The sequence below is a fragment of the Aquila chrysaetos genome, chromosome 2, assembly GCF_900496995.4.
Source record: "Aquila chrysaetos chrysaetos chromosome 2, bAquChr1.4, whole genome shotgun sequence".
NCBI classification, from domain to species: Eukaryota; Metazoa; Chordata; class Aves; order Accipitriformes; family Accipitridae; genus Aquila; species Aquila chrysaetos.
This window is the reverse complement of record NC_044005.1, coordinates 54,308,936-54,381,024: the sequence shown is the minus strand read 5'-3', so window position 1 is coordinate 54,381,024 and position 72,089 is coordinate 54,308,936. Positions and strand designations below refer to the sequence as shown.

Sequence of the window (72,089 nt, the reverse complement as noted above, 5' to 3'; positions counted from 1 at the left end):
TCATTTTTGCAACATTCATAGGGAAAACTCAGCACAGCCGGGTCGCTGAATCACTAAACGTATTGCTGATAGCGGCGACGGTCGCGGTGTCAGAGCCACTCATCCCGCTCGGAAAAAGGTGACGTGCCTCGTGTCGCCTGTGTCCTGTTTAAGACAGCAGATGGATTCGGACCTGTGAGGGTTTACTGGGATGTAGGCAGGACTCACTGCGCTGGGCTGGAGCAAACTTTGGTCTGGTTTGTTTTCCTGGCCCCGACAGGGGCTAAAAGCAGAGGCTGAGGGAGGGCTTTGAGAAGAGGGCAAGTGCATGAGATGATACTTTTCCAGGTGCTCTCCCGGCCTCTCAGCCTGCGTTATGTTTCTTTAGGAAGAAAAGGCCCGGAGGGAAGGAGAGATGACTTTTCCATAGAGTCGTATCGCCCGCTTTGGGAAGGGGAGAGAGAAGAGCGGGGGAGCCGAAAAGCATGCCGTGGTGTGGGGAGGAAAGGAAAGGGAAGGAAAGGGAAGGGAAGGAAAGGGAAGGAAAGGGAAGGAAAGGGAAGGAAAGGGAAACGCAGGAAGGAAAGGAACGGGAAGGAAAGGGATAGGAAAGGGAGGGAAGAAGGGAAGGGAAGGGAACGGGAAGGAAAGGAACACAGGACAAGAAAGGGAAGGAAAGGAAAAGGGAAGGAAAGGAAGTGAAAGGGAAGAGAAAGGAAGGAAAGGAAAGTCGGAAGGAAAGGAAACGGAAAGGAAAGAAGGAAAGGAAAGGAGAAGGAAAGGAAAAGGAAAAGAAAGGAAAGGAAAGAAAGGAAAGGAAAGGAAAGGAAGAAAAGGAAAGGAAAGGAAAGGAAAGGAAGATGAAGGAAAGGAAAGGAAAGAAGGAAAGGAAAGGAATAGGAAAGGAAAGGAAAAGGAAAGGAAAGGAAAGGAAGTAAATGAAAGGAAGGAAAGGAAAGGAAAGGAAAAGGAAAGGAAAGGAAAGGAAAGGAAAGGAAAGGAAAGGAAAGGAAAGGAAAGGAAAGGAAAGGAAAGGAAAGGAAAGGAAAGGAAAGGAAAGGAAAGGAAAGGAAAGGAAAGGAAAGGAAAGGAAAGGAAAGGAAAGGAAAGGAAAGGAAAGGAGTCACAGCGGGGAGCAGGAGCCTGCTGCTCATGGAGGGAGGCAGTGGGACTGCAATGAGAGCAAGCAACAGATGGTTTTAGTTCGCTCAGTGACTTTCTTAGTCACAGCAAACTCTGCCCAGGCCCCTCTGGTGCCCAGAGGTTTGTTGGTTTTTTTCATCTGTTCTAGGGACTGGCTGGCTGTTCCCTGGTCTGTTCCCTGGCCAGACCAGACCAGAGGGGACTGGTAAGAGTTTGTTGAGACTCAAAAAGTCACTGAGTGAATTAAAACCAAGCCTGGAAGCAGGGCTTTGCTTGCAGAGTACGTAGGGGGAGAGTTAGATATAAGCACTTCCTATTTCTGTTCCAACTGTCCTAATCACTTTGATTTTATCTATTTAAAAAGCTTACTATCCTATTAGATATTATAATAAAATATGGCTTTTTAGTCGTCATTTTCAATTAGGTTGCTGTAAAGAGAAGGTGTACATAGATCTAACACCAAGCTCTGGCCGACTTGTCCCACTACACACTCATTTTGGTTTTTTATCATAGGTTTTTCTCTTCAGTTCACTACTGAGGCCCTCATAACTATTTGCAATAGTGTATTAAGCACTATTATCACTGAAATGTAGCCGTATATAGCAATTGCTGTACAGGTCACACTCAGTAGTAAAAGACATAAGTAAAATGCAGTACTAGATTCTGCTCTTAGTTGCACCAGTGAATTTAAACACATCATTGAGCGGCTCAAAGGAAAGCTCTATTGATTTTTCATATCCCAGATGTCTATTGCAATGTAGAGGCCTTGAATATTCTTGTCTGCTTTGTGATGTAGATGGCTTAAGGAACGTTGAGTCCCTTGCAACTGTGGCTGTCACCCCCTGCTAGAGGAGTAGTGACCAGTATCCATCAGGGAAGATTCTCTTTTAACGCTTTCTCTGTTTAGTGCACCCAGTTTTCCCCAGCAGCTGCAGTTCTGAAGGTGCACTCTCCTGACACATTCATCAGTAACTCTGCTGTGCCCTGGTTTCTTCGTGCTTGGGGAAACCTAAGCATTTCCAAATTGCCAGTATTCTTTTTAAAAACTATACTAGCTGGAGAATGAAGCAGGAAGCTTGTTCTAGTAAAGAAAGTTTTTTGTTCTTATTCTCACTTGTTATTGGGTTTCCAGTTACTTAACAACATACGTATTTATGCTTACAGACTTTTCTATTCTAGATTACTTGTAACAATAACAGTTCTTCCTTGATTGCCGCTTGAAGAAGGTGGGCAACACATTCTCATTTCCCCTAAAAAACTTCAGATCTTCACTGCCCTTTTGTTCTAGGAGGAACTTTCTTCTCTCTCATATGGTTTTATTTTCATACTGAATTTTCTACAAATGTAGCTAATTAAGGTCCTAATCACTGCCTGGAGTCCTATGACCTTCTAGGTGGTCAGAGTACTTTTAAGATTATTAAAACATTTTATGAAATCATGCATCATGAACAGCGTTCACTGTGGATTCAACTCTGGACCTCGAGTTCACATTTAGTTAAGCTATGTCTGTACTGCACAGTGTGACCTGCCGTACTGCTTTTTGACTCTGAACCAAGGGTCATGTAAAGTGAACCTTCCTACCCAGACACTTGGATTGCCATTGCATAAGAACCAGAACAAGGTTGTTCCAGCCAGCCCCCATTGTGGCCCACATCAGCATCTGAGAATTTGGGACAAGGCATTAATAATGTGAATGATAATCACATCATACAACCTCAGCTGATGTGGGTAATGTAGAAATATCGCTGGAGAATCTGAAAGTGCCAGCGGAGAGTGAAGTTCTTGAGATGCAGTTGCATTAGCCTTCGTAGTCTATCATAGCATGCTCATACCATGCTAGCTATCTTAGCTATTGATCTTAGCATTAATACTCCACTGAAAAATGCAGTGAGGTCTTTTTTGATCCTTTCAGGGCCAAGGATAAAATAAGCATGGCTTTCATGGCCACCACAAGGGCATATTATAGGCATTTGCATTGTCACTGTCCCTGTTCTACCTTAAATACAATATTGTAGAATTCAAGCAGCCTGTCAAAATCTGGTCTGGCCAAGATAGGTTTTCCACCAAGATTCTTTATTCCTTTTCATAAATCTAATTTTGCTTTTCAATTTCTTATTTCCATTTGGGGTGCCAATTTGCCAGTTCAGTTTACTGGTTGTTTTGCCACCTCATGGTTTCTGTCCTTCCTAGGGTCTTATTGTAGGTCTTTCCTGTCCGAGCCTCTGAATTTCCCAGTGTTTCAGCTGTGACATAGTCTTTATGGTCACCTGCCTCAACTGCAGCACCTAAGTTCCTTTTTTGGGTGAGGTATTTCTTCTCACTCTGTCAAACTCTCTTTCTTTCTCCCCCTTCTGCCATCTAATTTAATCTGTTCCATAGCAACACTTTTCTCCCCACAGCTATTCTATTTCTGTAGTCTCTTCCTTACCCTGAACACAGCAAGACAAAGTGTAGTTCAGGACAAGCTTCAGTCCTGAACTTTTCCTGGTTTTGTTTTTTTTTTTTTCCCTGGAAATAAACCAGAAAACTAGTGACACAAAAACTTCTCTTCCCTCCTCCCCCAGAAAACAAACAGCTCCTTTGTATCTAAGATGGTGCTGTGCTGCTGGCACAGAATTTCCTGCTAACTAGTCCTTGGCTGAAGGAAAATTATACTCCAGGCCTGCTTCAGTTGCCTAAACATAGGCATCTAGTGCTGGTTTAGACACCATAGGAACGTGACCTCCAGCTACTGATTGTCCAGAAGGGCAAGGTTTCTTGTAAGTCCTGTGTTATGCCTGCCAGCCCCATGATCATGTTTTAGATACTGTAGGGCACCTCAGATGGTACTGAGCTCCTATATTTAGGCAACTGGATCATTTCCCCGGCAGCACAATTGTTCTGGGATGAAATCAATCACTCTCTGGAAGACACATCTTCCCCATTGACTAAAGACGGAACCTAAACTACTTGTTTACATGCCTAGCTTTCAGACAGCTAACCATGGGCGAGAGGAACTACACCCTGAAACTATGTCTGCCCAGCAAAATGAAGGATGACTGTGGCAGATGCCTGCCATGGGTAGCCTAATCTTGGTCCAGGTAAGAACAGCAGGAGAAGATGGCATACCATGAAGCTAGCATGTGAAAGCACCTACGCCACTGACCTAGATCTCCTGGAGAATTCATACTCTGGTTACTAGCATGTGTTAAAGCTGATACTGTCACATCTCAACAGCTACCGTTATCTGTGCTAGCTTAGATCAGGTTAACCAAAGTATGATAGCGCATGGTACAACCGTACCTTCATCTTCCTTATTGACACATTGTACTGGTTTAATTTTCTTCAGCGTAGCACATTGTGTTTGAATGTCACCCAGTCGTCTTTTTCTCCAGAGAAAATGTGGACATATTTAACGACCCATGATTATCTTCCAACATTTTTTGGCATTTGTTTTTTATTATACTGATTTGCTTTCCCAGTCTATCCATACCACTTTACTTTGGTTCATTCCCTATTAAAACAGTCTAAAACTTCCTGCAATAACATTCTCAAAGCATAGTTACTCAAAAAGGTTTTACTACAAGAGTCACCGTAATTACCCTATCAATATGACAATTGTACACTGCAGTTTTTGGGATGATTATTGAGGAATTCTGTAGCAATTTTAAATAAGAGTGGTTGGTTTGTTTGTCAGTTTATTATGTCCTTCTTTTACTGCCACAATCACATCTGCAAACAATAATCTTTCTATTTTGTCCTCTGAGCGTTCAGTTATGGTTCATGAAAAGCTGCCATTTTATTTCTCTTTTCCCACTGCTCCCATCTTATAAACTGCTCTGTTATTAGATTGACTTTTCTCTGCCTTGTTTCCACACGTGCACCCCTGTAGTATACACGACAGTGATTTCTCTAAAAACAACTATTCCTCTTCCAGAAATGGTAAGCGTTATAACAGGATTTTAGTCAGAACCCTTCAATGTCATGTTCATATGACCTATTTTCATCTACAAAAAGACTTGCAACATTAGGAGATTCACAACCTCTGTATTAAGGCATACAGGGGTAAAGATGACGTGCTGGAGAGTGCATTACACCACCAAAGCTGACAAAGGTAAGGGCACGTGAGCTGGATCCTGCTCCATCTCAGGCAGAATTGCTCATTGCCACTGAACTGCAATTTCCTCCCTAATGTTGATACACAAGTGGAAATTCGATAATTAGGGTATATTTACATTGCACAGAGAGATGTCATAGCTTGGATAAAAACCTATAGGTATTAGTGTGAAGACAGAGAAAGCCTATGGCTCAACACTGCTGTTTGTCAGAAGTTATGCTCAAATAATATCTCAAATGGAAAGCTGAAACTGAAAACAGATCAGAAACATGGAGGCATAGAGGCAGACTAAAATGAAGTTAGGCTGAGGCATTTTCTTTTGACTTGCTATTATTATTTGTTTAGTAAATTCTGAACAAATTGCAGACTCACATCAATAGGAAAATATTTGTGATTGACTGACAAAAATATGGTTGCGTTGATGGAAACTCTGACTTAACCTTATAAAATAACTCATTTGCAGAAGCCAGAATTTTCAGCTGATGCATATCTTCACTCTGTTGAAGCCTGGTTTCCTCCCTATAGTCAATGAACTCATTTTTCTGATGTAGGTCTGCTTCAGGAAAAACAGAAGAAAAAAACCAGATTAAAAAAAAAATGTATCTGTGACTGCTTAGCTGTGCTTCCTGTAGATTTTACTGGGCATCTTCCTTACCTTAGTTTATAATATTCAGTATCTGCAAACTATCCTGAACCATAATCCACAATTTGGAAATGTTATTGACATTTAAGCTGTTGCTGGCAGTGCAGTGGATAAGTACTACTCAGGTACTGAAAGCGAAAGAGCTGAGTGTTGTCCTGTCTCTGCTGAGAAGGTGCGTGGCCAACCTTGCTCAGCTAGCCCAGCACCAGTTACTGCCACTGTGCTCTCCAGTACAGTGAGACCAGCCAGGCTTAGAGTTTGTTTAATTAGGAAGCTTAGAGAAAGACTTCACTGCAGTGAAGTAAAAGGAGTCACTGAAAACCATGAAGGTTAGAAGTGAAATGTATATGAAACAAAATTTAGTTTCAAGCTTTATTCATAATAATTCTTCTAGTACCCAAAGATGCCTTCAGTCAGAAAATAAGAAGTGTAGTTGTTCTTCATGGGCTTACTTTAAGTATGCATGGTAGTATGCTGTCGTGGTTTAACCCCAGCCGGCAGCTCAGCCCCACGCAGCCGCTCGCTCACTCCCCCACAGTGGGGTGGGGGAGAGAATCGGAAGGGTGAAGGTGAGAAAACTCATGGGCTGAGATAAAGACAGTTTAATAGGGAAAGCAAAAGCCGCGCACAAGCAAAGCAAAACAAGGAATTCACTCACCACTTCCCACGGGCAGGCAGGTGTTCAGCCATCTCCAGGACAGCAGGGCTCCATCATGCGTAACGGTGACTTGGGAAGACAAACGCCATCGCTTCGAACGTCCCTCCTTCCTCCTTCTTCCCCCAGCTCTATATTACAGAGCATGACGTCCCATGGTCTGGGATATCCCTCTGGTCAGTCGGGGTCAGCTGTCCCGGCTGTGTCCCCTCCAACCCCTTGTGCCCCCCCAGCCTGCTCGCTGGTGGGGTGGGGTGAGGAGCAGAAAAACCCTTGGCTCTGGGTAAGCACTGCTCAGCAGGAACGAAAACATCCCTGGGTTATCAACACTGTTTCCAGCACAAATCCAAAACACAGCCCCACACCAGCTACTGTGAAGAAAATTTACTCTATCCCAGCCAAAACCAGCACACATGCAAAAAAGGGTTGGTGTCCCTTGGGAAGCCTTGAGCCTTGAGCACATCAAGCCCTTACTGTCGGGTGACTCCGGAGGTGGAATCCCCACAACTGGACCTGATGGAGAAGCGTTTTAGCTGCCACAGCTTACTGAAGCATACTTCCAAAGTATCCGTGTTTAAAGATCACCTGTAGAGCTAACAGAGTCTAATCTGAAATACAGACCTAAGGTAAGTGAATGCATTTTCTGAAAGGAATGAGCTGCCAAGTGTTTTCTATATCTTGACATCAGTCTTACTCTAACAGCTCAGTTCAACTGCAGAAACATACCACTAGCCCAGGTTTAGGCTATTTTTACAGACTAACAAGTTTGGTACAGGCTGTACTAAATTCCTCCAAGGTTTCAGCTTTGACAAGAGTAGGAGGAAAGATAAAGATTTCTTCCCCCTTATGACTTCCTTCATATCTCTTGGAAACAAACGAAGATATTTCCAGTAACTGCTGTTGAAACTGGTTTGTCCATTCTCAGTAACTCTCTGAGAAGTTTATACCTGTTTAATCTACTGAAATTACTAGTCTTGGGGCCGGGGGGGTAGGAGGGGTGGAGAACAGCTTTCTAGAGATGTAACCATATTGTTTATCTGATATCTGCCTGCAACCCCCTATTTTCAAATGTATTTTGAACCTCTTGAGCGATTTATTTAAAGGAGGCATGCAAGACTCAAAATTCCTTCAAACTAAATGCGGGGTTAGGGAGAAAGGCCCAAATTAGTGTCTCCACTGGGGAAAGGCAGGCAGAATTAACTCCATTTGGCCACAGTGGCATGGCCAGAGACCGTACAAATTTGCCAGTAATGACACCGCATATAAATAGTTCTGTATGCTGTCTTTGACTAGCGAAGTGTCCATGGGACAAAAGACAGTTCATAGGAAACTGGACTTCATTAACTTTGCTGCTCACAGAAGAAATTGCTGTTATAAAGTGGAAGAAAAAATTTAGAGAATAGGGAAAAAAAAACCAAAAAGAAAGAACATTACATAGTCTGGCTTCAAAACAATGGTCAAGTTATTAATTTAAAACAGACGTTCTGTTCTCAATACTTCATAAACAGATGAAGAAGGAAAGGGGAAACCTGTAGTCGAAAAGTAGTGGACCTCTGTCCTAACACGTACGTTCAGATGTGCACTTGAAGGTTTGGATGCCAGTCCATTGGATCTGCAGCATTGGTCTGGAAATCTCATAAAAGCACCCTCTTCTTGTTATATTTCAAATGCTCCCTGTTTCTGGTATCAGCTGAACAGCAGAATTGCTGAGACTTAAACATAAAAATTAATGGGCCGTGGGAGGAGTTCAGTTTACCACATTTAGACTCTTGAAAGTTTGTTTATTTTCTTTGACACATTTTGGATTTTCAGATGTCCTGGTCTACAGAATCAAGTTTTCCTTGAAAGGAGGAAACTCGGCTACATGCTAATGCAACCCTGGTACCATGGACTTGCTTTGGAAATAGTGTTCCACTGTGTTCAATGGAACTGGGAGATGGACCCAGTGTTTTTCCACAACTATTTCAAATTAAGTATCAGTATGTCTCACTTTCAGGCAGCAGATTTTTCAGCAGATAAATTATTAATTTGAGGAGGACAAGTCAAATCCAATGAGACTGTTGAAGCCAGCAAGTGATTTTCTTCTGAGTCCAATGGGCTGAGAATCGAACACACATTCCCTCCCTCTCAGGCAGAGGGACTGCAAGAAGCTGCCTCAGCAACTTTAAAATTTTGTTCTGAGTGGGAAACAAGGAATGCAAGGAGGCCTCCTAAGCAGACAGGGAACCAAAATTCTCAGGCTGCACTGTCTCCCCTCTCAGAGGACTTCACTCCAGACTCTTGCCAAAAAAAGATCTATTTGGAAATGTGTTTTGCCAGATCATTTTGTTACTGTCTTAAAGAAAACTGAATATAAAAATAAGCATAGTCCTATGACACCAGGCACATAAGTGGGGCGAATCGCCCCTTACATAATTCTTTGTTTCGTGTGAATTCCTGTAGTCATTTCATCCACACATGTATTTTTATCTATTAATATATTTTTGTTAGGCATCTTGGGGCAGATTTGCAGCTTCTCTATGAGAATCTATTACACTGTACATTTCATGTAGTTCATCTATGAAGAAAAGTAGATGATGACTTTGGACTTTGATTATTCAACTTGGGAATACACCTGACCCACAAAGCTGTGTTCCACATTTAGTGCCTGAACTATGGGATCTATGGGATTATTCATAAGTTTGAAGTTAAGCACATGCTTCCACAAATTTTTGGATCAGAACCTAGAGTTATGGCTGATCTGCGCCAAGATTCATATTTGTTCTATTAAGGAAATAGGAACAAACTACAAACCTTACATCTGGAAGCTAATTTGAGCTTCTTTCACATTCAGAAATGAAGGATGGGATTTGATTGAATCCTTTCTCTTATTCGCTATTAAAGGAATCTATCATCTATTTAAGGACAGACAATATTTTCCCTGCTTATGTTACTGTAATTAGCAAAATTTGTTTAAGTTCACTGTCTTTATGACAATTTTATGCATAATAAAATATTGTCAGAAAAAGGAGCAGATAGTCATACTCAGAATTTAGATTAGCAATCAGAACCTAAAAAAGAAAAATGTTTTTTATATCATAGATGTAAAGGTAAGCAATTATAAAGCAGATCTTTCATTTTCTTTCATTTAATCCAGAAGTACTTAAATAGAGAAGCCTCTTAATTCTGTTTTAATCAGCTTTTACAAAGAATATTTAAAGGAAACAAAGAATATTAACTAAGATGGTGAGAAACAGTTTTTGGTGAGCATTATGACTAAACACAGCACCTTGAAAATATTACTGAAGGCAATTTAGTACCTTTCTCCTCTTCCCTTCGCTTCTCTTCTTCTTTTTCAATAATGTTTTATGTACCTTATATGTTTCCTAGTTAGCAGACTATTGATTAAAAGAATATGAAGTAGTTGTGGTCTGAATTGTTGCACAGAGGTAGTGATTTAAGCAATTATTTTTTTTAATGCATACCATGTTTTTTCATAATTAAAAGGGAAATGCAAGGAAAAGAGGAAGTCTCAGCCCACAGTAAAGACTCCTGCTTCTAGCTCTGTAACTGGAGCATTCCGTTAATTTAGAACGATAATTGTGGTACGGCTACCATTAGATTTGGAGATTGGTTTATGTGCTTTTAAGACATTTTGGTAGCTGCTCCCCACCTCTGAAAACCAAGAACATCATGGATCCTGTAAGTCCATCCTGGCCTTTTGTTTGGGGCTAGTAACTGATGTTAGAGTTAAATGTAAACAAACTGGTGCAATTAAAAATGAAGATTGAGTGACTTGCTTGGGACAAGGGAAAGAGAAGGAAACTCTGCAAGTTGAACAACTGATTTCAGGAAGCTGCTTATAACGGACAAAGCAAAATCATCATAGAACAAAGAATGTAATGCAGCAGCAGCAGTGATGGTGGAATAAAAAGGTTACGTCTTATGATTGCTCAGTGTTAAATGCTAAATGCAATGCACACAGAAAGACTTCTGCATTCACTGGCACAGATCTAGAAGCAGGAAAAGAAAAAAAAACAAAACAAATTATAAAGAATTTGCGTCAAGGGTGACAACCACATTACTACTAAGTATGACTCACATCTGCTCTTCTGTAAGATATTTAGGAAGCAAATTTACAAGTGTTAAGCACAACAATACTTGTCCAGCAGCTAATCTGTGCTTGTACACTTTTTTTCAGTGGGTCCAGAGCACACAGTGCTGTTAAGAGCTGTGCCTTTACAACAAAGACTGCCAGGATTGTTCTATAATACAGACCAGAGCCAGTCCTGCGTTGAGCAGGAAGTGTTATAAACAAAAAAGATTGAGAAGTTGGCTGATTATTAGTGAATATGTTTGAAAGTAGAATGTGCTACAGTGAATGCCTCCTTCATCAACTTATTCTGTTTTATTTCTCATTCTCTAGGTCCTGTCTGGACTTGATCATGCACAATAGAAGTATTGGTCTTGCACTTACAAATGAGAGCTGAGGGGACCTGACTCTGCCAGAATGACCAGTCTCTGGAGAGAGCTGGGAGCATCATTGTGATTTCTCACATGGTTGTACTCACAATGTCCATATTTTAACTTCTGGAGTAAACATCTGCTTGTTGAGGAGTAAATATGACCATAACTGCCCTCAAGAATGTTCTATTTTCACAATGCTCTGCTGTGAAAGGACTGGGATTGATGACCTGCAAAGCCTTGTCCAATACTTTCTGCCATAGTTTATTTCTTCTTGCTGCAGACCTTGTTTCGGCGCTCAAGGTTTAGGGCTCCAATTATCGCAAGTTACCACATATCAACAGAAAATGCCTGGGTGCACAGTCTTAGCCCTCAAAAATAGGAACTTAGGCTATGATTTCACAAGCAACTGAATCAGTTTAGTTGATCACTACAGCCAAAGGGACTTGTCTTATTCTCTCCCAATCTATTCCTCTTTCTTGCTTTTGCCCTTCTTCCACCCTGTCCCCTGCCTCACAACTCCCATAAAACATGTCCCTGAGAAAACTCAGCATCACTGAGTTGACAGAAAACCATCCACTTCTTTTTGTAAGGATATTTTTTTGCAATGCTAATGAACTAAATCCACTCATAGCGGGATGTCATGGGTGCTTGTCAGGGTCCAATACTCTCTCACTGTGTTCTGTTATATATTATACATGGTGACGGTTTAATGTTTAATACCAAATTTACTTATTTGCAGATATTGACATTACATGGGATTTTGATTTAGCACAGTGATACAACAATGTACTGAAATCACAATACAAGCACAGTATAGCAATTGCAACACAGAGTTAAATTAAAATACAGAAGTGATTCCCATTGCCAGTGCCTGTATGCTCACTGTCATGACACTAGGCAACCCCAGTCGCCAGGAAAGAAAATGTGGAATATCTGTCTTCTCTGAGCCTTCCATCACAGGGGTTTGGTGGTCAGTCACAGTGCTGCAGCTGATGCAAAATGAGCACAGGGAGCCCAGAGCAAGGAGCAAGGAAAGGAGCAGAAGGTGCTGGGAAATATGAGCTGCTGAGTCAATTTATCTGGCCTCATCAAATTGCAGCCCTGGTTTAACTCACCATCTTTGTGGACTAAATAACTCCTACCCAGCACTGAGAGGCACACAGAATTGTAATCACACACAAATTCTACATTCTCTGTTCTCCTGCATCTCTACTGTGGTCTAGCATCTGTATTTTCCCTACTATACCATCCATTACCAATTTCTGGAAACATGATTGAAAATCGACTTCTCTTGGACAAGGAGGATGGAAATGAGTCCTTATTGCCTGTAACTGATCTCTGCTGTTCAGATCAATCAGAGTTAGTCCTAAGTCTGACTTTCTGGATACATCCTCATGGAAGATTTCAGAACCGCACAGAGACCCCCATGCTAGTGATAAGTAGACTAACCTGCTTCCAAAACTAACCTACTTTAAGCAGGAGGGCTCTCTGAAAGACCTAATTTACTCTGCTTTTCAGGTCGATTCTCTGCGGAGACCTGAATCCACAATTTCAGCAGCATGCCAATCGTGGCCGGTCCAAGGAGTGACATCTTGAGCTGAACAGCAGTACAAAGCACAAACACATCATCAGGCTGGCTCAGACAGAAGTTTTCCATGTTTTCTAACTTCAAAGCAAGACCACTAATATCAGTCTGCAGCGGCAGTTATAGAGAAACTATGCGGGTTTTTGTTAGTTATGGAAAAGATATTTTAAAACAAGAAGCTGTTGGCTCAGCTCACCCTCATAAGGACAATCAGAATGGCAGCCTAGAGTCCAAATTCACTGTTTTATAAACCAGAAAAAAAACTTTACAGTTGGCTGTAGCCAGAGCTTCATTTACCGCTGGCTTCTGGTAAGCATTTTCTACTCACCCCATTTCCATCCCTTACATTTCTTTCCTCAAAAAGGAGAAAAGTAAAACTTGGCAAACGGTCAGTTAGCATGCTGGTATCCCCTTTCTCCTCCACCTACTACTGTTACCTGGAAGGACTAACTGTCATTGCTTGTAAAGAAGTAATGTGCTAACTTTTTGGTTTGCAATATTTTCACATATTCCCATTTTCTATAAGAAAAGTCCTATATGTCTTAATAGCTTAAGCTCAGAGCGTTTTAGAAAGGAGCTGTTTATTATCCTCATTAAGTGAAAGGGGAAATGAAGCAGTTTGGACTTTGTCATCCAGTCAATCAATAGTAGAGAAATGCCTTGGACTCGTCTCTTTGCTCAGCGACTGGTGCCTTCACCAGTTTGAACACTCCTTGACACTGCTTGGTGACTTTTGCCATTCTATAAAAAGATGTGGGAAGTCACAAATGGAATAATAGTGATTTGCCATGGAAACTTCGCTGAATATTTCACTGAAATGAAAGCAAGTCACTGCGTAAGCCCAGACCTATAGAGTGTGATAAAATTCCATAGACGTGTCTGCTGCCATAGGTTATCCAGGACTTCTACAGGGGGATGGCAGACAGGACACAGGACGTATGGGAGACCTGTGCCCCTCTGGACTAGCATCTGAATGCCATGCAGGGTATCTTGGGGCATCTAAAAAGGCAAAGCACACCCATGTTTAACTAACTGCATTGAGATCATGACATCTGCCTTTATATTTCAAGGACACCGTGAAAGGAAGGGGACATAAAAAAAAATCTCGTGTCAGTGCTTAAATACAGTCCACAACTTATGCCTACAATATGTGCTTTGTATAGTCAATGTTTGCCATGAATTATCTCTGAGAAAAGACAATAATTGTTGTAACTAAGATAGCTCTAGGCAAACTGACTTTACAATGAGACCCACTGCAACTGTACTGCCTCAGAGTTTTATCTTTGGGGTTTTGTTGTTTTAATTATTAAGTATCTTTTGTACAATACTGGGAGAAAAATCAAGTTAAGAAATGCCAGTGTGTGGGTTGCCCAGGCAATCGTAAATCTTCTTCCTCATTTTACAATGAAAGCTTTAATTACATGACCATGGAACATTTATGTCACAAACCCCTTGCCTCATTGAAGAAAGATTACATATAACAAACAAGCAAAGCAGGGTTCTTACCATGTTTTCAGGACACTAGCTGATACACTTTCTTAAAAATATGGACTAGAACCTGGACTTGCTCTGTCACACCTATCTTCAGTCACACTGGGCATGATTCACCCAAAAAGGGGTACCAGAGCAGAACTGGATTAAGATGGTTTGAGAACCTGAATTCTTGTATCTCCTGCCTCTGGTTCTTTAGTTTGAATTTGATCATTGTTTCCTTCTGTAGTTCTTTTATTAGTACAAAACCAAAGCAAAAGTAGTAAAGTCTCTGCCAAAATTATGCAAGAATGGAGTGTCACTGAATAATTGAGTTAATCTAATAGTTTAAAAACACAATTTTTTTAAGTGTCTGCTTAGTGAGGTTTGGAAATTGATCTGCTTTAATGACAAATTAAAGCCTAAAAGCCCTTTTACGTGAAGCTGGTGTTATTATGAAACCTCTTCACACACAGCAATGTAATCTTAATTACAACAGTTTTTCTCACAAGTAATATAACTGGATTTCTGTCGAATATGTTTCTTTTAGGTCATTAAGCTATATGCTAGTATTAGGCATGTACATGCATTTTCTCATTATCACCTTGCGCATCTTTGCCATCCTGTCTTTACCAACTGATTATTTTTGGTTTGTATACAGACTATAAAGCTTGTTAAGGCAGACATCATCCTTCTCTCTTATGTTTGCACAGAAATCAGCCTAAAGGATCGAGGTCTTGATTTGTAAGACACCATCACAAATAATAGAAAAACCTCCTTCATCATGATCCATACAGAAATCAATTTGTAACAGACCCTTCTCCAAAAATATTTGAGCAGGGGACATCATTATTCAGCTTTGTTCTGAGTCTAAGCCTGACTGTTCTGCCTAGTGAAGCCTTCAAGAGGAATTGTTCAGCAAATATCTATTGCTTTCCAATGGAACATGTCGCCAATTGCTTCTGCCCATACTCTAAAAGACAAATTATGCTGTGCCTCTAAAACAATTGCATAACTATAAAAGACAATTAGTGTATAAGTACCAACCACAGCTACAACAACTGGAAAAGGAATTCATATAAAGTGTTTGTATTCATCTATTCTAGATAAAAGCAGGTGTAGTGATCATACTGGGACTGGCGGCATTTGGCTTGTACAAAGCATAAGAGGCCCTTTGTTGTGATACTGCTAGTTCTGGCATGGGAAGAGCTGCTTATTTACTGAGACCAAAGTCTTCTGAAACTGTGAGAGATTCGCTTCTCCAATTAGATGTGCTTAATTTACTCTCAATGTACTCTTTGTCTGTAAGAAATGGCCCATCCATCCAGAAAAACTGTTTCTGTTGTGTAGAGTAAAACTCAACTGAATCTATAATAGGAGATGTTCTGCATCAGTTGTCCAGTTAAAGATGAACCAAAGAACTACATTGTTTGCCAAGACCTGAGTTCAAGGAGCCTGTGTCACCCATACAATTGTTGATGGTGTTTTTAGCAACCAAGCGGAGTGGGAAGCTGTACCCTTTGTTCTTCAGGGCGTAAGCTGTGCAGATGTATGTCTAGTGGTGCTATTTGCACGTGTATGGACAAAATTGGGGGACAAGTTCTTCTGCCCTCAGAAGAACTAAAATGTAACTCCTGGACTATTTAATCTATATGAAATAGCTACAAGTATTACCAGCACCAGCTGTGCTGCAAAGGGACTCAGCTGTTGGCAATTTTAAGAGATAAGAGCAAAGCTGTTTCAGGTTGTAAGGTACTAGAGCTCTCATCTATGCTCAGATGTATGACTGTTTCTTTCACGTATGTAAAAACAAATGCTCCAGACTTCTCTTTCCTTATTCCTCTTCCACCAATCTAATGCCACTACATAGGCTGAGGTTTCTCTGAACTCGTGGTTAGAATTTGTCCAGGGGAAATACGTCAGGAAAGCCATCATGTAATATCATCAGAGAGCTGTAATTCTTGGGAAAACAGTAAATCTCCTTAGAGGTTCTGTACCCATAAAATTATCTTTTCCCGCTTGTAAATCCAATTTTTTACTGGTGAGGCTGAGAAGAATCACATCTACCTTCTCTATGACAAGTCTTGGTCTGAGTTTGCAGTCATGTTAGACCAACACACCTTTCTCAGCAGAAACCTGCCTCTACTTCTGGTATGTTCTCAAACTCTATTCAGAAGTGATGACCTGGACCATTTTCTCTGGCTGGTACTTGGTATTTGTCTTCAACCCCTTTCCTGTCTAGGTAGCATTACAGTGATCTATCTTTCTTAAGCATTTTTAGGGGTAATTCCAGAGCCTTGGGTAGGGAATGCTGATACCTGTGTGCATCTCCTAAGGAGGCTGAGCAGGAGAGAGCAACTGATCTGTGTATTTCTCCTGTTGGCCCATTTCGATGCTGAAGTGTGGAACAGTCGTGATGTTTTCACCTCACTGCCTGTCCCCGAGGAAGCATACTGGTAGCTAGAGATTGGTTTTGAACAGAGCTCATGTGCAGAGATATATTTTAATGGTTGTCCTTTGCTTGGTGCACATTATCTGTATGACTCAGCATCTACACCGTATTGATTGGTACACTAACTGTTTTGATTTTGGATGCTCTCCTTAATGCTGGTGAAAGTCACAAGAAGACCCTTATGGTATAAATCCGTAGAGGTGATGAGTGCTATGAGCTAAACCAGAGATGAGATGAACAATTAATGAGTAGTTACGAGATGAACATGCCCATTCACAGAAGCTGGCCTGCTGTTCCCCATTAATTTCACATAAAAACAGGTCTCTCTTCTTCTTGACTTCCTTTTGCATATTGTTCTCCTACTCAGTTAAACAAGTTAAAGCATCTTCTAGGAATGTCACACTTGATTATTAAACTTCATGGATGTTTAAATTAATAAACCTTGGTATTGCTAAAAATTTTACTGTAGAGTTTATTGCACAGCCATTAAAAATTATCTATGTACAAAAAAGTGCCAGACTTCAAGATAATTAGATATTTTAAGTGCTTCTTCTGTTACTTGCATTGGCCAAGGAATAATTAACATAGGCCCCAATTCTCTCCTCTGTGTCAAAAAGATATAAAGAGGTTGTTTCTATGCATTTAATTTATTTATTCATTTTTGACAGTGTCTCCAATTATAAAAGAAAAAAAACCTGTCACATCGTGAATCAATAAGACACGGTCTTTAATCTGCACCTGATATCAAACCATTTTTCAGAGCTGTTGTCTGACATTTTCTCTCTCCCCTATAAGCATTATTTCCTGAAAACTTGTTCTCTCATTAAAAAAAAAAAATATACATTGAGAGTGCATTTTAAATACCAAATATACTTTTCAGCATGCAACTTAGTGATCTGCAATACATCCAAGAAGTTCAGAATAGTCCAGGAGTCTCCTCACTGAACTAGCTGATTTAAGCACACTAGGGAAAACATATGTATTTCTACTTATCATGGAAGTTTTGCTGGACAAATGACATTATAAGTTTAATGTTAAAAATTAATATGGAGTCAGATCAGTTCATACAAGGAGATGATCTCTGAGCCCTTCATTATAGCTACCCTCCTGATCATGTTCTTACAGACACAAAAGTGATTTTTTTCCTATCTGTGCTTACCTGGAGCTGATTATCAGATCAGAATTGGAACCTAACTATGGAGTATGTGATGCAATGTATCACAATAGCTATGAATAAGCATAAAACTGAGGTTGAATGCATCTAGAAGAACAACATGACTGGGCCTGCCCTCAGAGTGGATGTCCAGACCCTTCATAACTTAAAGACACATTCAAACGAGGGCAGCATCTCAGTGCGGTATCAGCAGTTCTTGGTGTAGTTGTTCTTGATTCTTGGTTTTTCTTGTTTCTTGTTCTTTTGCAAGAAGCAGTCCACCAATCTGTGGGACTACTAGAGGAGAAATCTTGCTAATCTGATGTTGACTTTGAAGTTTATGTGGGAACCCAGGATTACACCAGCCCCTGAAAATTATATTTCTGAAGACAGAAGGAAATTATATAGATTTCATTTTTTGCTTTAGCTCGATTAAAATGGAAAAGTCTACAAACTGTTCTTTTGCAGCAAATCTGTTTTGGCTGTCAAAATATAAGAGCGAAAACATTCTTGCCCTGAGGAGAACATACGACAATATGGGGACTTCCATCCAAAATTTCCCCATTCATACACTGTGGAACTGTAATCCTTATGTGTAAGTGCTGATATTCAGAAATACTGCTCCTTCATGTACTCAAAAGTAAAACTGCACTCCCACAGCTTGCTTCTCTATTTCTTTCTCTTCCCACTCTTCTCACAGCATGAAAGCAGCTCTGCAGAGTGCTTCACTGTCAAGTTCTAAGAGCAACCTCAAAGAAGTGAAACAGGCCAAAACATATTGTCACATCTGCCATAGCATTTTTTTTCTTTTCTTTTTTTTTTTTTAACAATAACTTATGGCATATTTCTGTCTCCCCTCAGATGTTCTTTTACTCTGTATAACATATTGCTCAGTCAAGTCATAACTGTTTGTGTTGAAGGATGACAGAACACCCATCTTCTCCATTCAAATGATGAAAAGCAATATGTTGCTTTTCTAACAAACTTCCCTTCAAGTGCTTGAACTCACCTTCAGTTAATTAATATTACGCCTAGCAAAAGAGAGAGGAGGGAAGGCTGTTGGTTTATCACTTAACTTGGAACAAAGGGAAAAATTATTGTCTTGTGAAGAATAATTGTCTACTTTTCTGTGCTGAAGAGACACTGCTCTGTGAAGAATCATCCTTGGTTAAATAAAATGACCTTTATTGATTTAATTTAAATCTCTTTATTGTCTCAGCTAAAGTAAATCGAATGGAACTGCTGCAGCTCAGAGGAGTTTATCACATTATCAGAGCATTAATTTCCTAGATGATGGCGTCTTGGAATTACATTACAAAGTAAGCTTCAGAAGTTTTAAAAATAGGAATGGACTTCAGTAGGACCATTGAGAAAAGCCTTTATTCCAGCAAAGACTTTCTAAAAGTGTGCACCATTGTCTCCTAAGCTGAAAACATCTCTAAAAGATGCAACTGTGGTACATATCTAACCACCGACATCTGGATAAGCTATTAAATGGGAATACTGTTTCTTTAGTAGCAGATCTTGAGCTTTTTACAAACCAGATGCAGATAAAATTCCCAAGAAACTGGCCTCCAACATCTCTACTCTCCTGTAGATTATGCCTCATATAATTTTCTGGAAGACATGAACAGAAAGACACAGAATTCCTTTATGTATTTCAGGGCATGTCTGTTGCTTTGTTTCATTTTCTCAAAAGTGACTATAATATAAATTATTTTTATATTTATTACAGGTCTTGGTAGTGCAGGTAAGTAGTGTTGACTGTTGTTTTCTAATCTTAAACTTGCTTGTTCATAGGGATAAATAAACTTTAAATGATGTGTCTGTATAATATGTTCTTCATCTAATCATATCAGCTAAGAACAGCTCATTTACATGAATAAACTGAAACCAGTCTCAACTTTTTCTTGTAGATAGATTTCATCAGACATTTGACTTTGGTTAAACACAAAATATTTGGCTTCATACTCTGATTTCAGGGTAGAATTTTAATGGACACTGAAATACAGCAAATTGGACTAGACTACATAATACTCTTCCCTTACCTGAAGTTTTAAGAGTAACTACTTTCAGGAAAAATGCTCAGATAAAATTTCTTCCTCTATCCCACCAAATTTCTCCTTTGTTTGAACCATCTGCTCTTTTCATACCTTCTTACTATTTTTTCATGAAAAGAAAAAATATTAGTGCTGGTTTCCCTCATGAATTATGAACACTGGCATAAAGAAGGACACATGCCACCACAAATTCAATGCTTTCTCTTCAGAAGTTGTCTCATTTGCCTCTTCAGGAATGTATTTAATATCTCTAAATAGCAAACTGAAACAATGTCTTCAGAGAACAATCTCTACTTCTGACATTCCTGCCATCTCGAATGAAATCTTGACTGTACTTATCTTTAGAAGGATTTAACGAAGATTTATTTCTTATGTGCCCAGACAAACAGAATATCATGGCTGTGAGGAGCAGCACCATGCAGCAAATCACAATACTGTTAGAATGATGTCCTGCCTGCAGTTTGGAGTTAAATTAGTTATATTTTTCTGCCTTTGTTTTTCAAGGTACTTGCTGCATCAGTATGTTTAACTAATCCTCAGCATATCAGATGAGGTATTTCTTCCATAGACAAATTGCATAACAGGCTTCATAACTGACTCTCTTTGCATACATGACATACATGATTGTCTTTGCTTACATGAACAGGAGGTCTGATGCTTCCTAGTTGCCCCATATTCCCTGCACAGTACACAGACATACATATTTTTGATAGAGAAATCTTAACCTTGGTACATGGTACCAATTAGTCACATATCAACTGTACCTACCAAAGCCTCTGAATAGTCACTGAAAATATGTGAGATTTCCCCAAAAGGGAGCTTGTTTATAAATGAGATCATTCTTTCAGGTTAGAAAGTCTCATATACTCCACTCAGTAGCCACCTGGGCCTTGATCCAAAGCCTATGAAGTCAACAGGAGGTTTTCCATTGAGTTCAGTGGCTTTGAATCAGGGCCACGATAAAATGCCAGTGGGAAACTTTGACCTAGTGGTTTATGGGCCTATGAACTTAACAAGAACCTTGCTAGATTAAAGGCATGAAGAAGTCTCTTCATCTCCTGAAAGACTGTGTAGAATGACCATTAGTTGAAAAGAAATATTCGTGCACTTTCAAAAGGGTTTTAGTGAGTTTTGAACAAAGAGCACAAGGATTCAAGTTGCTAAATTACTATTTCTCTGAAGTGTTCTCCTGTGAACAAGTAGAGGTATGGCACCATCAAATGTTTTCTTTTATGAGTCTATCTTACTACTCACATTTCACTGGCCATTTAACGATGGTAGTCTTGTTTCAGCTCTTAAGAGGACTGGAAAGTTTTAAGGATGGTCTATTAATACTTCATAGCTTTACTTTGCATTTTTGTGATCCAGTAAATCTTATCAACTTTTTGTGCGCTAAATTAATTTACTGGCCAATTTGAAAATTCACCCTCATAAACATTTCACCTTTATTTCTTTTCATATCAGCACCACATGGGATGAATAATAATGTTAGCATGACCAAGCCTGACTTCGAGGACAAGCAACTGTGCAATACTCATCTGGAAGACTGTTCTTCACAGGGACAATGGGCTTCACAGGAGTAAAGGGGCTTGAGCTTTGCCAGGAATTTGGAACAGATTTCTGTCCAGCAAGAACTTTTTTGTAATGTACCATTCTTCAACAACAACACAAAAAACCAAAAAAACCAAAAAACACCTCAAAGGATATTGGGTTTCTCTTTCATTCGTCTCATAGGTAGTTCTTTTCTAAGACCTTTACTTGATAAAGCAGTTTGCTATTATCCTAACTTCATACAGAGTGTAAACAGTACAAATCCTTTAGAAACAATGAACTTTGCATCATGCAAAAAACTCTGATAATAGAAGCTGTGTTCTGGGACATGATACGGGGGAGTCCCAAACAAATATTCTGGTTTTCTCTGCAGTGCCTCATCTTGTGACATATGCCGGCTCATTTAGAAAGCTTTGGGCTCCATACATTCAATTCTTGATTTCTTTTGCTTATCCCATTGACTCTTGCACCAGCTGTCATTGTCTTTACAATTTCTGGAGTTTGAGTGTTGCTGTGACCCAGCAAGGAAATGATGATTCTCTAAAGTGGAAGTGGAGCCTTAAAAGGCAGAGCTTTTCCAAAATAAGGTAGTGATAAAAAGAATAAACCAGTTGCCTACCTCTCAAGGACAACAGAGGTAAGAAGAATCAAAGCTCAAATGGTGTAGTAGAAAAATTTGAAAAGAAATTTTCCATTTCATGTAGCATACATTTCTGCTCCAGAAATATGAACCACCTGTAGAAGACCCCTGAGGGAACAGCAGTAATGCAGATTGCCTGTTAAAGTCCTGGACCCCCTCCTATTTGCAATACGTCTCAGGCAATCTTTTTTCCTACGTACATTTCATGATCTCTTACACTAATTATTTGGAATTCATTTATAATAAATGCCTTATGTCTCCTTGCAGTGTGGTATGCACACTGAATGTTCACTGCTTTTCTGTGCAGCAGAATGACTAATACAATAGAATTCCAGGCAGAGAAAGATAAACTTTTTTGTTGAGGATTATTTACTTAAAAAAAGCAAGGAAATAAGAAAAGCATTATTTGGGCTAGACTATGTGGCCAAACATATTTCCGTCAGGGACGCTTTCATTTCCTATTTTGCTTACAACAACAAAAAAATTTTTAAAAAGTATATTATTGGGACAATTTAAATTATCTTTGGATGAGCAGTGATTTATTTAGACTCACCAGGCCTCTTGTCTGCTTATTTACTTACTGTTTATTACTTACTGTAATAATTTATCTTGGTTTTTGAGGAAGACTAATAAACCATTACCTTTTGGCTGAATTTTGTAATGTCAACACCTAGAAAAACTTAAGAGAAAAAGGTTTCTTACAAGCAAGTACTGTATCTACGGATTGCATATGCTAAAATGCATTAGCTCCCCATGAGAAGAGATGCAACATTGACATGTCTTCCCTTCCCAGAGTCTAAGCAGAATACAAAATACCAGCATATTTGTAGTATATTTCATGGCAAAACTGTGACATGATACTGTGTTTTGACTATTTTGATTCTTCTGAAACCCTTTTGGCCACTACCTAGCCTGAATTTGGGCTGTTACCAGCATCAGTCAAACTCTGACCTCCATATCTCTGGACATATCTCTGGTCTTACATATTATTGTTCCATGCATTGTTTCTATTCAATGCTTTTCTTTGTCTAAAATGTCTAAGTTTTGTCCTTCCTTTCATGAGGACAGTAGTAGTAGTAGACAGGATAGATGTGCAGTTTACTTTTCTGGTCCTAGCATAATGCTGTTCTTTTTGCATTTTCACAGGCATTTCAATGCTTTGAAAATGCTGTTATGTTATAGCAATAAGAAATTTCCAATTCCTAATCCACATAGCTTTTGTTGAAAAAAATAACACAATATGAATTTGGTTAACTTTTCTGCTCCTTGGTAAAAGTAGAACAGTACAACAGCAAAGCCTGTCTAGGCAAGGCACAGAACACTCCTGGAGACTGGGCTGAAGCACCTCTCTCAGGGGCTGAACACCTCACAAGCCACATGCCCTTTCATCCCAGCTATATGGCATATATAGCTATATGGTTCTTTCACCTTGACTTAAATAACCAGTGAACAGATATACACCCTAACCTGAAAAATTAAACTGCCCTTAAGAATACAAATCTAACTCTAGCACCCTGCCTACTCACTGAGTGCACATGGACAGAACCAGCAATGTACACCACATTTCATGCACAAATGAACATAGCCATCTAGTTGGATGCTCATCCAAGAGCCCACCTGAAATAAAAAAGGGAATAAAACAGACCAGGCAGAAGAACAGGATCTATTACAGCATCTCATCCAGACCTCTACCTTAAAATAATGTATACTTTTATCAAAGGAACTGCATGGTCACATAATTAAGGCATTAGGGACCTCATGCATGATGCTGAGCTTTGCCAGGTGCCAGAGCCCCTCATTCATCCCAGAGAGTTAGAGACAATGATCTGAGTCTTCCCCTCTTCTTAGCTTGAAACCCAGAGTATATCTATCTAGTCCTTCTTCTGCTACTAAGTTTATCATAGTTCTGGTGAAGGTTTCCCCATAGAAGTGTCATCAGACTGTGGTTTGTTTTGGAAGATGAATTAGTGAGATGAATCCTAGCCCACTGACCCTGTTACCTAACCTATCTTCTCCAAGATTCCTTAGGTCCCAAGAGATTGCACCACCATCATATAACCAACAGATTGTTGTCAAGGACTTTCTGTTCCTGTGGGAGAGGCCAGAAGGGTCACTGGAGCTGGGCTTGTTTTTAATTTCCTTATGTAAAACAGCTTTACAGGGGACCAGAGTTTGCAGAGCCTTGTAACTTGCAGAGTTTGCCCTTCTGCCCCCAAAAGCGTGGACCTTGAAGTTAGTGTTCCACTTCCATGAAGGAACGAGGTTGCCTGCAGTCAGGTGATGACTGCATCTAAATCAGGTACTCAAACTATTCTTCCCAGACATAGGCACTTGAAGCTTATTCCTTTTTTTAAAATGAAAACCAGAATTCCTGATGCCTTTCCAATACTGTCAGGAAGTACTAGGAACCCTGGCACAGGCCTTGAGTGACTTTTTGTCCAGCCAGTGTGAACTGCATGAGAACACATCCAGGCAGATTGCATGAGAAACTGTGAAGGCTTCTTCCCAAATTATTTGCATGCAAAATTCTGTTGCTATCACTTCAATGCAGATTTACATCTGAATGAATGTGGAAGTCAAGGATAGAGTGTGCCAGTTGCTGCTTTTAGCTCTTAATGCAATAGGACATAATTCATTTCAGTGTTTGACAAACTGGGATCTTTAAAAGAAATTGTTTAGTTCTATATTATTGGAAGTGGCATTTATATATTCTGGATGTTTTCTTGTGGTTGTCTTTTTCTCTGTAGTTTAGTTCTCTGGTACTAATAAGTTTTCCAGAACAGAAATGCAATAAAGTCAAGCAGTGATTTATGTGTTAAAAGAGAGACTATTCTAATGCTGAAAATGGATATATATCTTTTCTTACCTTCTTTGCTATAAACAATAAGGAACTTACTAGATCAATTTGCTTAATCTTTGAAGACTTTATCCAAAGTGCACTTATACCAGTCAAATACCAAATGAATTTCAGATCAGATCCTTAATAGTTAAATAATGGAGCGGTATGAAATACGCAGAAATACACATATTTTCTTCTTCTATGATGAAGTTCCTGCTGTTGTAGAAGTGCTGTTATTACCATCCAGTGGTATTATTGGCACATCTCCATCCTATTGTTCTTGTTCACCCAAGATTTATTTACCAGTACTCACTCTTTTAGGCATTCTTTCCATTGCTTCGTGTATCTGATATTATGCTGTGACACTACGTTAACCTGTTCGTGTGTGCTTCTTCTGCCAGGCCAAGGATTGTCTCCGTTCCCTGGGCTGCAGCTATGCCCAGACTGTAGTGTTAAACTCCCCAGTCCTGCTTTCCCCAGTGCCCATCGTCCCCTCTCCTCCCAGCTCCCCATTCCCTCTTGACCCAATACCAAACCCTCCCACTCACTCCCCTCTCCTCGGGACCCTCTTCCAGGGCCTACACCCCACTTAGAGTTCCCCCACGTCCCCTCTTCTCAGCCCTCCTATAGATCCCTACTCCATCTCCCATTCATAGTTGTATTTTCCCTGATTTGTCTTTCTCTTCAACAGTGTACTGTAAAAGCCAAAGAGAACAGCTAAAACGAGGGACATTGTTTTGCTGGAATGCATTAATAATTTTCTGACAGTGGGTCTTTGACCTAGAGACAATTAAAGAGCTGCTCTGTCGACTAACCAGATGCCAGGGACTCTGTGTGTCCTCCCTTTTCATCCTTCAGCTTTCTGACTTCCACCCAAACCCCCAGGATTCTGCCCAGTGACGCCCAGAACATCCTCTGGAAGTAGCTGGATGTGGCATTCAAAAGTTACTACATTAGGTCCAAACATCCAAATAGAGATGCCAGACTGCAACGTCTTATAAGCTGAGCCAATAAATGGCACTGCAAGTGCCCCACGTTTACTGTCTCTCAATGATTTCCACAGCAAATGTACTTTGTACACAAGCAAGAATACGGTTTTGATTTTCTAACTACCGGCTTTGCCATCACAGGCTGGATCCTGACACTCACATCTGAGTTCATTCCTTCTTATGCATCAACAGCAGTACCAGCGGTCCTGCAGATCAAACAAGGCCCTGTTCAGCCTTGCAAAAACCAATTTTCTTCCTGCTGTGTCCTCAGTGACTCCAAGGCTCCCCGTGTTCTTAACAGTAATGCCTATGTCAAGCATTCAGCTATCACTAGGTGGTCTTAAAAATCAACATCATGTGTTTAGCTTAAAACTAATCTGGGTGTTCTCTTACATTTAAAAATGCATGTGGGTTGCCTTCTCAAACTTTTGTTTATCGCTGTGAAAACTAGAATAGAATTTAAACGTTACTACCTGTAAACACTTGATTCAAAGAGGGCTCTTTCAGAGCAACACCAAATAGCGTAAAAGAGGCTCGTACAGTGATGCACGAGTTATTGTAACTGGTTGCATTAATCTGTCATTCTGCCATTGACAGATTGGGTGAAATAAGATCCCTGGCTTGCTCTGGTTATAGGTCTGTGATCACTCTACGCTGACATAAGTGGTGGCTACTGCCAAAAGGGGGTGGTCTCATTCCTGCTACTTCTCTTGTGCTAATCCTACTTTTCAGTGGCTGCCTGACGAGCTGGATCAGAGAATTAACTAACTGCTATTCTGACAGGTTAATTATAAGCTGAATCATTTCCTGACCCAACAAATTATGTGGATGCATGGATTTTACTGGTACTAACATTCCAGAAAAAGCTGGAATGTGAAACTGAGGAAAAGAAGTTAAACAAGGAAACATTTTTTCAGCCATTCTTCAGGATATAAACATAACCTTCTCCAATCAATCTTGCTGCAATTTCCACACCAGCTTGAAAACTGAACTTGCCCATAGCAATCAATCAGCTGCATTTCCTATGCAGTTCCACCAAAGGCATCACTCCTCTCAATGGCAGGCTTCCGTTGCTTCACTGCCATATGGATCATGACTAATGGATGCTGGGTGAGTGTCTTTCTGCTTTATCTACCCGTTTATGGGTCATAAGAGCACTTGTGTTATACCTACATAGCAGATGAAGATCAGCAAATACTCCACAAGACTTCTCACCACCAGCTTTTGCTTATAGCAAATATAGATTGTATATAGATTCCACCATCAAGATACACACTGATGAAAACATGCTAATAATGTGGTCATTCTCCTTCAGGTTAAATTGATTTAAGATGCAATATTCTATAAATCATCCTTGGTTAAAGTATGAAAACACACATTTTAAGTGAAAAAGATCTCTAGGAAGTTTGTGGAGAATTTTGAAATAATCTGCATAGATCTCACATATTAATTACTTGTTTAGGGTGTGGAGTTGTAATAGTACATTCAATACTTTTACAATAGTACATTCACTATACTTTTCTGAAGGAGTTTCTAAATAATTGTTATTTCCAAGGCTGGAAGAGCTCATAGTTGTTATAAGGCTCCAATCTTTTTTTATAGACTGATATTACCAAAGATTACTGCAATATCTAAGAAATTTTTTTCTGACATGGTCACATTTCATATACATACATACATATAAAAGACAGCTTGAACCTTCCTGATTTAAATTTCATACCAAGGTAACCCTCCTTGAACAGCAGTTATTATTCTCCACCATCAAACACATGAACTGTCTGTCCATGTTGACAAAGAACTTGGTTCTTCCTATTTCTGAGTCTTCCAGAAGTGCTTTTGGGCATTTGTTTAATTATATCCTCTAGAAAATACCTGACTCATACTTCCTGATATCCTTAATTAAATGTTCAAAAATTTTCCTCAGTTACAAACCCTTTGATGTACACAGATTTATTAACAACCAATGGGTGAATTCTGAGCTTAGGACTGAAAAATCGTACAAACTTCAATTTCTACCGCAGAATCCAACAACAGCATAACACCCTCCTAGAAAAAGTCAGAAATTATTTTTACCATTATTAAAACTCTCTGCTGTGCTCCCTTAACCATAGAACTGGCAAAAATGAGTTTCCTAAACTTCCAAAGAAACTTAGCCTGAAATGTGGAGCAAGCATGGAAAATTCCAGCTTCCATGATTATGGTGACATTGTAAGCAACTAAATTCAGGCATTCAGAATATCTTAGCCAACCTTAGTTATAGCTATCATTACCACTATTACTTAAAAAGATTAGGAGGGGTGACAGAAATCCTTACCTAAAATGCTATGTAAGCATACAGGTATATCTGAGTAATGCAGGATTTGTAAATAAGGAATTTTATCACTAGGGACACTTGTGCTACCCTGCTGTAAGGTTTATGCAATACACTGGGCTTGTTGGCCAGGCAGCAAGGCTGTATTTTTAGTATGTCCTTCAACTTTTATTGTTTTTCAATTCAAGCACATTTTACACAATCTTCCAAGGAGCTTTTTAAAAATTCAAGGAGATTTAAAGACATGTAGATACTATGTAGGCGTGGGTGGCATTTGTTTATAACAAATATAATGGGGGGGGGGGGGGGGATTAATCCAGAATCTGTTAAAATTTACATAAAAGAAAACCCTGTTAATTTTGACAGGATTTAGTTCAGCCACTTCTAGTAAATTAGTAGGGTGTAATATTAGCTTATTCTGACACATCCTTGGAGCTACAACCGTACAAGTATTAATCCATTCCAATCCCTGACACATAAAAAACACTTCCAGTGTTGTTCTCCAATACCACACAAAGTGACATTTAGCAGTCCCTTTAAGTATAACAATTCCATGGGGACACACAGCTAAAGAAACACAACTATTAAACCAAACCAGTGGCTTTCTTAACACTTAAATCCATTTATACTCACTCTGGTGCAAGCGGATTCAAGACAACCATCAATTAATCAAAGTGTTAAGGGGAAATTTTATGATGTTTAAATGCTTTGTGCATTATAATATTGTGACTGAGAGTTTAGAATTGTTCCAGATGTTGAAAACATCATTTTATTAAAATGAAAATAAGTTCTGAACTCTATTGTATCCCATCGGCCTCTATTCAGGCCAGCTCTTCTAGCATTGACTCTAAATCACTGATGTTTGGAGACATGCCAGGAAAACAAACCAGTCCCCTGCTAACATCTCCTTGCCTATACAAAGTTAGATATTTACAATTACAGAGTCTCCAAGAATGACGTCAAGGCACCATTTATAAATTGAAAAAAGCAAAACAACTTTCAGATGAGTATTCAGGATCCAGATGAAGGGAATAAATAAAAATAAATGTAAATATAAAGGTAAGTATAAAAAATATATGTGTTCACGTAAATAAATACGTATGCAGATATATAGCTAGAGAGATATAAGGCAGAAGTAGTTGGATCTAGTGGGCTACAGGGCCCAGGTGGGTCCCTCCTGCCCCAGCCCCAGGAACACAAGCCGGCTGCAGTCCCACGTCCCCAGGCGCAGGGAGGAGGGTGGCTGAGCCCGTGCTCCTGCTGGGCACACACCTCTGGGCCCCTAACGGTGGTCCCACCCCACGGTTGGTGGTCAGCTCTCCCGCCCCGCTCGTTGGCCGCCCTGGCTTGCACTTCATTAGCAGTTAGGCGTGCGCAGATGCAATATGGGACCGTAGCGGCTGGCCTGAGGCTCACAGCCTCTCCTGCTGCTGACGCCCAGATCTACGGCCCCCTCGGACCCATGGTCCCCTTCTCCCTCCAGCTGCTGGTACTCAGACCTCTTGTCCGACTCACCAGCCAGTCGAACCTGACATTTGTTAGTGGTTCTACAATACGTACAGAATATTTCTCAGACTGGAAAGCACACCCACGCAGAATACAGTTAGAAGGAGGTTTTAAATAAAAAGAGAGGATAGATGCTTCGTCCTCCTGGACCCACTCTGGTCCCTCCCTTTTCCTTTGGTCCTTCCCCTAAACACCCCTTAACTTACTTTGCACCTTTCCACAGTCCCATTAAAAGGTCTAATAGCAAGTTTTACCCAATCCCACAATTCTCTGCTCCCTACACCCCACAAGAAGCCCTGTGCCCCTGGAGGCAGTAACTCTCGCCAGTTTGCAGCGTTTCCCTTGGCTCCCCTTGGTGGGTTTCCTCCTGGAGACCATGGTCTGCTCCTTTTTCAATAACCCTGGGAATGGCCAGGTCAGGGCACCCTGTTTGAACTGAAGAGGTTAAGGGGGTTCCTCTGCCCATCGTTGTTTCTCTTACCTTCAACGGGTCTTTCCTTAATATGATTAGCCTTCAGTAACATAACCTTACATAGAAGTCTTCCATTTTTAATTTATTTGGTGCATCCTCCCTCAACGTGTCTTTCTTTCTCCTTTCCACCTACACTGTACTTACATCAGTGCTCTGTAGCATAAAAAATGTGTATCACAAAGATGAACTACCTACATCTTGTATTAATAATGATCCAGCTGTGGCAGTATGGTATCCAGTACAAAGTAATTAATCTCCTTTTGGTAGGTTTCACACATTCCAGCAGGCTTTGACCTGTTCCTACTAAATGCACTGAAACACCTCTGTATTCCTCAGCTTTGCAAAACTTTGCTCCTAGTCTTTTTCCCTTCTTCCACTGCACTTTCATCCTTTACCCAAATCAGCTCACCACATTTTTTTTTAAGTATCTGTCCTGTATGTGGTTCTTCCTTCAGACAAACATCTGCAAATTTCTCTGTTTACATTCTCTGACCACCCTAACTCTGAAATACGGTGCTGTGAAAACCAAACTCCTTCCCGAACAGTCTCCCTCTGTTTCCTGGCAATGAATGCCAACCTCCTCCCCTAGTCCTGGTCAGTTTACAGTTTTGGTGACATTTTTATGTTCTCGCTCTTTTTCCTCTCCCCAGTGTGTCTTTCCGCTTTGTGCTTGTCCATGTCCCTGTACTCCTCCTCTCTGCTTGAGCTCGTTCTGGCTCTTACTATCTCTTCCTTTTTGCTGCAGCCACCTCTTCTCCAGCAGCCTCCCGTGGATTTTGTTTCATTACTTCTACAACCTCCCCATTGCCTGAAAAATCATTCATGTTTTCCAAAATCACTCCATATCTGTGGCTTCCTTTGTCTTGTGTACAAAGCTGCATTTCTTTTAGCAACTATGTAAGAAGCCAGTCACCGTCAACAAGTCTGATGTGATTCATAGGACACTTACTAAGTCTCACCCTTTTGTGTGCTACTCCAGTCTTCCCCAGTGTCGTGGTTTAACCCGGCCAAAACCAGGACAAGCGGCTCCTATTTAAATCTCTTCATTGGCTTCTTCTCGGCCCAAAGTCAGGATTTTTCTCATCTCTGAGATGGGAGGTAGACTTACATCCCTATTGAACACAAAAGCAAAAGTCTTATCAACGGCTACTTGGTCAAGACAACACTCCAGTCTTTGCTACTGAATAGTTTTGGTTTTGTTTTCTTTTCACCTTTAATTATTCTTTCCTAACCTTTCTCGTGCATCAAGATAACTTCAATATCCATTTTGCTCTTTCTTCTGTTTCTGTCTCTCTGCCTGCTCTTGGGGTTGCCCTGTCTCTTTGGGAGATCCTAATTTTACCAACAGCCTAATCGTCCCTGTATCCTCATCCCCTTTAAATAACGCTTCTGCCCTGATGTTCATAAAACTAGCCATTCCTTCAAAGACATTAAAACCTGCCCAAACATCATTCAAAATAGAAGCAAAATTTGGTTTCCAAATCTGGTAATCTCTCTTCCATCACTTCACATTTTTTTCAGCATCTCCTCTTTCTGTGCTTGGTATGGCCGTGTAGGCACAGTGCTGACCATATCTACATCTCCTACTGCGCTCTGTCTCTCCACTGACAGCGAGGCAGAATTCAGGCAGGAACCTGGTGTCTTATGGTAGAACAAGAGATTAGAAAAAAGTAGGTGGCAGTTAATTTTTAAGTTTTCTTTTGAAAATTCAATCCTTTTTCTTGTGACTAGCTGTGTCAGTGGAGAAGTCGGCAGGTAATGAGAATAATAATTCAGCATTTTGCAAAAGGTCCTGGGACTTGACACTTGCGTGGGAGGCAATATGCCCCATGTTAGCTGATGCATTCTGACACCTCTTAGCAAATGTTTATGGCCCACCGTGTGGTTTGTCTTCTGCTGATCTTTGGCAAAAAGCACATGTAGAGACTAAGATTCATAACTGGACTTGGCAGCTTTCTGTAGCTGAGTGGTTTAAGCCAGTGCGGTGAATGAGGAGGTGGGCAAGCTGAAATTATTTCCATATGGTAGAAGTATTTCAATTTCCTAAGGGGATATTAAGCCTAGAGGCTGAGCCTTTAAAGCTTTCCAAAATTATAAATGCACCTTTGCACAAAAGCCTGAGAGTTATGGCTGGAGTCCCCTCAGAAGCCTGAAAACCAGTACAGTGCTGGCGTCATGTATCTCTAGCTGTGCAATAGCTGAAGTGATAAATCTAAAAAAAAGAAGAATTCAATATTAAGAAAAATGGTCTGATAAAGGGAGGGAGTAGCTAATATTTTATACTTAGCCAATAGTCTCTCAAACAATTAAATATGGCATACAGACTTCAGAGGCAAACTGTGGTGGTCACACCCCAGTGTGCCTTTAGTTTTTCCCTTCCAAAACCTAGAAAGATACTGGTTTTCCAGGCATGAACCTAGTGTTATAAGTATACTTGTGTAAGAAGGCACTTCCTCAACTGTTGGGGGTATTAATATCAGGAGAATCTTCACATGGAAGGAAATGCAGAATCATTATGTCATATTCAGCACTAGCTGAGTCCTGAAAAGCTGAAAATCTGCCAGACAAACAATTTTAGAAATGGGGCATAATAGCATGCAATACTATTTTTGATAATAATAGACACTCACCCACATGTATTTCTAGCATCTGGGATCACTGTAAGTCACACTACAATTGTTATGCTTCATTTACACACCTTTTCACGTATACTGAACATTGCAGCTTGTACAAAATGAATGCGTCTTCATCTTGATGGTGTCATTTAATGATGCTGATAGCTTTATCTTTGCTTCATTAGACTGAATATGTTTGTATATTCAGCCTTTGGGTGTGGTAGCTTTATCACCTGCATTGGTTGACTTTAAAAACTATTATTTCAATACATAATAGGGAAGAAAAATCCTCATTTTTGGACAGGTAAAAAGGTATCTGAAAAATTCTGAAGGGAGAAATCAGTTTTGTATGAAAAGTGTATTTCATTTAAAGATTTCTTTCGCTTTTTCTTGTTTTACTTTGTCTTGCTTTGCTTTGCTCTCTGATTTCTGGGGAAAAGGGAGAAAGAAAGAAAATGAGGCTGTCTATCTCTTTTTATTGATAAAAAAGTAATGCACAATGGGAGAACAATTTGTAATTATTGCCTCCTGAGTAAAATTCATTTCAGGCTGTTGAAGGAAGAAAGAAATTGCAGAGGAAAATTTCAAGATGAGACCTGGCAATTATGTAATTTAGCCTAGCAGTTATTTGTATGGAGTATCTTCTTGTCAATTTAATCTGGACTGATTTGCGTTACTTCCTTTTCAGTGAACTCTGCTGTATAGCTTTGCATATCTGGTGCTAAAAGTAGGTATATCTCTTAACATTCCTTTAGATATTAATTCCCTCTTATCTTTAGGAAATTATCATTTCTGCTGCCTCCATCAATCCATCAAGAGTATTCAGCCTATATCTGCTACAGCTGTATACCGTAGGGAACTGGTATGTACATAATGGGAACGCTGAAGAACATTCCCAGAATTACTCCAGTCCCTCACAGTTACATAGTGATTTTGTGTTCTGCCAATAAAGCTGAAACAGTCAGGTATATCACTGGCTGCTTATTCTGATCATGTGGGAACTGACTTAAATTAATTTGAACAAGTGAAATTCGTGATGCAAGCTAGCTCTTGCTTTGGGCAAATGTACTATTTGCACTTATCATCTTCCTATATTTGGAGCAAAGATAAGTTCATTATAGCCTGGATTTGGAGCAGATTAAAATTTTCACATTACCTAAGGACTGGCAGAGAGAGAAGCTAAACATTTTTAACCAAACCAAAGACATCTTTTCATGTTTCTTACCACATGGGTATATCAAAATGACTCAGGAAAAGAACTGCATTCTGTGAGCTGGAATATAAATTCTGACCTGTAGGCTTGCCTTGGCTTACAGTAAATGTCCCACAGATGTAACTGAGATGTTTGGATGGAGTAAAGGCAGACTTTGTATGACTTAAATGGCAGTTATTTATGATTTGTGCAATAACAGAGTTTCATAGTCATCACCTGACAATGGGGGACAGGGTGTGCTTCAGTACAAGCAGTTTGCCTGGAGAGTGCCTCTGTCTCCCTCTCCTCCCACCCTTCTTCTCTTCTTTCCTCCCTTTTTCCTCCCTTTTTCCCCTGTGCTTTTTTCTTCCCTAGAGCATTTGTGAACCACTATACTCACAGATTTTCCTTCTATGCTCTTCTCTATATCCAGTGCTGAAACTGGTTTCACAGGAAAAAAACTGTGACATTTACAGCATCATTGTACAGCTAGGCTGATATGGGACTGAGTTTATCAAATCACTGTTTCAGGCTGGTGAAGACTCCTGCATTTTTAGTGGTTTAATTTATGTATACGTTGTAGCTATGAGGTCTAGGAAAGCATTTTTTAAATTAAAAAAAGTACGTGAAAATGCAGAGTCTGCAAAGTCTTTGTAGGTGAGCTAGACCAAAACATTTTAAGTTGGGCAGTACACAGGCTGCAGCTTGAATGCTTGAGATCTATGCGTTAGAACTGAAGGCGGTCTGGGAAAGTAGTCTTCAAACCACAGAAATTGCATCTCTCTGGATATCACTTGCGGAGATCTAAATATATTCCCTCAGTCACCAAAATTTTCAGGTCTCGTAAGGAGTCCAATACTACTAAAGGACTGATTCCTACCATTTAGCAGATTCTAGCATATCTTTCTCCAGGAATCAATGTTATTACATTCAGTTAGTAATCTATCTCAGGAGGATTTTTCATTGCTTCTCAGTAACAAGGTTTATAGATAATAAAAAAGGTACACTTACTAACAAGGCCAGAGAATGACAAAAAAAGAGGCATAGTTGCAAGTAAGCTGAATCTACACAAAAATGAAAAAAGGACTGTTTCTCAGAAATACCTATGTTACCTCAAGTGAAGTTAAGCCCTACCAGGATAAATTTTGTAAGATGTGTATTTCCCATGGGCAAGATGGCATGAAGTGTACAGAAACCTTGTGCTTTTGGCAGCAAAGTTTCAAATTTCAGAGCACCCTTCTTAGACCAGATGAACACTATCAGTGCAAGTCTCCATTCAAAGCTGGCGGGGTCGCCTGAGGAGACTTTGATAAGACTGACTTCCCCAGGTGCAAGTACACAGTTCACATATAAAACAAGAAAATAATAGAAACAGGAAAGAACATAGCATCTGCTCGAAAAAAATAGCAGGAATACATTCATTAGTTTATCTCTCCATCTACATTTTGGTTAAATTTATTCCCTTGTCATATCAAGTTCACCAAAAGATATATATACATAAAAATTACAAGTTCATGAAAATCTCTTATGGGTGACTAAGTACACAACTTCAAATAGGCTTTTATTTGCTCTCTGACACATTTTTTATGGCGCGAGATGACATTTTATGATACTTTATCAGTTTTATGGTCACTGGCAGATTTTTTAATCTGCTATACATTTAAAGGTCAATAAACTCTCTCTGTTTGGGTCTTAGGAAGATTATAGAACAGGACAATTTGCAGTGGCTTTATCCACTCTGAAACTCATATGTCAGAAAGCAACGCCTATAAATCCCATGGGTAAGTGCGGGAATAGCTGTGAGCGTTCTGTACAAGAAGTGACACTGGCGTTTCAGCAGCTCAGAGTATCTGCATGACAGAACATCAATATTTGTTTACAAATACAAGCTCAACAATTATAAAAATAGCTGAGGCTTCCCTTTCAAGCCAGAGAGCTGCTTCTGAATAAACAATGTTGATTTCCATGCCAAAAAGCTGCTTGAAGGTCAGTACAAACAGGAGTCAATTTTTGTCAAAAATGCATAGCAAAGTTCAGAGCTGTGGTCCACTACAGGACTAATATTGAGCATTATGGTCAACCATTGAGTATACACTGCTCCTGAACCACGTAAGATCTAAATATACAAATGCCATCACTGTTGCCTTTCCAATGAGGTAGGTGAACCGAACGTGTGACATACTGACAGAGACTGCTTATAGTTAGAGCTGTCATAAGGCAATTCAGAAAACCATGTAGTTGCTGCCTCGGGTTTTTTCATTCTTGTAAAAAGGAAGATTTCAGGCAGATGTCTGAAAGCTCTTTGTACCTGTGGTCTTTTACTCTTCGAAATAGATGAAGATAAAGAAGTGTCAAGAGTTTTCTGCCATGTGTGACCTCCTTAGACATCCTCTGAGCAGACAGCAGAACTACAGAGGGAAAATCAGGCTTATTATTATTACGTGGTCGAAAAAGTTTCCCAGAATGCTGTTATGATAGCCTAAAAAAATTAAATGCTATATCATTTCAATAAAATATATTAAATTGAACTTAACTGTGAAATATTAAATGGATGAAACTACTTCCTGAAGTTACACAGGCAAGTCATTAAAAGGAACTTTGAGGAAGGACTTAATTACATTTATTGCCACACTAAAGATTATTATTCTAGAAAGAAATATCTTTTGAATGTCACTGACTTTACTGTGCTAAGCCTCCAGATAGAATTTCATTTAACACATGTAAAATGCATAAAATTAGTTAGGAAAGTCTTTCTGAGTACTGATTCTTTATGTCCCCACATACTCCTTCTGCAGTCTTTGTAAAGAACTAACCCAGTTCCCACCTTGTCGGTAACATTCACCGCTTGTACCTATAGTGCCAGAAAAGACAGAAGAGAAAAGCTTGGCTCTGAATACTGTTTTAAGATATGAAAAAGGCTAATGCAACTCTGGAGTGAATTAGGAGTTTGTTAACATCAATCTGCAAGGACATGGTGAAATTGCATAGCTGTGGACAGCCATGCTCAAGATAGAGGAGATCAGACATGATTCAGAAAAGGCTCCTGGGATGCTCTGAAAGTTGGAGAGACCATCTATGAAAAGACTCCAGATGAGTTTTGCTTAGCCTAACAAAACAAGGTCAGAAAAGGTCATCTTCTTGTCTATATTTATGCTCACATTGAGAAGACTGTAAACATCAGGAAGACAAGAGAGTTGTTCGTGCTAACAGTCAGAAGTTAATTGGGCTGAAAGGCTTTTTCTTTCAAGATAAAAAAATTAACTTTTTTGAGCTGAAAATTAATTCGTTCATCAGGAATAACTTAAGTCTACATTCTCTGTCATTATATGAGCCACCAGGACCACAGAATAATCTCTAGCACACAGTCTGAAAATCTAGGTAGTTTTAAATGGGGCTAAGGCAATTTAGGAACTGAATTCTGTCTGATAGCAGCTTCAGCTGGATGTCGTGCCATCAGGGGAGCAACTCAGTTGCCCTACCATAGGCAGTAAATGCCATTGTAGACATGCTACGCTATCTGACACATCCTCATGAAACTAACATACAAGACATATGACCTGCAGGAAACCTTCTGGGATGGCAGGTGGAGACCAGGAAGGATGCTTTAAATGTCCAAGATAGTCTAGGACACCTCTATCTAAGCACTTAAACTGATCCCAAGAGATTCCCTCCAGTGTTATGCTCCTGTTGAATGAATGTGTTCTTGATGTCCTGGACTAGCTCTGGCTCTGCCTTCCCTCAGAGCGCCAGAAAATATAAAGATAAGTCAAGCCTAGGTGTTTCCTCCAACTGTATTTCCATCTGTCAACCTTGACCAGGCTATTCCACAACTGGCTAAATCAGCAGCTAAGCATTCCTCTGGTCTGGGAACGGGTCTGAAAAGCAATTTTATATTTATGTTAACATAATTCTTACTGGATTACCACAGCCTGGATTTACATCAATATGATACCTAGACTCTTTTTCAAAATTATTGTAGTCGATTACTTCATTGCTTTGTGGTATTTAACCATTTACAAAGCATTTGGCTCATGCAAGCACTTATTTAGGGCATGACATTGATTTGGGGAAGGAAAAAAAAAAGACGACGACCTGAGAAGAATTGGTCAAAACCACACACAGTTACTGCAGGATGAGGATTCTGTCTCTTGTTCAACAATCCCTCCATGGTTTCATGACCTCAGAGAATTCAAGTTCATTGTTGCTAATGAAATCTACCCTTATTTCTGCTTAAAATATTTTCCCAAGTAAGGAAAAAGTAAGTAAGGCCCCAAGTAAGCAGGTTGAGGGTTAACAGAGAATGCATTGCTTTCCCAAAGCTGCCTTTGGAAGAATGCCACATTGTCAATAACACCTGGACTTCATACTTCATAGGTGCAAAAAGTGCAAATTTCATAACAACAGAAAAAAAAAATCTCAATTTTCCGCACATCATAATTGTCAAGATTACCACCAGGCCTGACTGACAAGAGAAGAAGTCACACCAATTGCCAGCCTGTGTTTTGAGCACATAGGAAAGTGTAGGAAACAGAAAGTGGGAACTTTCAGAAAATGCACACTAGAAACAACAGAAAAGGTTTACTGGTAAAGAAGGATTTGTAGGGTCATTTTCATGTCAAATTTTTTTACAGATTCCTGTTCAAATAAACCAAGCATTTGTAACAAAGTCTCCCCTTATGTTCAGGGATTAAAATGTGCAATACAAAAGCTTTCTGACAGGCTATACTGGCTAAAAAATCCCACACTTCAAAGTGGTTTTAAAACATAAATGCTTTCTGCCGCTTACCAAAAATTAAAGAAGGTGTAGTCAATTTAGGCTAAAGAAGCCCCAAAAAGTCTATTTTGTAAGCATAAAGTCAATTAAATTATTTTCTATGACTTCATCCACACTGCATATTAAGCCTCTTTGTATATGATAATGTCTTTGGCTATAGCTTCCTTTCATGTTTGCCTTTCTTTTGTGTCCTCCACTGACCCTGTTTTCAGAACTGTCCATGTTTTCAGGACATGGTTTAGTTTCAGGACATGGTTTAGTGGGCATGGTGGTGTTGGGTTGACAGTTGGACTTGATGATCTTAGAGGTGTTTTCCAAACTTAATGATTTGATTTGATTTGACCCTTTCCAAGGAATCTCACAGTCATTGTTTCCAGATGGGATTGTCTAAGAGAAGAGACTAGGATCACACAGAGGTATGGTAGAAAACCAGTCATGCTACCTTCCTGCCTTCCCAAAATTTCAACATGGAAATTTAGCTGATGGCCCAGCCAACTCACAGGTATGATGTTCTTAGAAATTTATTCCAGACACTACTACAGGTTCTGGAGAGCACAAGCAACTGGGGCATATGCTGGAGATGGATTTTAGAGTGCAAAGGGCAGGGGATCAAGTGGAGCTAGCCATCCATCATGCTTGGAAACAACAGAGCAGTCCTTTCGCTGAAATCTGTAGGTCTTCAGCTGTAAAGAATATCCATAAATTCAGTGGAATGTCGCTCAAATGGTGTGGGAATGTGAAATTCCAAGAAAGAATTTTCAAGGACTACTCCTGCTTTCACCATCTCCTTTTATAATTTTTGTCCATTGGGACAATGTCCAGGGCAAAGCCATGAAGTGGAGGAAAACAAAGGAGGAAGTTGTGTGTATTGTGGAAGGATGAAGGGATGTAGCAGGGACTAACAAGAGTTGTGAGATGCAGAAGTAAGAACTCAAAGTACAGAAGGAAGATTTAACAAGGTGTCAGCAGAAGGGACAGAGGGAAGAAGGGACATAGGCTTTACTAGTTTTGCTTGTATAATTTGATTTATTTTCTACCTATCCAAAAACCTTTCAGAGGTACTAACCAAAAGTCATGAAGAAGGATCACTGTGCTGTATAGCTGCAGTGAATCCCTCTGGACCAATGAGAGCTTTGCAGAACTGTGTATGTTCCTTTTTACAGGAAATAGAGCATCTGATTTTGAAATATCAGGAAGCAGAAAAGAGAAAAAGATTCTCTCCTGAGGTAATAAATAGTTGTGGTTCTGTAACTTCTGCCTGTGATGTCCTTCACGGTTCTGCCGGCCAGGAGCCACCAACGAGGCCTGAAGCAGTATAACAGCACAGTTTCTTTCAAGTGACATGGTCTGGTTTGTCCTCATAAGTCACAGTCTGGTTCTTTCAAATAGTGGCTGGTATGGCATGTTGTTTTCCTAGAAAGGTCATTTCATCTTTTGAAAAAAACCCAAGAAACATGAAAGTGGCCTAAGAAGTCTCCTTGATCCCACCAGTGAGGAAGAAAGAGTTGAGGAGCAATAGACGGATCCTGTGGGACAACAACTGGTTGCACAGCTAGTGTTGGCAGCAGAGATTCCATTTTTATGACCGTGGGACTCTCTCTGAAGGCTGAAGACTGCTAGGAAGAGATAGAAGCCACCTGACCAAGAGGGGCAAAAGCATTTTTGCCAAAAAGCTGGCCAAACTGATGAGGAAAGCTTTAAACTAGGAATGATGGGGATGATGATGACGACCCACAATCAAGTTAGGAAATGGTGGATGGGGTTGGAAAGCAAAGGCTGCCAGCTGATGTGGTCAGGAGACACCTCATAATTAACAATGTCCAAAGGGGGCCCGCCTCAAGTGTCAACACACAAATAAAGAAGTGCTGATAGAGTTGGGGAAGCTCTCACACTTTTTCTGCGAAATCAGCACTGTTGGGTGCTTCTCTGAAGTTCCTGTACACTAATGCATGCAGCAAGGGGAACAAACAGGAAGAATTTGAGATCTGTGTACAGTCACAGGACTGCAGTCTCATCAGGGAGATGTGGTGGGATAGCTCACATGACCGGAGCACTGCCAGGGATCGATACCGGTGCTTTAGGAGGGACAGGCTGGGATGCGGGTGGCAGGCAGAGTCACCCTTTACATGAGAGCGGGAGAAATGTACGGAGCTCTGCCTAGGGCCAGATGATGAGCCAGGTGACAGCTTATGGATCAGGATTAGTGGACAGGTGAGGGGTGAGGTCATGGTGGGTATCTGCTACAACCTGATCGGGAAGAAGAAGTAGATGAGGACAACTGGAAGAAACCTCACGTTCACAGGCCCTACAAGGGGGACTGTTGCAGGGACAACACAGGAGGGCACAAGTGATCCAGGAGGTTTCTGGAGTGCATTGATGAAGACTTCCTAACACAGGCAACTGAGGAGACGATGAGGGGAGCTGTTATGCTGGACCTCATACTAACAAACAAGGAAGAACTTTTCAGGAATGGCAAGGCTGGGCCAGCCTTGGCTGCAGTGACCATGACATGGCAGAGTTCAGTATCCTGAGAGGAGAACACAAGGGAAAAAGCAGGATCACAACCCTGGATGGAGTTCAGGAGAGCAGATTTTGGGCTCTGCTTAGAAGAATCCCATGGGATTCAGCCCTGAAGAGATGAGGGGTCCAGGAGAGCGGTGGATAATTTCAAGGATCACCTCCTCTATGCTCAAGAGTGGTCCATTCCCATGAGCAGGAAATCAAGCAAAGGTGGCAGGAGGCCTGCACGGCAGTACCTCATCAAAATGTATAGATACCTGACGGGCGAGTGAAGAAGTTGGAGCCAGGCCCTTCTCAGTGGTATCCACTGACAGGACGAGAGGCAACGGGCACAAACGGAAACACAGGAAATTCCGTTTAAACATAAGAAACACCTTTTTTACAGTGAGGTAAACAAAAAACAAACACTGGCGCAGGTTGCCCAGAGACATTGTGGAGTCTCCATTCTCGGAGATGTTCAAAACCCAGCTGGACGCAGTCTGCGGCAGCCTGCTCTGGGCAGCCCTGCTCTAAGCAGCGACGTCGGACTGGATGATCACCAAGGGGCCTTTCCCCCCTCAGCCGTCCTGTGATTCTGTGCACCTCTCCTGAGGCTGGCCAGTCCTTCACTCGCACAAAACCCAGCAAGCAAAACAAAACCATACTCCTCCCAAGCTGTGAAATGTTATTTACGATGATTTTTAATGAGATCAGTGTATTGAAGTACTCTTAACATTTGTCACAACAGATGTTATTCTTAGACAATACTTATACACATCCTTTTTTTAAAGTTTAGCCATAATATTTGACTGGAACTATTTCCTGTGGTAATGGATTCTGCAGGTGAAGTCCACACAATGCAGAGGAGAGACACTTCCTTCACTTCTTTCTAAATATAGTGGTCAATAATGTAACTGACTCCACCTAATCTCATGTTGTTTTGGTTTCGTGATACCCCCAAAATACATAGATGCTGATGCCAACGAGCCCTTTTAAGCCTAGTTCATCTCCTTGCTTTTTGTTTTTTTAAATTGAAAAGAAATGCTTAGACATATGAGAGGAAACAAATCAGAGTGCAATTATGAAATTCCAGGAAGGACATTTGGCAAATGTTGCATATCTTTTGACAAAACAGGCCACATAGGAATGTAAACAACTGAGACAGAGAAGAATTATTTGCTAATAAAACAAGTCTATGAACAAACTCACTAGATGATTCTTGCATTTGGTAAGTAAAAAAACAGACCAGAATTAAATGGATCCTACTCAGCTGAAGAGATTCATGTTTGAAGCTCCTGGGTCTACAGGAGCTCAGCTACAGCTGAGTTTTCATTTTGAAGCTTTCCAATGAGGAACAGAAGAGGAGTTCCTAATTTTTTTTTAATTATTGCATAATTACTTGTGCTTTGTACACGTTTGGGCCACATAGCTAGTTAGACCGGGGGGGAGCAAAATCAGGAGCAATAGGTTGAATGACACATAAACTAAATCTAGCTCAATGTGAATGTTGAGATTCCTGATATTTTCTGATTTCCAAAGGTGCTCAACATCTCCTTTTCCCCTGGAATGGATTGCAGGTTTTTAGACTCTTAATCCTCCGCATATCCTGTGCATAAACTGTGTAAATTTAGCAGCCCAACTTTAGACTTTGAAAAGAGAAGAGGGGAAGCGAGTGAGGTGGTTTTAAAGGCTTTCAGCAAATCAACAAATAGTCAACATCTGTGAAGCTGCAAAGCTAGGTAATATTTCAATGGTAAAAGCAAACACCAACTGTTTCTTTCAAATGTGGCCAAGAGCATCCAGGACTAACAGAGTCATGGGACCAGAAGAAGAGTAAACAAGAGGGAGCTTGGTGGTTAGAGCGTGCTGCTGGGAATAGGGAATCCCAGTGCTCTGGATCATTTCTGGGCTTTGTCCAATGCCTGTCTAAAGTGCCTTAACAATTCAGGGAGTGAAGACCAGAGCCTACAGCTCTTTCCTACTGTTTTTATTTGTAGCAGAATGAGTAACAGCAGCACCACCACCAATTTTTCCTCTTTGACCCTGCTTCTGTAAGAAGGCGTTCACAACCACTGAACATGCTCTAGCCTGGGATTCTTACCAGATTTGTAAACCCCAAAATGTGCACAGGCAGAAAATATGCATCTAGACACTCAGTTTATGGGCAGATGCACTAACACCATCCAAGTACATGTAAAGCTTAATTGCTTAAATGGTATCTCAGACACCTATGTGGTTTAGGCAGGGAAAGGGTTGCCACCCTGAATTCAAAGATCTAAATTTCATCTAATCTTTGCTTTATCTTCCTAAAATTTCCTATTTTGGAAGTTACTTTTCAACATATTTAAAATGCTACCAGAATGTCCACTGTTAGAAGATTAAATCCACGTTCAGGCATCTGAGTGACTTGATTTTCAGAGATGCTAAGCAGCCAAAGTCAAGTTTGCAGCTCCCATTGAGAGCAGTCAGTAGCTATATATTTACACGTTAGGTAGAGAATGGCATCAGCATTTAACATTACACATATGCCACTGGATTTCCAGTAATAAGTTTTTCAGGAAAATAAGGTGTATAACATATGGCAACACTTTAAGAAGAGGGGGAAAGTGGTAAAAGAGAACATGAAAAATAATGGGAACCAGGTTTATGCTACTGGTAAGCAGCTGGATAATAAAAGTGTGATCTTTTTCTTACATATAATGAATCACTATTTTTTTTTTTTAAAAAAAGGTGTATTTTTGTGGTTTATTCATGATGTATTTCCCAACAGAGCAATATAGTTTCCCATTAAATGGCAGACAGGTACAGTATCAGATTTTTCCCAACAGTCCTATACATTTCCCCTTAACCTTTGACTCTCGTCCCACTTTTCCCTGTCACGTAACAGTAGTCCATTACTCTGTTGCTTCTTAAGAATGTCACCTTTAACTTGACTTAGCTCATCAGCTTTAACCTCCATCTTCTTTTACTTTTTCAGCTTTCACCTCAATGTCAGTGTCTGGAGTTCTTCTTCAATCCTAGATACTTCCCAACCTGGTAGTCTCTCAAGTTCTCGCTGCCTAAAGTCTCTAACAAACCAAAGCTCAGAAGCACTAGTGCTCCTTCTCTCTTCCTGACTTACCAACTGCTCTCATTAACATCAGCAGTGCTCCTTTCCTAGCTCCTCTTCTTTCTTGGATTTTTATGCCTCTTTCCTTTCTTAGTTGCCCTTCTACTCCCCATTTTTCCTTAAGGTCCTTTGTGTAAAAAATATATGATCTGATTTTCCCAGAACTAACCTAAAATTTCATGTCTGTACAGAGTAATTACATATTTTTACATATAGATTTCAGATATGCAATCCCTTCCTGTAAACAATAGAAAAAGAAAGCTATAGGTAATCGTTTATAACTAACAATACACACTCATTTTTATGCCATGAATCATTATTCAAATGAGGGACTGTTAGTTTTGGCAAAAGAAAATTTTTTTTTTTTTTAAATTGTCCATTCTGGCATCATTATTCTTTGTTCACAAATCATTCTTGTCGGTGTTTTAGACCCTGCTCTACAGACATGCTTCTCTGTATGTTTTTTCTGGAATTCCATCTACTCGGGGAAGTCCTCATCCCACCTGGAAGTTAAGATCAAGGAAAATACAGGTATGTCCAAGATGCCCAGTATGCTCAATAGCTCACAGTAATCTTCTAAATTCCCTTCTTGTGATGTTCATCCTACCCAACACTCCTTATGAACCTTCTTGAACTCTTTAATGCGAGCTCTAGTCTCCAAAGGAACTGTGTGATAAAGTACCTTGCTCTTTGTGGATTAGGATGATCCACACTTTCTAAAAGAACACTAGAGGGTTACAGGGTAACCAGAATAAACTAATGAATAGGGACGACTGCCACTGCTGTAGTCCTGCTACGTTAAAACATCTCTATCCCTTGTCTGTTGTAAGCTTTGAAAACTTCTTACAAAAGAAATTTCCTATAAAGGACACATGGAAATACAAACTCACTCTTCAGGGATTTTTGTTGCTCTATGTTGATTTTCTCTTGGCTCTTTCCTGCTGAGGTTTTTAAACAGTTTTTGGACCTTGTATGCCCATATAAAGTGTCTTAGTATTGGACCTAGAAGAATGATGGTTCAGTGGTTGATTTTGTCATAGCATTACCCCTGTAATTTCCTTAACAAGTTCAGCTTTGCAAAAATAACAACAATGTGCTTTTTCTAATTTGGCACAAGCCACTTCCATGACTATAAACCAGTTACTGCGCTGCCGTTCAGACTGAAATTGGATTAAAGAAGTGATGTGGGGACATCAAAATAAATTAGAACAAATAAGAATTCCAGTAAAATAACAGAACAAGAATGTTATGTCTTGCCTTAAGTGGATTAGTGGAAGATAAAAATATTATCATTAAAAAACAGCTGATGCTGCATGGAAAAGTTTGAAAAGCGTTCTGTTTAGAAGCAGTCCTACACAAACAACTCTTTTCCCCCACTCCTTAGTGACATCACGGTTTGTATAGAGTTGGGGGAGGCCAAACGCACGAATTCTGACTTTGGGCCCTTTGGTGATGACTGTCAAGTCTGTTTTTAAGCTATGCTAGAATAATGGTCCCAGCTGGGCTGGACAAGAGTAACCCATTGTCCTTCGAATGCTGGGTTTTCAGTGCTCTCAGTATGATCCTTAAATTCACATGTCATGACCAGTTTTCTTAGGTCATTGTGAGCCTAGAAGACAAAATATATGTTTTAAAGTTCTTCTGAATTGATTATATATGCATTCTACTAGCTGTGTACTACTGGTAATTACTTACTGCCACTTATAATCAATAAAACAAATGCCTATGGATGGATTATTTAACAAACAGCTTTTTTAAGAAATGCCCATGAATTGCAGACATTGAGCTGAAATGCACAATGTGCAGTACTGAATGCAAAACGTACTTCCCAAAATAAAGATACCTAAGTGCACACTGCATTCCTGCAACACACCTATTTTCATACAATCAGCCGTGAAGGCACTCAGCATATGGTTACATGTTAGGAACATGTGGATACTTAAGATAAATGGGAACATACTGTAGGCAACTTGTATGACGACTGAATATAAAAATCACACTGTACTGAGAATTGCACTGTGCTGTAAGGGAAGTCAGTGGCTATAAACAGAGATAAGTTAACACAGGATTCAAAGTTACCTGCTGTTCAGAGTTAGTTTGTTAATTTCTCACTATTATATCAATGCTTTCTTTCAAACTGTAATGTCAATTATAATATCATTGACAGAGAACTTGCACATCTTCTGTGTTCAATAAAGCTAAAATAATTAATAATTTCATACCCACTGTAAGATAGAAAACTGCAATTATTGAAATATTCTTCTAGTACGAAAGGGTTTAGTTTTAGCTTACCAGCACTGAGCCCAAAAATAAATGAAAATAATAAGTTGCTATTTCAACCTATGTGGTGTATGTAAGTGCATACTATTCTGCAAATATGAGTTAGCTGCATGAAAGTGTTTGTATGAAAAATAGTAGCTATATTGGAAGATATCTGACTGAAAAAGATTAGTTTCATGTCCCATCAGAACCTCATAAGCTGTTTCCCACAAGATCCATGGGAAAATTAACGGGAGGTGGGCTAAGAAGCAGATGAGAAAACAAAAATACATCATAATGTTATAAGAATCAGACAACCAAGGATTTTGAAATATTTGGTTTTTAAAGGATGTTATGGCATATGTAATTCTCATAAAAGGTACGTCTGAGTAGTATTATGAGCATGAGTTCCTCTGATCTCCGAAGGCATTGCTCACGGACTAGTCCAGTCCCGGACTGACACCACTGCAAGCACATCTGAGAGCTTTATCTGCGGAAGCAGCCTAGGAAGGGGACGTCGTGCAAGCTTTCTTCCTGACAACCTGCCAGCAGATCTCCACACAGCCACAGAGGAACCATTTCTAGGCATCGACAGGTAGTCCTTGTGCTCATTCAGCCTGTGATTTTTCTGCTGAGAATGGCAGAATAAATACATTTCCAAGAGTCTCTAACCTTTGAAGGGAGATTTTGAAACAACAAGTCATTTCTCAGAGTTGCAGTTTAAGTTAGAAGGGAGGTAGAACACCCTTGGAGAGTCAGAGCTGAGAAAAATGCACCAGAATAGTACTTTGGCAAATGTTCCATATCACTGCAGCCAAATTAACTCCCTGTTTAGCGTGCTTTCTTTCAATACAGTGGCGCTGGACTTAATTTCAGACTGTTTCTTCTTCTACTTCTATACATGTCTAGGAATTTCTTGAAGGACTGATGCACAGGGACAGAGAGTCTTGTTCTACTTTTTATAATCTTGCATAAATGCTTTAAGCTTCTGCAACATGTCTTACTTGCAGATCGGTTTCCAGATTCTTTTTTTCCTTTCACCTTTCTTGTATGCCTCCCCAGCTGAGTTCACCCTTCATCCCTTGCCAAAGCCTCTGTGCTAGGAGAGTGTGCTCTCATGATCACGCTGCTAACACTGTGACCAAAAGCTAACCATCAGCAAAAGCTGTAGTTCAGCTTTGAACCTCAGTCCTTTCCACTCTTTCAGAACACAGAAGGTTTCTTTTGCCATCCAAAAATGAAATCCCCATTTCCTTAAAGTGAAATTGCAACGGAGGAAACCGTACACTCAGTCACTCTGTAGACAAGTGACTGAAATGGACATCTTGAATGTTGTGGCTTACCCTATAATAAGACAAATAGAAGATGGACTTTTATTTGGCAGAGGTGAAATTACATTTGTCATTCAAGCCGGTATATATGTTACAAAACCTACATATACGTGTGGCTTTCTCTTCTTGCTCATTTTGGGAAAAGCCATGTCATAATATATGTAGGATGCCATGAGGAACTAGTTTTATCCCCCCTTTCTTTCCCTCTCTCTGCCTCCTCTTCCTCTCATTTTGATTCATTGCTGAAGTGTCAGGGTTAATAAATCTTCTCTTCATTTCACATAGTTGTGCTGTTCTCCAGTATCCAGGAAGTGGCACAAAGCATGGTTTTGCCAAGTCACGGTATCCTCACATCGTGTGAGTGGAAGAGTTTCCTGGGGAGAAGGATAAGCAAAATTGCATTACTAGATCTCCCAAACTTTAAGCTTAGCAACAGCTTTGTCCCAGAGAAAGTTATTCAGCTCGAGCTTCCCTAATGAATAATGCAGAGGGACTTGAAGTACCAGAACAATCTTCTTGCCATTTATGGATGCTAAGTTACCCAAGACAAAAAGCAAGATGCTAGTTTTGTAAACAGCTATTCTTCGGTAAACATTTTGGAATGCCTCCTTTTTCCACCCATAAGCAAAGAAATCTTCATTGTGCCTGTAAAAATAAAACAGCCTTAGCAGAGAAAGTCTGTGTTAAGCTCCTACATAGAAAGAGCCAGAAAAACTTTGAGATGCGCTTTGAATCAGAAAATTAAAAAAAAAGAGATTCTTGTATTTGGTCTCCAGGGCAATATTTTGCCAGCATCCAAAATCACTGCATACCCTACTTACAACAGTTTTGCTGAGCAGCTGGAGATAATGCGAGGGGAGAGCATCGAATTATAACATGAAGTTTGCTGAAATGAATCAGACTCTTGATATAAGGCCTTCCTTTCTGTAGGCTGAGATTTTCTTTCTGGAAGATGCCTCATGGGGAGACGTGTCTTGAAACTGTAAGACTTTACTTGCTATTGTTGCTTTCAGCCTGCACGGAAACTGAGCGCAGCCCAGCCAGCTTGGCAATAGGAGCGCAAAGGTAGGTACAGTGTGTCATTGAGAAAAGACATATTCACCCTCGCCTCAAAGAAACAAGGTCATTTCAAGATCATCTCAGAAAGAGATGACATCATGTAGGCCATGTTTTCTTGACCCAGACCTCTATTTAACTGGAGTGTATTTCTGAGCGTGGAGTAGAGCACACTGCAGGGGTGTCCCATGGCTTAGCATTCACTGTTCCTAATCCTGAATCAAAAGCTTACTTTGAACAGCCCTCACACTAAAATTTCATGCACCACTTGCACAGCATTGGCAGAGCTACACTAGTTTTTAGGGAACTGGTGCCAGCATTCCTGTCTAGAAACATCTTGAGCCATAAGTTAACTAACAGATTCATATTGTTGCCTGTTTTGATAACTACGATTTCTTTTCTCTCCCAGTTTTGGCTGTGCCACCAGATTACTGGAATGTGCTGACAGGACGTCCAGTACATTGCAAGCACAGCGTACAATGTAGTGTGAGAACTGGCCTCCTGAGATGTTAGAGTAGCAGTAACACCCCATCACTGTTCCGATTTATAAGAAAACTTTTATCTGCAAGTGGCAGGGCATTTTGAAAGCATTCAGAAAGAGGGCTAAGCACTCGGAAAGCTGTCGGCGGTGGGCAACGTGGCACATGTGCTTGACTGATCTTCACTGCTTTAAAACTTGTGACTTCAGTGGATGGAGTTAATCCTGATCTACAGCTTGATTCTGTACCCATGGTTTTCTGTGGACTTATTTGCATTTTTACAAGCTGGTCATTCAGGTCAGATGAGAATAAGGCCCAGTAACATCCTTGATAAGCATTTCTGAAAGAGACTGTCCCTTTGAGGGTAGATTTTCTAGGCATGAAGGCAGTTTTTAACTTTGCCAGAACCACCTACAGTAAGGTTCACCTCAGGATTTTGGAGTTTTTCAGGTTTCTCTCACATGGCTGAATTCTTCAAGTTAGCTTATAGGCAGCTCTGTATAACTATTATAGCTAGAAAATCCTGTTTTGATCTCATTTACATCACAGTTAATCCAAAGAGATTTTGAAGAACTGGGAACAGGAGCTCCTTATTCATCTTAAAGAAAAGATGGAAAGTTCTGGGAATGGATTTTCTTAATTTTTCCATTCCTTTTGGCAAGTGTAAGGCTTCCTTAAAGCAATCCACTAAGAATTTCAGATTTCAATACTTCTTTTCTAGATACACCTTAAAGGAAACTTGTTCATCAAATAGTGTTGAACATCTTTTCCCATGAATACAGACTCCTTTCAAGTATCTCGAACTACATGACTCCAAAAAATGGCATACCAAAGCCAACTAAATGGTATTGAAAAATTCTGAGTCACTTTATATTTAGACTGCTCCTTTAAAGTAGAAGACTTCTTTAAAATTACTATCTGGTATCTGCCATTGGACAACTTCTAAATACATTGTTAGAACTGTCTTAGGAAAGAAATAACTGTAGTTATTTGCACTTGCTGGAAATCTAGTTTGAATTTCTGATTTTACATTTTTTTATTGCTGGGATGGTTTTTTACTTGCAAATGGATAGTCTGAGTTCAAAAACTCTGCATTTATGGGTCTGAGTACTGGGACTGTAAACTCCAAGGCATAATAAATAGCTTGGGTCTATAATATGTGGTCTATCAGCAGATGACATGGGAGAACTGTTGTTGTGCTCAGTGATCATTGAATCAAGAATTTAAAAGGAATCAAAAACTTACAAGGAATTTTCCTGTCTTTGTCTGTGTCTAAGATCAATAAAAGCTGTTCAGGAAACTCAGCCTTAAAGACAGAATTATCAATACCACAAATACTTCCTTTTAAGCCTGAAAAAAATGCAGCATACTGAGTGTCTATACGTGGCAGAACAAACAAAATCAGAAATATTTAACATTGAAAAGGAAAAAATTAATTTCCAATTAGCATGCTTTCTGGAGAATGAGCTACTTCAAGGAACAAGTGTCATTATTATTACTGTTGTTCCAAATTGTTTGTTTGCCCCCAGCTAGTACCAGAAGACTCCTCATGTTCTGAAGCAATATCGTCAATCAGTTTTAATTAGTTGAGCTATCCAAATAGAATGGTATAGACGTGTCCCAAAATCAAACAGTGAATTAACAGACAACTAATAGTAAAGAGTTCCAACACAAGAAATGGATTGAAATCATGCTTTGATATATAGAGTAACTTGTCTTCTATAGCAGAGATGCTGGGGTGATGTGGATTAACCCAGGTGGGCAGCTCAGCCCCACGCAGCTGCTCGCTCACGCCCCCGCAGTGGGATGGGGCAGAGGATCAGACAGGTAAAAGTGAGAAAACTCACGGGTTGAGATAAAGACAGTTTAATAGGGAAAGCAAAAGCCATGCACAAGCAAAGCAAAACAAGGAATTCACTCACCGCTTCCCAAGGGCAGGCAGGTGTTCAGCCATCTCCAGGACAGCAGGGCTCCATCACACGTAACGGTGACTTGGGAAGACAAACGCCATCGCTTCGAACGTCCCCCCTTCCTTCTTCTTCCCCCAGCTCTATATGACAGAGCATGACGTCCCATGGTGTGGGATATCCCTCTGGTCAGTCGGGGTCAGCTGTCCCGGCTGTGTCCCCTCCCAACCCCTTGTGCCCCCCCAGCCTGCTCGCTGCTGGGGTGGGGTGAGGAGCAGAACAGCCCTTGGCTCTGGGTAAGCACTGCTCAGCAGGAACCAAAACATCTCTGCATTACCAACACTGTTTTCAGCACAAATCCAAAACACAGTACCATACTAAATATTCTCAAGAAAATTAACTCTATCCCAGCCAAAACCAGTACAGGTGAGCATTGAACATTCCTAGCTATTGAACTGCTGCATCACTAAGAGCTATGCTGGCAGTGCTGGGATGGGAAAAAAGATTCCCTCTTAGAGTATTCCGTTGAATCAAAATGTCTGATAATCATTTATTTGCTCATACATGGGGATTTGGAAAATATGTTTACATGTGTAACAAATCAGATTACAATCAAATTTAGTCACTTCAGCTTTTGGGGGATTACCAGTTCACCTCTGGTAAGAAATGTAAGAAATTATATGATGAAGGTTTCTGTAGAAGTTTTTTGTTGGAAGCTTGGACTTTCAAACTCTTCAAGAGTGCTCTGATCTAATGCTTTGGTCTGAAACAATGTATACAGAAGAGATAATCAGAAAATTCAGATAAGATACAAAATTCCACAAGGTTCCTATCCTCCATTTGCAAAGTTGACATCTATTCAAAATGGTCAGCTTACCCTGGTTATAGTATTTACTTTCCTATATTCATATACTGTTATCTGTATTAGTTATACTTGTAACTCAGGTTTGCAGTTTATACTTGTAATTTGTACATTTTCTAGAATAACCAAATAGATGTACACTGGAGAAAAAAGAGGATACATGAGAAGTGAACTGGCTCCATGATACATAATGTAGTGCTGTTCCTTCAAAGTGGGCTGAAGGTGCTGTGCAAGATAAACAACTAGGCCAGAACCAAAGTTTGACCTGCACCATCCCACTAACCTCAGTGAACAAAAAGACAACTCTGCACAGCACATAAAAGAGGCAATTATGAGAAAATCTCCCCGAGTCCCATTCATGTGTTCAATTCTACAAGAGAAAGTGATTCTTCTAGTCCTGAGAGAGTAAATAATTTTCTATATCCAAGATTTTTACTTTTTTGTAAAACTGACAGCAGCTGTGTCAATTATTAATATCTAATGTTTCCTAGTTTGTAATATGTCATGCAGTACCATACAGAAGTGTCTCAATTTACGCACAGAAGACTTTAATTAGATACGCTTCCATTCAAATCTGTTACCTCGGCAAATACTTCTGGTTTATGGTATATAAGAAAGGGTCTCAGATACATTTATGAAAAAATCAGATTGTTGTTTTCATACCATTAAAATATGTGTATTTTCTGAAGCCTGACCAAGGTACAGTAAAATACTATCTGTGAGAGTATCAAAATACTCAAATAAGCAGAGATTTGGATGACTGGAAAAGCAAACAGCTAAGTAGGCCTTCTGGGCACAACCCCATTTTTTAGGATATTGGTTGCAGTTAAATAGATTATGGTGTGTAATAGAGTTGATATGCAGTCTTCATCACTCGAATGTCTCCAGTGGTGTTCAAATTTTGCCTTTTGGCCACTTTCCTACTGAGTGAGCTTCCACAAGAAATGTGCAGTGCTCAGCATTGTTGGTGTTCTTTTTCCCATTATCTCTGTTAAACAGATAAGGACTACACATTTCATTTAATTTCTGAGAGTATCAGCCCACAGGCTAGAGATTTTTTATGTCCTCTGATATCTGTAAAATGAGCACCTCATGGCTCATGTACCAGGTTATCACAACAGTAAGCCTGCCTTTCCATCTTTTTGACTTGTCCTGATACTATCCAAGGCTAGTTAATGAGTTTCCAGTGAATGAGTTCTGAAGTGGACCCAATTTTCCAAAGCCTCAAGCTCTATTTTCCTCCTCTCCGAAGAGAAGACAGAGCTCGGACATCTTCTGGCCTTTGCGGTTTCTAGAAATCATCTTTAGTTTTAGATAATTTTTATTTTTTGGCATAAGCTCTGTGAATGAAACCGGTTCCCAGGAACATAAAATCCAGATAGCTCGATTCAGTCTGACTGATATTGTCCAAAAAATAAACAAATTGACATGAAAAGCCTTCTGGGGATACAGCTCAATTTTAGCGCATCTGTTCAGCTTCTCAGAGCAGGCGCATCCCCTGGTATCTCTTAGCATTTATTAGATTCTGCAGATGCTGACTACCCCATCTGCTCTCCTCGCTGAAAGTGAGAAAAGCTAAATAACGGTGGAGATAAATGGCCCCGTCTCAGCACGTGGGAAGCACTGCTGATGAGCCCCAGTGCGACTCGCAAAGGGTGCGCCTGGCAGCCTGCCCTCCCGTCCCCAGTAATGGGGGGGGGCAATTACTGGGGGTAATGGGGAGGCAATAGCCACAGGCAGTTCCCTTCCTGCAGAATGAGGCGGCGACCCCGGCCCCAGCCGGGGGAGCGCAGGAGTCCCAGGGGGTCCCAGCGGCGCTCGAATTGGGAAGCGCTGTGTGCCGGCACGGTCCCGGCGCACCCCGAGGCGCTCGGCCAAAATTTCGCCGCTCCTGCGGGATGAGCGCGGTGCCGGGCTGCTGCTGCCCGTCGGCCGGGCCGAGCAAGGGCTCTGCTCCTGGGAACTTGTTGGAGCTTGACTCCCGCCTTTGCCTTGGCTGTGCAACACGTTTGCGTTGCAGAGTCTCCAGGGAACTCACACACCCAGTAAGAGAAACACCAGCGGGCTTTCTGCCCAGGCTTTGTTGTGACTTTTTCCTATCCGTTTTGCTAGTTTGCATGCCGGCTCTTCTGGCCGAACAATTGTGCTTATAGAAACAGTTCTCATTTCATCTGAGGTTGCCTACACCAAAATCTGCCTGAATCCCATGGTCATTAGACGGAGTCGCTGCAGGACAGACTTCAGGGTTTTGGTAACCTTATTTCTGAATCACCTTTTCTGGGAAAGTTTAGATTTTTTTAGTAATAACCTTACCTCTGAAATCTCTACCTGGTGGTAGTAGCAGCCACATAACTGTAGTATGATTTATCTTCAATTCCTAATATCTATTCTTATTCCTGTTGCTGTGATAGTATTTTTAGTTGTTCTTGTATCTCTTTACCTGAGAATATGCTTCCACTTTAAACCTACTGTATTTGTAAGACAAATTGATATTTCCAAAGAAACTTATTTTGGACAGTACGACAAGGGACAGGATCCAGTGGAACAGGCTTCCAAGAAACAGTTATTCTGCAATTAAAGTTCAAAGGACAGTGATTTAAGAAAAGACACAGCTTACACTGGACTCCTCTGTTCCCTGAAAAACCAAAAGATACGACTATATGCTTGGATGTAAAAGCAGTCCCCGGAGCATGATGAATATGATGTTGGGAAACAACACATTGCTTCCTTCATTTGCTTGTACCGTGTGAACCATGAATAAAACCCTGTGCTTACTAAGAGCTCTAAATATTCCATATAAAAATCAAAAATAATATCAATTAATCACACATACCAGGGTGTGAGTAGATACCATGATACAGCCAGTAGCAATCATTGGGGTTGGTGGAATTGTGTCCTGCTAGAGGATATACCTACACTATCGGTTTTGTGCAGTTCCCATTTTGTTTGAGGTCTGCAGGCATGAGGGGAATGCACAGATCCTTCCAGAGAAGAAACGGGATTGGAGGTGAGAGGAGGGTTTGGTCACCCAGTGTCCACCAACAGGCAGCATGGATGTGTCTTCAAAATACTGCCTTCCAGTATATTCCCAGCAGGCCACGTGCTCTCCCGGGGCCCTTGTTGCCCTGAGCCTGACACCAACCCCCCGACACAACCATCTCACAGTGGGACCATCACCTTTGTTGCTCAAGATTTTGTCAGAATTCCTTCTTCTGAGCTCAGAGCCCTTCCTTCCACAGCGGGTGTCCCCCAGGCAATCTGCTACCGTTTCTTTGCCAGTTCTGAAGTCGAGCATTGCTTCTGTCCCCTCTGTCTGCATCTTGTTTCTCATCCCAGACTCCTTGCTGAACCAATTGTAAGCATTGGGCTCGCCTCGGGCTGCTATAATTATTTTGCTGAACCAATTGTAAGCATTGGGCTCGCCTTGGGCTGCTATAATTATTTTTTTTTTTGCCCAACAACACTTCAACCATTTCCAAAAACTAAATTGTTGGGGGGGAAAGAGTTTGTTCCAGTCCTTGACATCTTCACTTTGTGACCCTCTAACTTTTCCATGGTTTGAAGCTGTGACTTGAAAATCCTCGTGGGTGACATGGTCCCTCTGACTGGCAGGATGTAATCCCTGTCTTTGCAAAAATCTGCCTAAGCTTGTTCAAGCCTCTCCTGACTCCTCATGCTGACAAAGCCAAAAAAGAAGGTATTAGCCCAGAAAAACTAAAAGATGAGTGCGCTGTTGTTCACGGAGGGTTATTAGCTCCCCTGATGCAGGGTGGGAACAGGGTGCTGGACTCTCTTAAGCCTGCAGTGATTTTCTGCTGGCATCCAGCTTGAATCTAGGAGAGAGGTGGCTGATTTAAAAAACTAGCATTGCTAATAATGACATTATGAAGATGAGGGAAATGAGTCGATCAGCACACATAGTGACAGTGGGACCAGATAAAGCAAGAACTAGAAATACGGTGGAGAACAGAATGGGAGTGGGGGTGTGGGAACCACTTAACCCAGAGTTTGGATGAAGCACTATGATAGAAGAGGAGCTTGGGACCAGAAAATTAAGACATCAGAAGAAGACAGAGGAAGACTGTATTGGGTTTACATGGCAAGGTTTTGGTAGCTGGGGGGCTGCAGGAGTGGCTTCTGTGAAAAGACACCAGAAGCTGCCCCCAGGTCAGACAGAGCCAGTTTCAGACAGCTCCAAGACAGGCTCACCGCTGGCCAAAGCTGAGCCCATCAGCAGCGTTGGTAGCACCTCTGTGATAACATGTTTAAGAAATAGTAAAAAAAGCCATGCAGCACGAGCTGGGAGAGAAGAGAACATGTGAAGAAACAACCCTGCAGACCCCCAGGTCAGTGCAGAAGGAGGGGGAGGAGATGCTCCAGGCGCCGGAGCAGAGATTCCCCTGCAGCCCGTGGTGATGAAGACCATGGTGAGGCAGGCTGTCCCCCTGCAGCCCATGGAGAGACCACAATGGAGCAGCTCTCCACCTGCAGCCCAAGGAGGACCCCACGCCGGAGCAGGGGGATGTGGCCTGAAGCAGCCTGTGAAGAGCCCGCACTGGAGCAGGCTCCTGGCAGGGACTGTGGCCCATGGAGAGGAGCCCACACTGGAGCAGGTTTGCTGGCAGGACTTGTGACCGTGTAGGGGACTCATGTTGAAGCAGTCCATTCCTGAAGGACTGCACCTGTCGAAAGGACCCATGCTGGAGAAGTTTGTGAAGGACTGTGTCCCCCCACGCTGGAGCAGGGGAAGAGTGCGATGAGGAAGGAGAGGCAGAGATGAAGTGTTATGAACTGACTGCAACACCCATTCCCCATCGGCCTGCACCACTTGGAGGAGAAAGTAGAAGAGTTGGGAGTGAAGCTGAGCCTGGGAAGAAGGGAGGGGTGAAGGGAAGGTATTTTTAGATTTGTTCCTATTTCTCATTATCCTACTCTGTTTAATTGGCAATAAATTAAATTAATTTCCCCAAGTCGAGTCTGTTTTGCCTGTGACAGTAATTGCTGAGTGATCTCCCTATCCTTATCTTGACCTACAAGCTTTTCGTTGTATTTTCTCCCCCGTCAGGTTAAGGAGGGGGAGTGACAGAGCGGCTTGGTGGGCACCTGGCAGCCAGCCAAGGTCAACCCACCACAAAGACTAACTTTGTATTAGAAATCTGGGAACATTGTCAAATAATGATGGGCACAAAGAGGAGTCCACATGAAAATCTGATTAGTGTGCTGTTAATCAGATTTTTTTTTTTAAATATAAATGCATTAAGTAACGAGAATAGGATAAAAGTGTGAGTAGCCAGAGTAAATAAGCAAGAATACACATTGAGTGAGCCAAAGATGCTCTGAATAATTAGTGTCATCAAACACACACATCTAAGGACTTGATTAAAGCCACACAAAACATGTTGTTTATTCTGCCATTAACTCTTGGAAACTCAACTTTGCAAAATTTATTGTATTTATATTACTACTTAAGAGTTTACTTGAAGAAATATGTGCATATACATGGGTGTAGTAGCTGCATAGAAGAGCTGGGAGCAAGAGTAAATGACAAGATGGGTCATAAAGTCTCAATTAAGCTCAACTGTCTTCATTGTATAATTATCTGTATATAAGCTTAATGCCCTCCCCTTTCCTATCCTAACACTTTTTTTTTAGTATCTCAAATTTGCTGACATCATTCTTCAAGCACAAGAAGAAATTAGGTTTCTAAACAGCTACAGAAAGCACAATTCTTCCCTGATTTACATAGCACATTTCATCAATGGAGTTAGATGAAAAGTGAAATTCACTTAAATAATAGGCATTATGCATCCAGAATGCCTTTTGACACTACTCTGCCTCATTTCCCAACTTGTTCTCTTCTCTTCTTCACCCCTTCCATTGCTAAAGATGTAAACAAGTGGTTCTGTGATACTAACAGTGCGTAGTTTCCTACAGGTTTATGTCTGATGTTTGATTGTCAGTGCAAATCAAATTTTTCAGTTTGGTTATGAAAAAGCTTCTGTGTCTTCTCCTCTGTCTAATGATTTGAGCTTACATTGTAGCTTTTCCTTCAGATGATGCTCTTACAGCAGCTCTCTCTTCTCTTGGCCATCCTAGTGTCAAACAGCTTGTAATATTTTGTGATGTTTACCCCTTTGATGTATTTGTTTGATGCTGGATAACGTGTTTCGAATTTGTTATGTGCAATTAGAGACTTTGGCACAGAGAGGTTCAGACAACATGAAGAGATGAAACCAAGCTGGAAAAAAATTCAATCTGCCTGCACACTAGACCCCTACATTGGCTTATTTGTGATAGCACCTTCAGAGGGCTATCTACGCATATTAGAGCAATGCTTTAAAATCATGCTCAGAAAGCTGAAAGAGGGTTAGGGGAGGTTGCTGGAAGAAAAGCAAGATGGCAAAGCTGAAGGAGAAAAGCGAGAAACTAGGACATGCCAGAAAGGAGAAGCATAGTGGAAGTGAAGCAGCAGGAGCAAGGCAGCGACCTTGGAGGGGAGTAGCTGTCTCTAAACTGCTTGCAGCCCCCTCATTTAAGGTGCTGTGTTTCCTTAAGGTACCTCTGTGTTTTCAGAGGCCTTTCCTGAGCTCGGGATGCAAAGCATTATGTTCTGCCACCACAGAGAGCTGCAGGATCACGGCAAGCAGCGCTCACGCCAGAGGAGAACCTCTGCAGAAACCGCAGTGGTGCTCAGTACTCGGCCCCCAGAAACCTGCCAAGAGTGCAAATGCCTAGAAGTGGATCTTACATCATCTGAGCCTTGCACGATGCTGGTACTTGTCATTAACAGTCTCCACAAAGGGACACATTCTGCCAGTGATTAGAAATGTGCTCTGATCCAGCCATGTAATAAGTGGCAAAGATTATGCATGTTTTATCTCATCCCCCAGATGGATTTCACCAAATGATGAAACTAGTTACATCCATTCAAGCAATTCAGAGAAACCACATGAAAGCGCCTTTCCCACAGGCTGCTCTGCTCTGACTTGTCCCAAGGAATGGACACTGTGCTTTAAGCAGTTACTTTTTCAGCAGCTAGATAGCATGCTGCTGACAAGCTGGCTGATTACTTATTAACAGTTATTCCACTCATTTTTATTTTACACATGCCACATTACATCATCTTTACTAATCCTTTTGTTTATCCCCTGGCAATTCAAAATAAGTTGAATCCATGAGAATTACCTATCATAAGAGCTGTGATACCCAGGTATTACAGACACAGCAGGCTTTTTATTTGGTTTAGAAATGACTCAGAAGAGCTCTTACTCAACACCAGGTGCCACATGTCAAAGGAAATAACACAGTTCAGGTGGCATTTGTAGCTGCTATTGTGGTGTCTGGCGATTTCTTTCTCTTAAAATTTAAAACTCGTTGTACTAATGATAAGCATCAACTATGAGGTGTAACTTCTCTTTCTAGTTTAGAGTAGCTTCACCTGAGATCTTTAGATCCAAGCATTCAGCAGGTTTAAACATGGAGTGCCTCAACTGAGTGGTGCCAATCTTTACAAAACAGCAGTTCTGGGTCTGCACTGTTATTCAGTGTATCAATATAGGACTGCTTGGTGGCCTTGAACACTGTGGCCATATCACTGCTCCTCAGTTTCCCCACCAAGAAAAAATAAAATGGACAGAGTGCTACTGACTTTGTTGGGAAGGCATGGTGACGTCTGTGGATTCTGTATGAGCACCACAAGTTGAAGTCCAGATCTACAGGGTAAAAGTCTGCACATGAGGTAATTGTTTGGACTCTCTTTGTAGTCAATGAAAAGAAATAGGAAACTCCAGGGGATGATTTATCTCACCCTAAAATAGTAACCTAATATAGGGCAGATGAATCCCATCTTGGTTGTGTCTGTTTGTCTGCAATGACTATAAAAGGAGTCAAGGAAACTAGCTCTCAAGTAAAAGTCAACACTACAAACACGTGAAGTTCATTAAAATTATTCCATCTGAAGGTCTTTGCTGGTCACAGCAGGGACCTCAAAATGCTGTTATTAGCTTCTGGCCTTTCCCTGTGCAATGAGCCTTCAGATCGAGAGGACCCTTCAACTCCTGCAGAAGGGCAACCAGGAGAATGAAAGAAACTTGCAAACTGCTATCAGTCTGCTCTGCACAGAGATGGTAAGAGAAAACCTCTATCATAGCATAGTTACTATGGATCTCTAAAGCTCCAGAGTCTGGCTACCTGGCTAAGAGCATTTATTTTGCCATGACAAGGACAAGTGCATGCCATAGTTATTGCAGAAGTCCCTAGGGAAACACGGTTTGGTCATAGCTCCACTGTACTAAGCGCTGTGCCGTCAGCTAGAGACAGTCTGTACCACAAAAAGCTACACACGCAAGACAATCAAAGTATTGTCGTCTGTCCCTTAAAGACGGGGAACTGAGGGAGTGAGAGGTTAAAAAGTGACTTGCCCAAATTATATAGGAAGTCTGTGGTGGGACCTTGGTTCTCCCAAAGCACAGTCTATAACCACATGCTTCTGCTGGCTTGCAGCAATATTGCTAGTTTTGGGTCAGAGGGACTCTTTTCTATTAGGGCTGTGCTCACAGATGCTATGTGATTTGCTTTTTCTGTAATTTGGCTTAAATTCTTGTAAGCAAAATGTTTTACAATCAGTGCATAACTGCAGAGTCTCAAACACTGTCATCGAGACAATACTCAGCTCTTTGGCCAGGAGGTGATGGAAAAAATCACTTGAGTGACTTTCAAGAAGTTTCAAAAGGCTCCATCCCTCAGCCAAAGGATGTGGAGATAATCAAGGCTATAATAATGATAGCTTGAAAGCGAGCAGGTTGCTTGGTTATATTCTCAGCATGAAGCTAACGGCTTAAGGTTACATATACGTAGGACCAAGCATCAGCTGCTGCTAAAATAAGTGTTCAGATTACAAGCATGGAAAATTTACACAAGGTTTATTTGCAAACTTGTAAAGTTTCCAAAACGATGGGTTTGGATTTACAATTAAAAGCCAAGGTCATAAACAATAATTGTTGGTCTCTGATGAAAAGCACATGAGAAACACTTTTCAAGAGACATGGAATTTTTTCCTCTATAACAAAAAAGAAGAGAAGGAAACATCTCCGTTGACAAATAGAAATGAATAAAAGTTCAAGAGTAAATTGTGTTTTGTTGAGAAATGCTTAGTAATGACATGATTCAATATTATTATGCCATGGTGATCACGTACAATGTAAAAAAACCAAAAGTGAATCTCTGCTTCCAGTACAGAAGATTAACCTTGCCCTTTGGATAGAAACTGCATTAACCAGATCCTGAGTTTTCATGGGTTTTGATTATTGTTAAGGATCAGTGAAGGAATCAGCTGTTTTACCCTCAGGAGTGACTTCTAATGGCTGTTGGGATTCCCATGATTACCTGTTATTCATTCTGCAAGTTGTAGTTTCCAGTCCTGAAAGCTCTTCATGCACAGAAGTTTTGTATTTGTCACCAATTGTTTCAGGACAGTTTTATACTGTGACTGTACCATAGTTTTATGCATCTTCCTTTCACTTTCCATAAGACACATTTTTAAACATGTTTTAAAATATATAAAAGAAATGCCCTTTCTCACACACAAATAATGGATTCATACCCAGGTATCAGGATCTAATGTTTTGTGTAGCAACAATTTGATTTGAAATCTGGGAGATTATATCAAGCAATGAATAGCAAAGACAAAGTCAACATATTTTCCATTTCTCTTACCAGAAAAGAAGAGGAAGGAACTTAAAAGACACTGATTTAAGGCTGATAAAAGGCAGCACTTGCATGTAATCTCTTTTATTCACAGCTAATCTCTTTTACTCAGTATCATGAGGCATATCTGAGGCAAAGAACTTAGCAGAATTCAGATAAGAAATGGACTTCCATTTGGAAAATGAGAACTTTGGCAGTTAGATAACACACTACAATAATTTAAAATGGAAACAAAATGTAGTCATTCCACCAAGAGACCCACATTTCATTCCCTGCTTGAGAGGAAACTTTCAGCAGGTTATTTCCTAACTGCCTTTTGCACATTCATTGGGAATTTGATCAAGTCTACATAGGACCCCAGCCTGCTCATCTGGTCCAGCACTGCAACAAGATCTAGCTGGGAATGTTCTGATGAAGTAAAACCTTATCTAAAAGTCATGGTGTATTCAGCCAGGCTGCTTTGTTTGGAAGAGCTTCTGTTGGAAAACAGCTGTTGAATCCCTGGGGTGGGTCAGGGGAACACCCACCTGGATGCCAGAGCATGACAATACCTTGTCTGTGTTCAGTGGCAGGCCAGCAATGCTGTCTTTGGGGCCCCGTGGGTTGTCTGCCTCAAGTGAAAGGTGTGATAAGTAGCTATAAATGAAAAAAATTTTTAAACAAAATCTATGCATCTCCAAAAGAAAACTCTGTTTTGCCAAAACTGAAAGTTTTAGTGGAATGATATGCTTTCAGTTTGGTTTGTTGGGGTTTCTTTCTGTGAGTTTTATCAGTACTCTGGTAAAACCTTTGACTGAAAGGCAGAGTAAAAAAGTGGCAGGAACACAGGAGATTTTATGCCCTTAGCTTGCATCCTGTCTAGCCTCAGTTTACTGGGCCCATGAATTCCTGATCACCTCTCAGTCTGCATTCATCTGTCCATCAGGTAAATCCCTCAGCTTATATGGAGTCAATGGAGGTGTCACGTGGATTTTGCCACAGAAACACTTAACAGTCCTGTGATTATTAAATCCATTTTACCCTTTTCAAAGACAGTAAAATCATTTCAAGGAAACTTCATGCAGCTTCCATATATGGATAAAAAAATCATCCTTTTCTGCTGCCAGTGCCGGCGGCAGTTGCTGGTCTGAACTCCCTTTGTGATCAGCCACAGGTGCCTCCGGACTTCTGAGCTCTGGGAGCAAAAATCCAGATTTTCCCCATGCCTGCTTTATTCTCATTCTCACAGCAAATCTCTCCAAGGATGGCTTCATGCCCTGCCCCATGGCGTGCTCTTTGAAGATACAGTGCTCCACACCCTTTTCCCCAATCATTCCCACTCCTTCAACAAAGACCTCCACCTCACAGAAGCTTTTTCCCTTCTACTTGCAGACCACTGAAGGTAATGCCCTGGAAAGACAAGGATGCAGGCTTTCTAATTACCAAAACATTGCCTCGGGGAAGTCAGCCTACAGCATTCATGTACAGCTTTTTTAGACAAGCATTTTCATGCCCTTCTCCTGTGCTCCCTTCCTGTATGCTAACAAGAAGCATCCACAGAGTTACCTCACTGTCTTTTTTCAGAGCCTAAAAAGATAAATCCTTTGCAATTGCAGGCAGCCAAGTATTTCACATTCAACCCAGAGTCCAGAGAGCTCTACACTACATGATCCCATATACCAGAAACCACAAAAACACCCTGAAATCTTTGGAACATTATTCGAAGCATTCATACAAGAAAGACTGCCAAAATTAGCCTGTCCCAAAGGAAGGGACGAGGCAAAAGTGGAGGAAATGCAGTATCTGAGCTCCTTGCCATAGGCAGGGGGTTTATTAGATGAAAAAAGAACAGAGGAAGGCAATTCCCGCACCAAAATTCAAAGTGCAATCCATTAGTGGTTTAATAGAAAATACAGTACAAGTCCTGAAATACAATGACTGGTTTTAGCCTTGAGGACATGATTAAGGCACATAAGCAAGAACAATCTAAGTATCTCAAGGACTTCCCACTGATCACTGACATATGAGAAGAAAGAAAAAACCCATCTTTCCCAGAAGCCCTGTTTTGCATTGATGGGGGAAAAAGAGGACATTCTTCCCTGTTCCTGCACTTACGTGGCAGGCACTCTGAATCACAGAGCTAATTAAGTATAACACGAACAGAGTGCAAACAGACAGGGTCAACAAACAGCAAACAAGTCTTCCTCCAGCCCCTCTTGCAGATATCAGCAAGTTGAACAGCCAGAGTCTTATTTGCCAAGTTGTAGGTCCTAACTCCAGGATCCTCCCTATCCTGCTGTAAATGCCTCATGCTCCATCTTGAAGCGATTTCATTTCTTTCCTTTTACTTCCCATATTGGAAGGCCATTTCTGTGCTTCCGAGAGATACAAATCTTCTTCTAGCTAACTTGGTTTAGGATGAAATTGTGTGCATTTTGCTTTGAACTATCCTTAAATTTCAACAGTTCTTATCTTTCTCTGATATTTACCCATGTCCAAAATGTGTCTATGAATAGTACACTCAACCTTGACTTTGCGAGGTAAAACAAGCCTAGCTCCTTTTGATCTCCTCTTACAAGACAGGTTCCCCTATTTCTCTTTTGACATTGCAAAATACCCTGATCACTAGTTACCTTGTGTTCTGCTCTGTCTGTTTTTATCTCTTTGGTCTCTGATGTTCCATTCAGATTGTAAGCTCCTGAGGTCACAAAATATTTTTCTGTTTTGTCTCTATGAGCCTCACAGTGTACTCTGAACTGTGACTGAGGATCCTAGGTAGTTTACTACATCAGTACAAATTTTCATGATCAAATGCAGCAAATGTATCTGAAATCCCACTAGAAAATGAGGGAATAATGGCATTGTAAACTTCATTTTCCTGAGTTTCCAAAAGTCTTCATTCTGATTCCATTTGAGGAATGGAAAATGCTTCATCCAGAATTTTCCTTTTTAACCACCAATTGCTCACTCATTTTTTTTTAATCGGACAGAAAGCCTGGAAAAGAGATCAAATAAATTCACCAGGTTCTTACTTTCTCTACTATAACCTGAATGCCCTGACATGCTTGCTTTTTTAAAGGAAAGATGAGTCACACGGATGAAAGAATACAAGATAGGGAGGTGGCTGAGAACAGTAGAGAAAGCATCAGATAAAATACAATACATTTATTTTATTACACTGAGCGAGTCATTTGGGAGAGGCGCTGGATATGGAAATGGAACAGAGAATGATATGAAATAATATGTATACATTTCATTCCTCTTCCCAGGGAGTGAGTGCTAAGCATCGTTCTCAGCACAGGGACCATATCACACCTTTCCTAAGCCCCGTCTCCCCCACCAGACTTTTGCCACACGTGTTGGTTTGATCCCTGGCTGGCATAGCTGTGCTGAGAGAAAATCCTAATCTTCAAACAGTTATGCCAGCAAACTGTGTGTCTCCTTGTTTCAGGGAAGGGTGTGTTTCTATGGCAGAACAATGCCAGGCTAGCTGCACCCACACGAGGAATGCCTTACCTATCAGTCAGTTTATAAGCAAAGTGATCCAAGAATAAACTTGGCCTTATTTACCACACCCCTGGGGAGAGGTGTGTAGAATCAAAATGAATATCCAATTAAGGTAGTGATAAGTATTGAAATTTTGGTCTACGTGCCTGATCTGAAGCTCATTAACATTGAGTGCTTTATATCATTCTGGTTGTGCAAAGAGCTGTTTAAGTGGATATAACCACAACATTTGCATTTTCTTTTAAGCCTTTTCCCTGTACCAGAATGGTGGAAAAAAACCCCATAGTTTTAATGAGAAATCTGCCCTGCTTCTAGTTCGTTGCAAGAGAAGATAATTGCAGAATGCGGGGGCATTTGCACATACAAAAAAAAAATCTTGCACCTTCAAGTCAATAGCTAAGAGATAAAATTAATTTTACTTAGGGAATTTATAGTTCTACTAATTCAAACCTTATCATGTGCTTTCTCCTGTGCCTCGTCTAGAAAGAAATGGAGCCATTGCTGTAAGCGCTTTTTCATGTAACCTGCAAAGAAATTTCCTTTCCAAGTGCAGTTCAACAATTGTCCTGCCTTAGAACCTGTAAACAGTTTGATGGAGAAAATTCCAAACAATAAACATACATAAGAAAATGAAAATAAATACTTAGTCTCACTCAGTTTTATAAAGCATGTATCCCTGAGCAATCTTTCTGTAATTACGTGACAAAGGCTATATAATAAATACTCAGCAATGACATGCTCTGTGGCGTATGAGGTGATAATTATATCCGAATTCATCAAATAGTTCAAAAAGTGATTACAATCCAATTCATAATTCTTAGATCATAAAGATTCAATTTCAAAGCTGAAGTATTCCATTAATTATCCCATTGTTTATGGTCAGTAGATAAACTAGATTTGCATCATTGAAGGAGATCTGACGCTTTAAAGGAAACTGGTTAAAGACCATGCTGTGAGGCTATTATTTGTTCCCCAAGATGGCAGAACAACCCTATATCTCAGTTCCTTTCTGATTACATGCAGGACCTGCTGCTTTGGAATAGAGTCTTACCCAAATAGAATAAGTAGAAAGATGAAAAAAACTCTAAATACTTATGTAATTATAGTCCATATAGTGGTGGATCTTACCATAAAAGGGGGAAAAGACAACACTGGGTTTGTGCTACTTATGAAGTGGTGCTTCCCTCAAGCATTGAAATACTATGATTATCTTCATGACTCTCTGTTTGTATTACTGGCATTTGAAGAGTCTCGTGCTCTTTATTCCCACAGTGATGTCTGGCACAGGGATAAAGTGTCCTCTAAAGACTCCAAGTTCAAGCAAAGGGATGGTTGAAAAGATAAGAAAGTAAGATTTTGGTGACAGAATAAACAGGCTTGAAACATTTGGCAAGTATAAATGAATCAGCTACGAATGTGAAAAAGTCATGGTCCTACATGATAAAACTGTGTCTGCAAAAAACCCAGTAAACCCTGGTTACCACTGCAGCAAGAGGTCTTTCTGCTAGTATAGATAATTATCTTTGAGGATGCCAACAAAAGAGCTCCTCCAGGCCTATGGAATGTTCCCTCTAAGGACATTTTTGTTATTGTATTACAGCTTTCCCAACCAACTCTTCTCAAGTGTAGAGAAATCCCAGACAGCTTCTTATAGCCAAGCTATCATGATGACAGGATGTCAGGGGATAGCAGGAAGCAAACTTCCTAACTATGTATAATCACTAACATAGATTAAATATGGATAGAAAAGTCCCTGTCCCTGAGTACATACATTATATGTTCAGCCTCTCTACCATAGGTTGCTAGACAGCTGAAGTGCCTGTGAAACAGCTTCTGAACCGTCACACCTACAGTAAAACCAGCACTAATTTTGAGTTGCCTTTATATGGCAGAGTATAAGCTAGTGGAAGACTAAACACTAAAACCGAGGAACTGGTATCATTTCTGTTATTCTCATGCACCTTTCTTTTAAGGGGTGGCAGGTGCACCTGCCCTGATAGAGACTGAAACTTTTTGACTGAAAAAAAACGCCTAAAAGCCATGGTTTGGGGTCGAGCTGCCCAGCCCACGTGGTGACTGCGGTCCCGTACACACTTCGGCTGGTGATGACCTTCACATACACACTTCGGTCAAAAGGCTAGACCCTCAGCCAATGAAACACTTCGGTCAAAAGAAACTTCTTGACCACTGACCATATATGACCGCAGATCAGATTTGACTACAGTATAAACGGAGCCCCGCCAGAGGGCAAATTGAGCCAGTCCTCCTCAGAGCAGTGGGTCTGCAGTTGGGGGCTCTCCCCTTGGGTTGGGACACCGCCTAAGGAAACTCCTCAAGGCTGAGAGCCCTCATCTTTTAGGTGAGTGATATGCGCATTTGGGGTCATCATTTCTAAAGCTTAAGAATTCTTAAGTCAGTTGTGCAGTATTAGTTTCCCCTTATATCATTGAACCTGTGGTTTGCTAATGTTGTTGGAGTTCTCAACAATTTTGATTGAAGAATAAATTTTGTCGAATTTAACACCTGTTTAACTTGATTGTATGAGCCTCTGCGATGTGAGGCTGTGGGCTTTGACTCTTACCATCACACCTGATAGGAAAGTTCTTGATGTAAGATCTCATTAAAAAGATACTCACCCAGAATTAGAATCTCTGGCTGATGAGACTAACCATCCCAGACTTGTTTAGTGAAAAAATAGCCATGGCACTAACTCATACCGTAGCAGAAGAAACCTGAATCAAGTGGAAGTGATCCACTGATTTATCAGTCATTCACCCATTTTTTACCTTATTTTGAAGACTAACAGTAATGTTAGCCAATTTTTAAATAAGACTAGTCAGCTCATTTTTAGTAGACTGAATAGTTGCCAAAAACTAGAACTCAACCTGAGCAAAATAATTTCTAGTTTTAATTGATTTTTAGCTTTCTATTTACTGTTTTATGTTTTCCAGTGCAAAATGTAAATAACACGATACTCAGAACTCAGAAACAACAGAAGGACTGTAACTTTCCTAATACTGGGTAACTTTTTCAAAATCACCTTAACGACTACATTTCAAAGTCACTTGACAGCTTTTGGAAATGTTGCTCACTGATACTAAAAATCCACTCTGGTCTTCATCTTCAGTGGGCCTCCCTCAGCTTTTTTATGGCTTTTAACGTACATTCTCTCTACTTTCCTTTACAGTGCTGGGGAATTACCTAGGCCTGGCCAGGGCTAGTTTTGACAAGAAATGCCCTCCCATTGACAAGGTGGAATAAGGAAGTACTGTTTCCAGTGCTGGTGCTGCAGTATTTCCAGACCAAACTAAAGCAGAAATAGGCTGGAAAGCTTGCTTTTCGGAACAGCTCGGTTTTGAAAACTCAAAGCATTTAGGTATTTCGGTGCTCATCTGATTCTAAGCTGCTCCGCCCACCCAAGATTTAGATAGCATACTTTGATATATATGCCATGAAGAGTAGCTAAATGGGAAACTATTCAAAATATACTGTGTATGCAGCCTTCATTTCATAGTAGTAATGTTCTAAAATTAAGGCTCCATCACTGCAGAATCATGAGATCATTTCCCAGACTGCTGTCTTAAACCCTGAATTCAGTATAAAGACTGTGCATGGGTGTAATATCAAAACCACACAAAGGCATTAAAAACATAAATCTGTGGAAGATTAGTGAAGCTAAACTAGTGAAAGAAGTTGAAGCTAAAACCCAAAGAACAAGAGCAGAAACAAGTCCTCCTTTACAACAGCAGAAAGTGAAATCACCCACTTCTGGACTAAGAAAAAATGGCCATTGTGCCCTTTTGAAGGAAGCATTAAACAAATACACAGACTAAATTGTGGTATAACTCCATTATGTCCATAAACCTTGCCTCCAGTGAGCCTGACATGCAGCCTCCAGGGACTGCTGAATTTAAAGCAGAAAGGATTCAGCTGAATCTTTTTATTTCTTTTACTTTTGGATTAACATGTCTTAGTAAACTGTTTTATCCATTTGTAGTATTTTCAGGTATGTGTTTCAACTAGGAAAATCCTGCTGGAGCCAGAAAAGATCTTTGCTCTGCAGCACAGTGACCCAGAAAGCTGGTAGGCCTTAAAAAGTATAAACACTTCCCTGAGTTACAAAGGCCCTGCGTAATCCCGATCTCCAATATAATGTTCTCTGCTGCTAGAAATCACGTTAGCAGTTTTAATGGTCAATAAGCATTAAACCTTAAATGGACCCAAACTCCTCTTTATCCACATCATAAATCTGATCTGATAGCAGAGATCAGGAAGTAATGGGCCTCGGGGGAAGACAACGCCATGGCATCCATACATCCTGCTAAATTGCACAACGAGGAGCTCCAGTCTGGAAGGGTTCGTTAACTGCTCAAACATGTAAAAAAAGACAAAAAAAAACCCACAGAAAACCAACCCTGCTAAGTAGCATTTACATTCTGCATTCATTCCACAAATGCTGTGAAAATTCAGTTTTAATTCCATCTTGTCTTGCCTGCAGTGCTTGGGGTAGACAACAGAGCACAGTGTTTGACAGTTGCATAGCAAAAAAGCTTTCAAAAACATCCAAGAGTTATCAGCTGGATTAAGACTTTCATGTTAACCCTTATTTTACCTGATTTTCAGGATATAGAAAGGGAAAGAGTTAGATCTGCTGGGAGTATATTGCAGTTGTTGTGACTGTAAACTCCAGACATCATAAAAATTATGCTGCATTGGCTTTCTGTGTGGACTTGCTGATCTGCCTTAGGTCTCTGTGGATCTCCTCCTGGTGAACTGATGGCTTTAACACAATTTATTTTCATTTATTTTGGAAGTGACTTAAGTTAAACTGAATGGAGGACATTTTAATTACCAGATCAAGTGTCCACACAGGCATGTAATATGGTTTGAGTTCACATATTTAACTTGCTTAAGTTAGTTTTTCCAAATGTCCCCTAGTAGAGGATCTGTACCATAATTTGTAATTATCAAAAATTCTAGTAGATGATTAAACAGTAAGAAGTATGCTGTATGCAATGAAAAAAAAACATGAAAGTCGCAACAGTCAATAAAGCATTCCGCAACACAGCGTAGGGACTTAAACAGATCATCTCCATCTTTAGTCAATCTTTTCTGTCTCAAAAGAAAGAATGTCACAGCTATGTCACTGCTCCATACGTAGTTAGTTAGTTGGGCCAGATTAAGATGAAAACATTGTGCTATCAGAAGCCCTGCCTAAGACCAAAGCTTCATAGTTATTTTCACATATAAACATACAGCCACACGCATACACACACAGAGGTGGAAAGAGTTGTGGCTTGGGTAACTCTTACCCATTCCTCACTGCATTCAGTTTTTCCTGTTCATCTCAAACCTGGTCAGAATTTCATCAGCAAACACTCAAATTCATTTCCATGTTCACAGCTGAGATCCAGATCTCTGTTTTGGCCAAATTCACCTCTGCCATAGCTCTGCTCGCCAGGAAGAATTAGATCTTCAGTTTGTTTTCTCTTAATGTTTAGCAGAATGGAGATGAACAGTTATAGAAGTTTTAGATGATATTTTTTGTAAATACCATCCCCAGCTTAAAAATTAAATAGATTGTGTTGTGACACTTGTTATTTAGGAACATTCATGCACATTCATTCGCTGAACAGTTGTTCACAATTTTCACGAAATATGGGCATTCACTGGAGAGCACTTACCCGGCAGAATATAAAAAGTAAAAGAAATTAATCTAAGCTCAGAACTAAAAAAACCACAATTTGTGTGTCAGTGCTGCAGATAATTTGCTGCCTCCTTGGTTTTCATCAAGGAAAGCAAACATATGGGGCACATTACAAAATTGTATGGGAACATATGGTACTGCACTGAAATGGTAAGATAAGTGACACAGGGAAATCCATGATCCATTGGGTATGAATATTTTGGGCCTCCTGGTGCTCAGCAGTCAACTTTTCTTTTCTAGCATGGCAGAATGTTTTGAGTTAAATAAATGACCGGATATTTTGGCAGCAGTTTTATAGTGGCTTGATCAAGCCCTTGAGAGGTCCATCATCCTGACTGTATAGATCTTCTCTGTACCACCAGGAAGGCAAAGAGAAATATAAATCAAAAGATTGTGTTCTGAAAGTTTTATAGCTAAAGTTTATTTGCTTCAATATAGAGTTATTTGAGGGATCAGGGAAATCTATTGCTCAGTAGGGAGATTCCACGTTTAAGAAAACTTTCTGGGTAAGTTTGATCATATTTATAAGCACAATGTACAAACACAATGGAATGATGTTATCGTCCATCTGACACTGTTTCTTTTTGCATGCACCTAAACTGAAAGAAGAGGACAAATCTTTTTTCATCCTGTGAGGTTTATACTTCAAAGAGACTAAAAGCTGTGCAAGCTTTCTTTTCTTCCCACCAGGTGGGGAAGGCAGTGTTTTCATCTAAGAAGAAAAGGTCTTAACTATAAAGAAGTTTGGTAGAATTCTCCTAATTTAGAAACTTCATTGTCTTCAGATGGATGTTAAAGATATACATTGATACCAAGGGTTTTCAGCCCTTGGAGGACAACTTTATCAAATATTATCTATTGAATATTAGCATAATCCCTATAAGGTAGAGGATCAAATCAAAACCCCTGAATATTCCAGAGAGCAGAAATAAGGTTTGGGCATAACTCCTCAGATTTGCTGCTTCAGTTCACCTCTTCATGTTTATAGAGATAGTCATTGCACTGCACTCTGAGATTTTGTTCTCATACAGATAGTCTGCTTACTTGTACTTATAGGTATTTATTTAGCTATCACCTAATAACAGAGCAGATATACATTTATCCAATGCTTTGAAGCC

General features: G+C 40.4%; 1 long non-coding RNA gene across 1 annotated transcript; it reads left to right on the top strand.

Annotated features, from left to right (window-relative positions):
* Positions 1-26,490: 26,490 nt before the first annotated feature.
* LOC115338657 lies at positions 26,491-48,158 on the top strand. Its single transcript, XR_003922488.1, has 4 exons — positions 26,491-26,811; positions 44,609-44,710; positions 46,818-47,033; positions 48,055-48,158. It is a non-coding gene; the product is annotated as an uncharacterized LOC115338657 (long non-coding RNA).
* The last annotated feature ends 23,931 nt before the right edge of the window (positions 48,159-72,089 follow it).